The sequence below is a fragment of the Microcaecilia unicolor genome, chromosome 13, assembly GCF_901765095.1.
Source record: "Microcaecilia unicolor chromosome 13, aMicUni1.1, whole genome shotgun sequence".
NCBI lineage: Eukaryota > Metazoa > Chordata > Amphibia > Gymnophiona > Siphonopidae > Microcaecilia > Microcaecilia unicolor.
The window spans coordinates 22,869,371-22,941,459 of NC_044043.1; the positions used below are offsets into that span (position 1 = coordinate 22,869,371).

Below are 72,089 nucleotides of genomic sequence, written 5' to 3' on the forward strand. Positions count from 1 at the left end.
TTGAAGGAATTCACTCAAGGCGGTGTAGAGTAAGAAACAAACATGAGCAATAGGCAACTACAGCACTAAAAATATTCCAATATTCCAAGCATAGTATACTACTTACAATGTCAACACAATATATAATAGAATATCTTAATTGATAGTGAAGGGTATATGCAAAGATGGAACATATAGATAGGTGAGAGAGTTAGAAAGTAAGTTGACTAATTTAAAGAAAGTTGCACATGAGGCCAGAGAGATGGTTAAATATTATCTCGGCTGGAGTATGGAGCTGCAAAGGGGCAGAGACTCAGGCGAAACATCAGAAACCATTTAATCTGAAATGGAGCCGAGGGGAGTGAAGTAAGGTGCTGAGGATTATATACACTAAAAGTGAAATAACATTTTTATTTATGTGAAACTATTGGCTAAAACAAATTAAGGCTGTGTCTATGGCTTGTTGGCATCATAGAGGGTTTTCCGCATAGCCTGTGTTGTGCAATCACGGGGACTAAAGCGTGCTATGGAGATGGCGGATTCAGGGAACAGTGGTCAGGCTTCCTACTATATTATTAGATTAACTGGGCACAGGGAAGATTGCATCTTCAGGCCCTGACAACTATAGGGTCAATATTCAAAGCAATTTAAATCGCATATGCGGAGCTCTCTGGAGATATTCTGTGGCAGCTTAACCAGACAATGTGGAGGAGTGGCCTAGTGGTTAGGGTGGTGGACTTTGGTCCGGGGAACTAAGGAACTGAGTTTGATTCCCACTTCAGGCACAGGCAGCTCCTTGTGACTCTGGGCAAGTCACTTAACCCTCCATTGCCACATTGAGCCTGCCATGAGTGGGAAAGATGGGGTACAAATGTAATTTAAAAAATGCCCCCTCTAACTGCTCATGTTGAAACTAGCTAATATGTGTGCAGTCAGGGGTCAGGGGCAGAGTTAGAGTTACAGTGGAGCAGGAACTTTACCTGGTTACCAGCGATATTCAGTCTGTTAAATGGTTGAGCAACTTCCTAAAGTTAGAACAGAAAAAAAAAGGGCTGTCCTAACTTTATATGGGGCATAACTGCGTACTGTGTTGACATTGTAAGTACAGTATGATGCATGATGCCAATTGTCCAAATGCCGATTAACTGGATGTCCAATCATCCAGACTGGCATACAACAACGTACATACAGGTGGGCCAGAGTTGGAACAGGCACACCTAGTAGCAGCACATCACCTTTCTGTCTCCATTTTCCTTGCCAATGTACATAAGTACATAAGTATTGCCATAATGGGAAAGACCAAAGGTCCATCAAGCCCAGCATCCTGTTTTCAACAGTGGCCAATCCAGGTCACAAATACCTAGCAAGATCCCAAAAAAGTTAAAACATTTTATACTGCTTATCCCAGAAATAGTGGACTTTCCCCAAGTCCATTTAATAATGGTCTATGGACTTTTCCTTTAGGAAGCCGTCCAAACCTTTTTTAAACTGCGCTAAGCGAACTGCCTTTACCACATTCTCTGGCAACGAATTCCAGAGTTTAATTACGTGTTGAGTGAAGAAAAATTTTCTCCGATTCGTTTTAAATTTACTACATTGTAACTTCATCGCGTGCCCCCTAGTCCTAGTATTTTTGGAAAGCGTGAACAGACACTTCACATCTATCCGTTCAACTCCACTCATTATTTTATAGACCTCTATCATATCTCCTCTCAGCCGCCTTTTCTCCAAGCTGAAGTGCCCTAGCCGCTTTAGCCTTTCCTCATAGGGAAGTCGTCCCATCCCCTTTATCATTTTTGTTGCCCTTCTCTGCACCTTTTCTAGTGTCATTTAGCTAACGCTCCAGGGTTCTTTGAATGCAATAGGGGTGCATTGCTATACCTTATACCTTTTGAGGGAATGTGGATTTGAGGGGAGGGGAGGAGATTATCTAGAGATCATACTGACGTTTTTCTGTTATTTAGGTTAGGGACGGGTCACTGGAGGGGGTCAGGGAGGGGGGGAGCATTAAACAAGAAAACCAAAACCTGTGGATTGGTAAGGGGGTGGGGTACAGTTGATCTCCCTCATTTGCAGGGAATGTTTATCATGAGGGCTAATTGAGTACAGTTGTTAAGCTTATGTTATAGGGTCAAGAGGGTTGGGTTCGTTGATTTCTGTACCAGCTATTGACCATATGACTGATAGGTGGTGTACAGTTGTATGTCTTGTTACTGCGATCTGGTTTTCAATTTAAAAAAAAATTACTTGCACGTAAATTTTTCAGAGCCTTAAATTTAGGCGCAAAAGAACAGTTACTGATTTGTGCTGGCACTCCCATTTTCTTTTGGACATGCGCACAAGGATCCACACTTACCATGAAACCTTTCTGTGCATGCATTCAGCATGCTCTCCCCCCTCCCTCCCCCCCTTAGAGGCAAGATTTCTGCACAAAAAAGTGAGAATGCATTGAACTTTCTGCAAGGCACTGTATTCCACTAAGTAGAAGCTAGGCACTGCATGTTTTTCTGCATCGGCCCCTTAGATTGCAAGCCTCTGGGCACAGAAAACTACCTACACTCCCCTTCAGCTACTACTGAAAAAGGCAAAAGTCCCTTTTCTAAGCACTCGTGCTGTATAAGGCTACAGAGCAGAAGACTGCCCGAATTCAGGCTTCATTCCCTTCACCTGTTGCCTTGCCATTTATGCTTAGAGGGAGTGAAGGAAGGAAACCTGCCTCTTTAAGAATCCAGTGCTGGAGCTCCACCTCTCAGGAGAGAATTACAGTGAGCTCATCGAAACTAAGCCCCAGCCCCAGTGTTTTATGAGACACAGGTGCCCTGGCTGATCCGTTAGAAGAAGCTCAGCTCTCAGCCTGTACACACCTCTACCGATATCTTTGCTCACACCCTCGAAAGCGGCAGCTATGTCCATGGGAATGGAAATTGTGGGGGTCTCCCTGTCTATCCTGGGCTGGATCTGTACCATTATCACCTGTGCACTGCCCATGTGGCGGGTCACAGCGTTTATCGGCAGCAGCATTGTGGTGGCCCAGATCATCTGGGAGGGCCTGTGGATGAACTGTGTGGTGCAGAGCACTGGCCAGATGCAGTGCAAGGTGTACGACTCCATGCTGGCGCTGCCTCAGGACCTGCAGGCTGCCCGTGCCCTCATCGTCATCGCCATCGTGGTGGCTGTCCTTGGCTTGTTCGTATCCATCATTGGGGCCAAATGTACTAACTGCGTGGAGGACGAATCCAGCAAAGCCAAGATCATGATCGTCTCTGGAGTCACCTTCATTCTGGCTGGACTCATGTGCCTCATCCCTGTGTCCTGGTCGGCCAACACCATTATTCGCGACTTCTACAGCCCAGTGCTGGTTGATGCGCAGAAACGGGAACTAGGGGCCTCGCTCTACATCGGCTGGGCAGCGGCAGCGCTGCAGGTAATAGGCGGGGCCATGTTGTGTTGTTCCTGCCCCCCCAGGCAAGAGAAGTACCCTGCATCCCGTATGGCATACTCTGCTCCTAGATCCGCCATGCCAGACTATGGCAGGAAGGACTATGTCTGATAAATGCAGGCTGGCTTGATCATTGGCTCTTCCTCAAAGACTGTCCTTGTTGACCTGTACACCATGTCCGAACTTGGAGGTGGTATTGAAAACTACAGACAATGTGTACATTCGCAATTGTGAGCAAGCCCAGATATAGTAATACAAAGACTGCTGACTTCATACAGTGTCCGTGCTCTTTTCCTGACTCCTAAGGCTCAGATGGAGACATGTCGACATTGGATTCATCTTGTGGGCCTTGGATACCTGACTACCAAACAAACTGGATTAAGACCTAGATATTATAGGAACAGAGGAGGGAGATTCCTGAAACCACCCTGAACTGGATGATCTCCTGTCTTCTTCATCCTCAGACAATGCTCCCACTATCTGAACAGTTAGCCACGCTGGCAGCCCAAGACAGGATTGGCATGGGAAAAGAACTGTATGAAACTAAAAGTAAACAGAGGACTGTGGGAATGACTGAGGGAGGTTTTGCTGGGGCCCTTGATTCCCAGAAATGCAAGAGGTCTCTGGGGTGAGGGGACTTGAGATGAGAGCTGGTGGGATCAGGGGAGGGGGTGGAGGAATTTGGGCCACATGCAATTAGTGCTGACGTGTTAACCATATAAAGAGCAAAGTTCGTAACAGAAGGAGAGAAAAAAATGATAGCTAAAGTTTGTGTCCTGGGAACAGGTGAAAGAGAATCAGTCACCCATCACAGTGAGAGCTCTGAGAGGGTAGGATGCACCTGTCCATGGTTCTCTTTATCTGGATTTCTGTCCACTCTCCCCTGTGCTAAGAGGTTTTTGTTAGTGTTTCCTGGTTCAGTTTCTCCTGGGATTCTCTTGCCTTTCAGTTGTGTCCAGAATGGGGCCTGGGAAAGGGTTAACAAGTAGTTTCAGGGGATGAATAGGAACCTTTGCTTTTCATCCCTCAAAAGGTACCTGTTTCCAGAGGGAGGTGGAATGCCTGCCCTGTGGGTTTAACCCATTCCTTTACAGCATGCTGGGATTGGGGCCCTTAGTTGCTGAGGAGGTAACTGATGCCTTTCTGTTTATGCTCAGTTTACCTGTTAAAGATCTCCATTTTTAATTCAGTTACTCACCTTTCCAAATCTGAGCTCACTGTGCCTTACATCAAGTGCAGTTGGTAGATTCCTGCCCAGGGGAGCTTACCGTCAAAGTCTGTATTTGGGACAGTCGAAGGGTTAAATGACTAGGCCAAGGTCACAATGCCTGACCGTGGGAAAATGAGATTTTCATCCCTGGCTTTCCTGGTTCTCACTCTGCCCTCACCTCAAGATTTATCCTCTTTGCATGCTCCCTCCCTATGAACTGGAAACGAAGTAGGAAGCTCTGGATGTTTTTTTATTTCTAGTATTTGTTTTTAATGTAATTGATGTAATCGGGCATAACTGTTCAAGGGCAGCGACTCGGAGCAGAACACCTCCCGAGCTTCCTATGTCATTTCCCCTCTGCAGTAATAGAGGGTAAATCAGCAGTTTTAAATGACCAGACTCAGCCGGTTTTTCCAAAGCGGGGGAGGAGGGCTCGGGGATTTTCCTCCTGTGGGATAGCGAGGGGGGGGGGGGAGATCCGTTTTCTTTGTTTCTAACTCTGGATGTGGCAATATTTAATTTCTCACGTCTTTTGTGAGCGAGCGTAAAGAGAGCAGTTCATTTGTGCAATCTATGGGTCACTTCCAATTCCGTCTGCTCAGCAGGGCTGGGCATTTTTTGCATTGTTTTGTGTCGTGACGGCACGCACGATCACAAAACGACAAAAAAAATACAGCAACAACAGTTTCGGGACTTCTGCCGCAGCCTGACTGCAGTTCTTTGTGCCGTGTGCTTACAAAGTGTGCGCGCTAAGGTGATTGCAAAGCAATGTACAACTAGCGCTCGGATCATTGTTAATACGTGAATGCATAGCATTTTGTAATATGTTACTTTTTGCAATAAAAAGCTTATCCTTTCAGATGGAGTGAGGACAATTTCCCTTTCAGACTTCGGGGAGCTTATGCCAAACAAACGAAACTGGTTTAAAATCGAGACTCGCCTCTAGGCAGGATTAGGGACTGGACTGAATCGGTTAAAAGGAGGGGGAGTCGCTGGAAGGATTGCACGATGGAAGCTGTAAGTACTTCAGCCAGAGCTATGAACCTGCAGTTGGTGGGGAGGGGGAGAGGCACAGAAAGGGTAGGAGAACTGTGAGGATTTCGGGGGGGGGGGGGGGGGGGAGACCTGGAAGCAAGCAGAAAGATCTGACCCCAGTTCTGTGCAAAGCAGAGGCAGAGCTACCAAATCAGAGAGGGGGGCTGCACTAAAAGCTGAGATGGAAGGTGCAGTGAAAGGAGGAAGAGGAGGCAGCAGCCTCTGGGATATTCCCTCAGCTAGACAAACCGAGGGCCATATTCAAAGTGTTTGGACGCCTGACTTTATTTATTTGTTAGAGTTACATTTATATCCCACATTTTCCCACCTAGTTGTAGGATCATTGTGGCGTACATAGTACCGGAGAGGCTAGTGGTTAGGGTGGTGGACTTTGGTCCTGGGGAACTGAGGAACTGAGTTGGATTCCCACTTCAGGCACAGGCAGCTCCTTGTGACTCTGGGCAAGTCACTTAACCCTCCATTGCCCCATGTAAGCCGCATTGAGCCTGCCATGAGTGGGAAAGCGCAGGGTACAAATGTAACAAAATAAAATAGATTCTATTGGAGATTCTACATGGAATGTTGCTACTATTGGAGATTCTACATGGAATGTTGCTACTATTGGAGATTCTACATGGAATGTTGCTATTCCACTAGCAACATTCCATGTAGAAGGCTGCACAGGCTTCTGTTTCTGTGAGTCTGACGTCAGACTCACAGAAGCAGAAGCCTGCGCGGCCACATTGGTGATCTGCAAGGGCTGACTTCTACATGGAATGTTGCTAGTGGAATAGCAACATTCCATGTAGAATCTCAAATAGTAGCAACAGTGGAGGAGTGGCCTAGTGGTTAGGGTGGTGGACTTTGGTCCTGGGGAACTGAGGAACTGAGTTGGATTCCCACTTCAAGCACAGGCAGCTCCTTGTGACTCTGGGCAAGTCACTTAACCCTCCATTGCCCCATGTAAGCCGCATTGAGCCTGCCATGAGTGGGAAAGCACGGGGTACAAATGTAACAAAAATAAAATAGATACTATTGGAGATTCTACATGGAATGTTGCTTCTATTGGAGATTCTACATGGAATGTTGCTATTCCACTAGCAATGTTCCATGTAGAAGGCTGCGCAGGCTTCTGTTTCTGTGAGTCTGACGTCAGACTCACAGAAGCAGAAGCCTGCGCGGCCACATTGGTGATCTGCAAGGGCTGACTTCTACATGGAATGTTGCTAGTGGAATAGCAACATTCCATGTAGAATCTCAAATAGTAGCAACAGTGGAGGAGTGGCCTAGTGGTTAGGGTGGTGGACTTTGGTCCTGAGGAACTGAGTTTGATTCCCACTTCAGGCACAGGCAGCTCCTTGTGACTCAGGGCAAGTCACTTAACCCTCCATTGCCCCATGTAAGCCGCATTGAGCCTGCCATGAGTGGGAAAGCGCAGGGTACAATTGTAACAAAAATAAAATACAAAGTGATGTTGTGCTAAGATAAAGTTCATGTGGCACAGCCACACTATGAAATCGTTCAACGGAAGAGTTGTGTTATGAAACTTTACTTTCAATAAAGGGCGCGCAGTTAGGTGTGTAAATTTATGACATTCAGCCAGTGTTCTATAATGACATTGTGCCTGAAGTCATATAGAACAGTGTTTCCCAACTTCAAGCTAAGCTGAACAAATTTCAACCATGTACCCCCGAGTTCCAAGCCACAGATATTTTGAAACGGGCAATTTATTGTTAAACAGTGATTAATAGGCAACACATATAACGAATACAGGTCACTGCAGCTGCCATACAGGCCAAGACACCGGTGGCGTAGCTATGGGTGAGCTCAGGCCCACCCAGCAGCAGCACCCCACATCAGCATCTCTCCTCCTCTGTGGCGTCCTGGCATTTGCCCACCCATAGCTGAAGCCCGTCCCGCCCTGATGTAACTAACAGGAGTCCCCAGCGCTTTTAATGATTCAATTATTGCTGCCTGAGCCGGCCCTGCAGGCTTCCATCGGCCAAGTCCTGCCCTCGCTTTCATCATTTCCTGTCTGGTGGGACCCAGACGATGGAAGCCTGCAGGGCCGGCTCAGGCAGCAATAATTGAATCACTAAAAGCACCGGGGACGCCTGTAAGGTACACCAGGGAGGGACAGGGGTTCAGGGGCGGGCGGGCAGATGCTGGGACACCGCGGAGGAGGAGGAGAGATGTTGATGTGGGGTAGGTGAAAAAAATCTATATATTTATTTGTTGCATTCGTATCCCACATTTTCCCACCAAATGAAAATTAAAAATAAATAGCACAAAGCAATGACACAGAAGAAGACACTGTCTTCAGAACATACAAGGAATGCAACCACAGCCAATTAAAATGAAAGTATGGACCGTCTTAAAACGTGGTGAAATAGAGGCAAACGTGTTGCTTTTACAGTTTAAATAGGGGATCTGGGCTTTTTGGATGAAATAAGCATTCTGAATCTCAGTGTCTGATTTCCACAATCAGGTCACGTTGTGGACAGAAGTGGTTTCTTATTTTACATTTGAGAACTATTAGATGAGAGAAGTTGGATTCACATAAGTATATTGAAGCAAAAGGAAGAAGTTCTGAAAAAGCCATTTTTGTTAATTGTGGGTATTCCCTTTTTTGCATCTGTCAACGCAGTATTTCCCAGGCTGTTCATTTTGCAGTGTTTCAGTGCAGCAGAGGGAAAGTCCCAGAGTGGCCAGAGGCAGCAACTGAACTCGGTTAGCATCCATCTCTCGGTCTGCCTCTCTCTCTCTGCTCACCTGCCCTTAGCCCCCCCCCCCCCCCCCCCATCTCTCTCTCTCTCTCTCCCTCCCTCTCTCTCTCTTGTGGGAATGGGAGTTACATGTTCAATTGGCTCTTACATAGTAACATAGTAGATGACGGCAGAAAAAGCCCTGCACGGTCCACCCAGTCTGCCCAACAAGATAAACTCACATGTGCCATTTTTTGTGTAAACCTTACCTTGATTTGTACCTGTCTTTTTTAGGGCACAGACCGTATAAGTCTGCCCAGCACTACCCCCACCTCCCAACCACCAGCCCCGCCACCCACCTCCGGCTCTGGCACAGACCATATAACTCTGCCCAGCACTATCCCCACCTCCCAACCACCAGTCCTGCCTCCCGCCACCGGCTCTGGCACAGACCATATAAGTCTGCCCAGCACTATCCCCACCTCCCAACCACATGCCCCGCCTCCCACCACTGGCTCTGGCACAGACCCTATAAGTCTGCCCAGCACTATCCCCTTCTCCCAACCACCAGTCCCGCTTCCCACCACCTTCTAAGCTTCTGGGGATCCCTTCCTTCTGAGGAGGATTCCTTTATGTTTATCCTACACATGTTTGAATTCTGTTACCGTTTTCCTCTCCACCACCTCCCGCGGGAGGGCATTCCAAGCATCCACCACTCTCTCCGTGAAAAAATACTTCTTTGCAACTCAACACATATCAGTTACTGGCAACTATATTAAGAAGTTTTGATATCACCTCAGTAAGGCCAACACACAATCCCTCCCCTGCAAAACACTATGCACAAAGTTGTGAGTGAAAAAATAGCACTAAATATTACACCAGGTTACACCACCTACTGAGCAAACAGAACAAATGGGACTGCTGCACAGTTTCTACTCAAACTACATGCTAGCAGACCGCACCCTGGTCACACACGCAAGACACACACAGGCCCTCAACAGATCAGTAATAGAGATATGAAGGCAAAAAAACGGAACTGGCAACCTCAAGAAGTCAGTCTCAGCATATACAGCAATACTAGAGAAATAGAAACTGAAATACAAGATATTAAAGATGCGCATTTCCAGTGACAGACACATTCCAATTAATTCAGAATAAAATACTTTTGTCTACCTTTGTGGTCTGAGCATTTTATTTTTCTATTCCCATTGGTCCCAGTGTCTCTCTTTGGCTTTTCTGTTTTTTTCCTACCTTTGCATCCCTATCTGTCCTGTCCAGCATCTACCCTCTATGTCCTTGTCCCTTTGACCTTCCCATATTCAGCATCTGCTCTCTCGGTCCCTATCTGTCCCCCTATGATTAGTAGTGCCCTTCTATGTCCCCACCCTCTCTGTCTCTATCCCTATGCTCCCTCCATGCCCAGCATCTTTTCTCTGTGCATCTTTCCCTCACCTCCCTATTCTTTTCCACCCACACCCCCACCCTGTGGCTAGTATGTCTCCTTTTCTTCCTTGTTCTCTTCCTGCGGTCCACATCTCTCCCTGAGTCCAGTGTCTCTCCCCTTCTTCCCCACCCCAATCCAGCCTCTCTCTCTTTTTCTCTCTCGTCCTCTGCACTGCCCTCCCCCCAGTCCATCAGACCCTCCTTTTCTGCCTCCAGTCCAGCAGTACCTCTCTGTCTCCAACCCCCTCCAGGAACCAGCAACAAACATCCCTCCCCCCCCCCCCCCCCAAATCAAGAACCAGCATCAGACATCCCTTTTTGTCCCAACCAAGAGTCAGCACAAACATCCCCCCCCCCCACCCCAGGAACCAGCATCAGACATCCCTTTTTGTCCCAACCAAGAGTCAGCACAAACATCCCCCCCCACCCCAGGAACCAGCAACAGACATCTTTTTACCTCGCCCCAGGAGCCAGCACCAGACATCCTTTCCCCCCTCCCCCTCCCAGAACCAGACATCCTTTTTACCCTGCCCCCACTAGGAACCAGCACCAGACATCCCTTTCTGTCCCTCTCCCATGTCTGTTTTAACTTGCCTGGAACACTGCCTCAATCAGCCGGCCTTGGGAACCTTTGCCTAGGCTGCGGTACACCTCCAATGAAAGAGGAAGATGCATCATTGATGCCAGGCATGGCCCAGTGAAGGTCCCCAAGGCTGTCTGACTGAAGCAGCGTTCCAAGCAAGTTAAAATAGACAGAAACGGAGAGCTGTTGTATGTACTGGGGAGCAGAGGGGGGAATGGAATGGAACAGAAAAGCAGATGGACCGGAGGGAGAAGGAAGGAGAGTAGGAAACAAGCAGGCCACTGCGTAGCCCCTGCTAATGGTTTGTGTACCCCTAGGGATAACCTCCTGTTATAGAATATTAGTTAAGTAAACATATGGCCAACTTTAAGTGCAACTAGTTATGCCATGTTTATGGCTGGTGTAAATGGGCGTGCAAATTGAAGTATTCTATAAAGCACGTACTAAAATAGTGGGAATGCCCATGACCTGCCCAGTTATAGAATAGTGCCTACGTGCATCTATGCACCAACCTGCACTTTTACCCCTGTTTTGGAGCTCGAGTACCTTTATTTCATGTTTGTGTGCCTACAGTTTAGCACCTAATTCATGTCTAATTGAAGGTGCTCTATACAGAATTACCCCATAAGGACAGGATTCAGTAAATAGTGGCCAAAATTCAGCGCCAGGTGGCATTCCAGGATTAGCACTCTTTATTGAATAGCCTGTAGTGCCGGGATCCACACCCAACTTTGGGCATGAGGAGTTACACCAACTGAAACCAGGTGTAAATCCCAGAGTGCAAGTTGGGTGTGGACCCGACTATTACTACTACTACTACTACTTAACATTTCTAGAGCGCTACTCGGGTTACGCAGCGCTGTACAAATTAACAAAGAAGGACGGTCCCTGCTCAAAGGAGCTTACAATCTAAAAGACGAAATGTCAAGTTGGGATAGTCTAGATTTCCTGAGTAGAGGTGTAGTGGTTAGGTGCCGAAGGCGACATTGAAGAGGTGGGCTTTGAGCAATGATTTGAAGATGGGCAGGGAGGGGGCCTGGCGTATGGGCTCAGGGAGTTTGTTCCAAGCATGGGGTGAGGCGAGGCAGAAAGGGCGGAGCCTGGTGTTGGCGGTGGTGGTGAAGGGTACTGAAAGGAGGGATTTGTCCGACCCACCCATACCCAACACTTAGGCGTTTTATTCTATAAATGGGTGTGTGTGTTTTTATGTGGATCTGTTTCTGCCATTTTGGTGCCTTGCATCTGTTTGAACGCTTTTCCACGCTGAAAATCGGGCATGGAAGTAGCGCCTAACATTCGGCACGGTGGCACCATATATAGAATCGCCCCCTAAATGTCTAGATATTTATTTCTACTTTCACTTGACTGCTAAATTTAAGAACTTCACTGGCTTCCAATCAGATACCGCATTCAGTTCAAGCTTCTCCTTCTTACCTACAAATGCACTCGTTCTGCTGCCCCTCACTACCTCTCTACCCTCATCTCCCCTTATGTTCCTGCCCGTGACCTCCGTTCACAGGACAAATCCCTCCTCTCAGTACCCTTCTCCACCACCGCAAACTCCAGGCTCCGCTCTTTCTGCCTCGCCTCACCCTATGCTTGGAACAACCTTCCTGAGCCCTTACGCCAAGCCCCCTCCCTGCCCATCTTCAAGTCTTTGCTTAAAGCCCACCTCTTCAATGCTGCGTTCGGCACCTAACTCTTACCGTTCAGGAAATCCAGACTGCCCCAATTTGACTGCCCCTATCGGACTGACTGTTCACTTGTCTTTTAGATTGTAAGCTCTTTGAGCAGGGACTGTCCTTCTATGTTTAATTGTACAGCGCTGCATAACCCTAGTAGCGCTTAAGAAATGTTAAGTAGTAGTAGTAACCTAAAAAGTGGGTGACCATAGGGTGATTTTAGGATGGGGAAAAATCATAGGAGTGTAGCACTGGGCTCCTAAATCTAGGGAAATGCTTGGCAGGTCTACATTTAGAAAACAAAAAAGCACTGAGAGCCTCCAAAACAGGGACAATTCCTTTAATTCCACAGCAAGGATCAAAATGGTACATCAATCTCCTATAAAGGCAACACAAAAATAGTGACACAATATCCCATTTAGCACTGTGTGTCACCCATCTTCCTGCCATATTTTGAACACTCTGTACTCTCTTTTGCTCAATTTTTTTGGCAAAGTCAAATAGATTGCATACAATCAACTTGAGACACATTGACTCTTCATTTCTCCGTGTGTATTTGAATAACATCAGATACCAGGAAACAACCGAGCTTGGACCTGCTTACAGAAGGCCAAATAATATTGTCCTGCCTACTAGTAAGAACCATCAGAAATTTGTCACATAAGAGGCCTGAGACTGTACCTGAGATTTCCAGCAGCACTTCAGGAACCTTCCCTGACTGGCGGCTTAGTAAACAGGGGGGGGGGGGGGGGGCAGTATTGTTCCCGTTTTTAGATAATTGTCCATGGAGTTGAGAACTTACCATTACAATGAAGTGCGAGGAGTGGCCTAGTGGTTAGGGTGGTGGACTTTGGTCCTAGGGAACTGAGTTCAATTCCCACTTCAGGCACAGGCGGCTCCTTGTGACTCTGGGCAAGTCACTTAACCCTCCATTGCCCCAGGTACAAATAAGTACCTGTATACAATATGTAAGCCGCATTGAGCCTGCCATGAGTGGGAAAGTGCTGGGTACAAATGTAACAAAAAAAAAAAAAGTAAGAAAAGAGAAAACATAGTAACGTAGTAGATGACAGCAGAAAAAGACCTGCATAGTCCATCCAGTCTGCCCAACAAGATGAACTCATATGTATACCTTACCTTGATTTGTACCTGTCTTTTTCAGGGCACAGACCGTATAAGTCTGCCCAGCACTATCCTCGCCTCCCAACTACCAGTCCCGCCTCCCACCACCAGCTCTGGCACAGACCCTATAAGTTTGCCCAGCACTATCCCCACCTCCCAACTACCAGTCCCGCCTGCCCAACAAGATGAACTCGTGTATACCTTACCTTGATTTGTACCTGTCTTTTTCAGGGCACAGGCCGTATAAGTCTGCCCAGCACTATCTTCGCCTCCCAACCACCAACCCCTCTTCCCCCCACCGGCTCCGCCACCCAATTTCAGCTAAGCTTCTGAGGATCCATTCCTTCTGCACAGGATTCCTTTATGTATATCCCACGCATGTTTGAAAGAAAGAATCACTAGACAAAACCCATGTGGACATGTGACAGTCCCAACTATAGCAAAGCAAAAATAAACTTAGCACAGGATTCATTAAACTGAGGTACTGGTTAATGAACCCATGGTAAATTTCCCCATGTAAAAATAGTATATAAATAACTATTTTACTGCAGGTTATTTTCCACCAAGTATAGGAAGCCTAAATTTTCTTCTAAAAATTTAGATTTTGGAACCTAAGTCAATATTCAAATAATGAACATCAGAATTAAAAAAAAAAAATTATGCCTGAGACCACTTACCAAAGAAAATGTATTTGTCCTGTTTGTCTGTCCTAATTAGATTGTAAGCTCTGTTGAGCAGGGACTGTCTCTTCATGTTCAAGTGTACAGTGCTGCGTACGTCTAGTAGCGCTATAGAAATGATAAGTAGTAGTAGTAAAATGTAGCCACTCTCTGGACTGACTTCATCCTGTTTATATCTTTCTGTGAGTGCGGTCGCCAGAACTGCACACAATGTTCTAAATGGGGCCTCACCAGAGACTCATACAAGGGCAAAGGCAATGCATTTTATGCTGGAAAGAGAATACCAGAAAGGAATCTAGGTGTTATCATTGATGATACGTTGAAACCGTCTTCTCAGTGTATGGCGGTGGCTAAGAAAGCAAATAGAATGTTAGGTATTATTAGGAAAGGAATGGAAAACCAAAATGAGGACGTTATAATGCCTTTGTATCTCTCCATGGTGCGACCGCACCTCGAATATTGTGTTCAATTCTGGTCACCGCATCTCAAAAAAGATATAGTGGAATTAGAAAAGGTGCAGAGAAGGGCGACAAAAATGATAAAGGGGAAGGGACGACTTCCCTATGAGGAAAGGCTAAAGCGGCTAGGGCTCTTCAACTTGGAGAAAAGACAGCTGAGGGGAGATGTGATAGAGGTCTATAAAATAATGAGTGGAGTGGAACAGGTAGACGTGAATCGCTTGTTTACTCTTTCCAAAAATACTAGGACTAGGGAGCACGCAATGATGCAAAGTAGTAAATTTAAAACAAATCAGAGAAAATATTTTATATTTAGAAAAAGTATTTCTTCGCTCAACATGTAATTAAACTCTGGAATTCGTTGTCAGAGAATGTGGTAAAAGCAATTAGCTTAGCAGGGTTTACAAAAGGTTTGGATAATATCCTAAAAGAAAAGTCCATAAGCCATTATTAAGATGGACTTGGGGAAAATCCACTGCTTATTTCTAGGATAAGCAGCATAAAATGTATTGTACTGTTTTGGGATATTGTCAGGTACTTGTAACCTGAATTGGCCACTGTTGGAAACAGGATGCTGGGCTTGATGGACCTTCGGTCTGACTCAGTGTGGCAACTCTTATGTTCTTATCTAAGCTGTCTCTGGCAAAATTTGTGCAATTCTGGTCACCATATCTCAAAAAAGATATAGTGGAATTAGAAAAGGTTCAAAGAAGGGTGACCAAAATGATAAAGGGGATGGAACTCCTCCCATATGAGGAAAGGCTAAAGAGGTTAACAACGCGCTCGAGGGCTCTTAGCACAAGTAGCATGTAAATGCATACTAAAGAGGGCTTAACGCATTCATCCCCAATGATCAGCGACCAGCGCACCAAAGATTGGGTCGCTGGCTGCGACAAACCCTACGCCAGCTCCGAGCCCATTCCCCCCAACGATGCAAAGCACACCTCCCCCAGCAACAGGGAACTGGAGGTCCGGTGGACCTCCGGTCCCCCCCCCCCCCCCCCCCCCCCCCCCCCCCCCCCCCCCCCCAGGTTCAGGGAAGGCTGGAGATCCGGTGGGTCTCCAGCCCCCCCAAACCCCCAAAAAGTGGCCCCTGGTGGTCCAGTGGCCGCCCACACCCCCTCCTGCCAGCGATCGACAGGGGCTCCAGCCCGGCGGACCTCCAGCCCACCCCAACTCCCCCCCCCAAGCGTTGTCTGCTGATTCCCCCTCCAGCCTGAAAAAGAACCCCGAACCCCCTCCCGGCCCCCCTGCCTTAGTTGGAGGAGAGACGCAGCCTGCCTCCCTCCTCTTCCTTCGATGCCGCAAAATGGCGGCGCCCAGCCCTGCCCAGTGCATCGGGGCTACACACTATATAAGGGAGAAATGAATAGTTATGCCCTGGAACTTGCTGACAGAGTATGTGGTAACAGCAGTTGACATATCTGGGTTTAAAAAAGGTTTGGACAAATTCCTGGAGGAAACGTGTATAACTGCTGTTAAGATAGACATGGGGAAAGCCATTGATTGTCCCTGGGGTCAGTAGCATGAAATCTTGCTACCCTTTGGGATTCTATCAGGTACTTGTGACCTGGACTGGCTACTGTTGGGCCAGATGGACCATTGGTCTGACCCAGTATGGCAATTCTTATGTTCTTAAAATACCCGCACAGTTTCTCCCTTAAAAAAGATAGATCCAGCCCCTCCAGTACTTGAAGACCAGTATCAATATCTTAAACTTTATTTGTTGATCAAAGCGGAACAAGTACATCAAGAGTAATATGGGGTCCCTGAACTTTATTTTGGGGTGAAGGGGTTAATGATTACTCTTGCAGCCCCATTCTGAACTAGGGGTAGCCTGTGAGTGAGCCTTTCTGGTAGGCACAAAAAACTATTCCATTAGTCCAGCTGCACTTCCTCAATGTTTGTTTTGTTTTTGACATCATTATGCAAAAGGGATCCTCATCTGCTTTTATGTCTGTCAGGCACAGTAACTCTCTGAAAAAAGGACGGAAATCCACCCAATTTAGCACACTGGAAGAAATTTACATAGTAAACATAGTAGATGACGGCAGAAAAAGACCTGCACGGTCCATCCAGTCTGCCGAAGAAAATAAATTCATACGTGCTACTTTTTTTATTTGACTGTCCTCTTCAGTGCACAGACCCTATAAGTCTGCCCAGCACTATCCCCGCCTCCCAACTACCAGTCCCGCCTCCCACCACCAGCTCTAGCACAAACCCTATAAGTCTGCCCAGCACTATCCCCGCCTCCCAACTACCAGTCCCGCCTCCCACCACCAGCTCTGGCACACACCCTATAAGTCTGCCCAGCACTATCCTCGCCTCCCAACTACCAGTCCCGCCTCCCACCACCAGCTCTGGCACAGACCCTATAAGTTTGCCCAGCACTATCCCCGCCTCCCAACTACCAGTCCCGCCTCCCACCACCAACTCTGGCACAGACCGTATAAGTCTGCCCAGCACTATCCCTGCCTCCCACCACTGACTACTACTACTACTATTTAGCATTTCTATAGCACTACAAGGCATACGCAGCGCTGCACAAACATAGAAGAAAGACAGTCCCTGCTCAAAGAGCTTACAATCTGGCACAGACCGTATAAGTCTGCCCAGCACTAGCCCCGCCTCCCAACCACCAGCCCCGGCACAGACCGTATAAGTCTGCCCAGCACTATCCCCGCCGCCCAACCACCAGCCCTGGCACAGACCGTATAAGTCTGCCCAGCACTAGTCCCGCCTCCCAACCACCAGCCCCAGCACAGACCGTATAAGTCTGCCCAGCACTATCCTCGCCTCCCAACTACCAGTCCTGCCTCCCACCACCAGCTCTGGCACAGACCGTATAAGTCTGCCCAGCACTAGCCCCGCTTCCCAACCACCAGCCCCGGCACAGACCGTATAAGTCTGCCCAGCACTAGCCCCGCCTCCCAACCACCAGCTCTGCCACCCATTCTAGGCTAAGCTCCTGAGGATCCCTTCCTTCTGCACAGGATTCCTTTACGTTTATCCCACGCATGTTTGAATTCCGTTACCGTTTTAATCTCCACCACCTCCCGCGGGAGAGCATTCCAAGCATCCACCACCTTCTCCGTGAAAAAATACTTCCTGACATTTTTCTTAAGTCTGCCCCCCTTCAATCTCATTTCATGTCCTCTCGTTCTACCGCCTTCGCACCTCCAGAAAAGGTTCGTTTGCGGATTAATACTTTTCAAATATTTGAACGTCTGTATCATATCACCCCTGTTTCTCCTTTCCTCTAGGGTATACATGTTCAGGTCCGCAAGTCTCTCCTCATACGTCTTGTAATGCAAATCCCATACCATCCTCGTAGCTTTTCTTTGCACCGCTTCAATTCTTTTTACATCCTTAGCAAGATACGGCCTCCAAAACTGAACACAATACTCCAGGTGGGGCCTCACCAACGACTTGTACAGGGGCATCAACACCTCTTTTCTTCTGCTGGTCACACCTCTCTCTATACAGCCTAGTAACCTTCTCGCTACGGCCACCGCCTTGTCACACTGTTTCGTCGCCTTCAGATCCTCAGATACTATCACCCCAAGATCCCTCTCCCCATCCGTACCTAGCAGACTGTCCCCGCCTAACACATACATCTCCCGAGGGTTTCTATTCCCTAAGTGCATCACTTTGCATTTCTTCGCATTGAATTTTAATTGCCAAACCTTAGACCATTCTTCTAGCTTTTTCAGATCCTTTTTCATGTTTTCCACTCCCTCCGGAAATGATAAGAATTAGTACTACTACTACTTCTTATCATTTCTATAACACTACTAGATATATAAAGTGCTGTATACTAAGCATGTAAGAGAGTCCCTGCTTAAAAGAGTATTCAAGACAGACAAGCAAGACTATAACGAATTAGGGAATTGCTTATTATAGGAATGATTAAACAGACATGGGTTCTGAACAGGTGAATAAGAGGTAGGAGTTAAAAGAAGCTTCAAAAAGCTAGACTTTTAGCCTAGATTTTAATATGATCAGAGATGGAGCTTGACATACTGGCTCAGGAAGTCAGTGCAGCAAAATAAAAGGAATGGAGTCTGGAGTTGGCTGTATAAGAGAAGGGTACAAAAAACAGAGACACCCAATGAACAAAGTTCCTGGGGAGGGGTATAGGGAGAGATAAGAGTTGGAACTGAGGAGCAGGCTAATCAAACATATAAACGGCGAGTGACCGTACTCACTCGCAAATGCGCAGTAGAGACTTCCCTCTCTGCCCCGCCCCCGCGTCAATACATGATGACGGGGGCGGGACAGAGAGGGAAGTCTCTACTGGCATGCTGCAGACGTCGCCGCCGCCCCTCCATCTGGCCCGAGCACTGTGAACTTACATCACCACGCAGCAGCAGGCACATCAGCAAAGCTGCCGTCGGGCTTCCTTCTCTGCCTTTGTCCCGCCCTCGCCGACGTTACGTCACACGAGGGTGGGACACAGGCAGAGAAGGAAGCCCGCCCCGACGTCAGCTTTACTGATGTGCCTGCTGCGCTGCTGCGTGCTGATGTAAGTTTACAGTGCTGCTCGGGCCGGGTGGAGGGGCGGCGGCGGCGACTCCGGGGGAGGCGGGGCGGGGCGGCGCTGACCTCGGAGGGGGGGTTCAGAAACCCCCCCCCCATTCCAAAAGTAGCCCGTTTTCACGGGCTCAACGGCTAGTATGAGCATAAAGAGACTGGTGGAATATAAGTCATGCAGCAGAATTTTGAATGGATTGAAGGGGAAAGAAATGGCTTAGTGGGAGACCTGCGAGAAGCAAGTTGCAATAGTCTAAGCGAGAGGTGATAAGAGTGTGCGTAAGGGTTCTGGTAGTGTGCTCAGAAAGGAAGGGATGAATTTTGAAATGACAGGTTTTAGCAGTTTGTTGGATTTGTGCAGAGAAAGAGAGAGAGAGGAGTCAGAGATGGCACCAAGATCACAAGCAGATAAAATAGGGAGGATGACAGTTTATCCACAAGAACAGAGAACGGGAGAAAGATAAGAAGCTCAATCTTGGCCATATTCAGTTTCAAATGATGATGAGACATCCAGGTAGAAATGTCAGACAAGCAGCTTGAGACTTGGGCCTGGATTCCTGATGACATTTCTGGTGTGGAGAAGTAGATATGAGAGTCATCAATGTAAAGATGGCACTGAAAACCATGGGAGGAAATCAGACCAACAAGGCAATAAGTATAGATAGAGAAAAGAAGAGGTCTCAAGACAGAGTCCCGAGGTACATTGATTGATAGTTGGATAGCAGTGGAGGAAGATCCATCAGGGCATACACTAAATGTGTGATGGGAGAGAAAAGAAGAAAACCAAGACAGAACGGAGCCCCGAAATCCAAGCGACGACAGCATATCAAGGTGATGATCAATAATGTTGAAAGCAGCAGATAGATCTAGAAGGATGAAGAATAGAATAGAGGCCCTTAGATCTGGTCCAACTGGATAATTTAGCAAGGGTTGTTCTGTTGAATGTAAAGGGTGAAAGCCAGATTGTAGTGGATCAGGAATAGCTTTTGATGAACGAAAGTCAACACAACAGCAGTGAACTAGCTTGGATAAGAAAGGAAGGAAGGAGCTGGGGCAATAGTTGGAAGGGCAAGTAGGGTCCAATGAAGTTTTTATGAGGAGTGGTTTAACTATGGCATGTTTGAAAACATCAGGAACAGTCTTGGTGGAAAGCGAAAGATTGAGGATATCTATATATATAAAACTCACCCTCAACGTTCTATTGTCTGATGTCACTGAAGCCAAGGTTCGTAAGTTTGAAGCTCTGAAGCCACGAAAATCACAGTCTCGGGGCCCCGCCCTCGCGTCAAACGTTATGACGTTGAGGGCGGAGCAATTCACTCACATCGACGGTGGCCAGGGCAGCGCAATGGCGTCACTGACGACGAAGGTGCATTGGGTGGGGGGGCCAGAGTCACACATCGATGGCGGCCACGGCGGCGCAATGGTGTCACTAACAACGAAGGTGCGTTGGGTGGGGGGGCCAGAGGAAAGCCTTGCTAGCACCCGTTTCATTGGCTCCAGAAACGGGCCTTTTTTTACTAGTGACAGATAAAAGATGACAGTAGCAGAGACAGTGCTGAGTAGATGGGTGGGAATGGGATCAGAGGAATGGGTAGTGAGTTTGGAGGAAAGAAGATGTGCAGGTTCGTCTTCAGTGATTTTAGAAAAGAAAGAAAAGGTGTTTGGGGGGGCATTGAAGGAAAGTTGAGAGAATAGAATGGGGGATGTGACTTTGTCAAGTGGATGTAGTAGTATTGTTCGGCAAGTGAAAGAGCAGACTGGGAGGTCAGCAAGAATTTGAAATGTATGAAATCAGCATGGGCATGGGATTTCAGGCAAAGGCATTCAGCAGATCAGGCACATGAACGTAGGTAGCGGATTCTGGAGTTTAGCCAAGGCTGGGGTTTGATATGCCTTATAGAACAGAGGGTGGGAGGAGAGAGAGGAGAAGATAGTATTTTAGGAAGAGACAGCCTTATTGACAGACTTGGATAAAAAGAGTGATGAAACGGTGATGGAGAGAGTGCAAGGGATTAGCCTGAAGATTCCTAAATGTATTGTTGGAAATTGTACAAGACTGGAGGGGAGAGTGATAAAGTTTGAAAATTATCAGATAATGGTCAGAAAATATGATTGTGCTGGATAGGTTTGAACTGGGTTGCTAAAAAATAAATCCCATTGCTTTTTATGGGAAACCTTTGGATTTGGATTTTAGAGTTAATGACTCACCTTTTCCATATCCAAGCATTCAGTGACGTACAGTCAGGTGCATAAGTTATTTGCCTGCCAAAGTGAGCTTTATCTCAGGCAGTGGAGAGTAAAGACTTGCTCAAGCTCAGAAGAAATGCCATAAGGGAAGCAGGGTTTTGAACCCTGACGTCCCAGCTTGCTCCTTGAACCTCTGGACTAGGGCCTCCCAAACCCGCCCTAAGGATCCCACAAGCAAATAGGTTTCTGGATATCCACAATGATTATGGATGAGGTGAATCTGCATGCATTCAAGATCCAACATATGTCTGTTTATTTATTTTATTTACATTTGTACCCCGCACTTTCCCACTCATGGCAGGCTCAATGCAGCTTACATGGGGCAATGGAGGGTTAAGTGACTTGCCCAGAGTCACAAGGAGCTGCCTGTGCCTGAAGTGGGAATCAAACTCAGTTCCTCAGTTCCCCAGGACCAAAGTCCACCACCCTAACCACTAGGCCACTCCAGTCATTGCTCATTGTAGATACCCTGAAAACCTGCCTGGTTGTCAGGTCCCCAGGAAGGTTTGAGAAGCCTGACTTTAGAAAGTTGATCACTGCTTTACTTCAGAAATTATTCCCTCCCCACCCCAGCCAGGTTCTGGAAGTACAGGCAGATGAAGGTTAGAGCCAGGAGGCAGGTTCAACGCCACCTCCCTTAACACTGCCAAAGTCCCGCACACACACTCACAGCACCTGCCCTTGTCCCCACAAACCCTGTATTCCTATGGATGGATGCCTACACACCAACACATCTCAACCCCCCTCCCACACACACAAAAAATCATGCCCCCACAATACACACACTTAGACCTTGCTTTCACATACCCTTCTACACATATCAACCCCAACTCCATGCCCTCCAACCCTTATGCACCCTCCACATGCACATTCCCACCCCATGCACACCAACAGATATACCTCCACACATATCCTACATCCCTCAACACTGCCCACTTGCACACCCCATAGGAGCAAGCTCTGGGGGTACTTGAGCACCCCCAATATTGAGCAAACTCTTTGACAGTGTCCATGGAGGGGTCATTTCCATTAGGTTTAGCACTCCTAATCACTTTGAAAAGTTGGCTCCTATGGCCATTGCATACACTCCCACACACACATATAACCCGACATCCTCCATACACTTCCAAAAAGATAATCCCAGAAAGCCTATACACATCACATATCCACACACCTACCACCAGCACATTCTCACAAACCCACACATATACTCCCATACAGAAACAGAGAAATAACTGACATGGCCTCTCAATTCACACTTAACCAACCACACTCCCATACTGAAAACATCACCCTCCACCTACACACAGTCATATCTCCTTAACAGACAACCTTACCACACATTATCCACCCACAGAACCTCCACACACACATATAACCCCACATCCTCCATACACTTCCAAAAAGATAATCCCACAAAGCCTATACACATCACATATCCACACACCTACCACCAGCACATTCTCACAAACCCACACATATACTCACATACAGAAACAGAGAAATAACTGACATAGCCTCTCAATTCACACATCTCCAAACACAGAGGTCCATACACACACTTAACCAACCACACTCCCATACTGAAAACATCACCCTCCACCTACACACAGTCATATCTCCTTAACAGACAACCTTACCACACATTATCCACCCACAGAACCTCCACATACAAAATCACCAAAACACAACCATCCAGCACACACCATAGTAACATACATAGTAGATGACGGCAGAAAAAGACCTGCACGGTCCATCCAGTCTGCCCAACAAGATAATTTCACGTGTGCTACTTTTTGTGTATACCTTACCTTGGTTTGTATCTGCCATTGTCAGGGCACAGACCGTATAAGTCTGCCCAGCACTAGCCCCGCCTCCCAACCACCAGCCCCGCCTCCCACCACCGGCTCTGCCTCCCAATCTCCGCTAAGCTTCTGAGGATCATTCCTTCTGAGCAGGATTCCTTTATGTTTATCCCACACATGTTTGAATTCCGTTACCGTTTTGATCTCCATCACCTCCCGCGGGAGGGCATTCCAAGTATCCACCACTCTCTCCGTTAAAAAATACTTCCTGACATTTTTCTTGAGTCTGCCCCCCTTCAATCTCATTTCATGCCCTCTAGTTCTACTGCCTTCCCATCTCTGGAAAAGGTTCGTTTGCAGATTAATACCTTTCAAATATTTGAACGTCTGTATCATATCACCCCTGTTTCTCCTTTCCTCCAGGGTACATGGAAAAGCACCTTGGAAAAAGCACCTCGCAGAAACAGCTGCTACAAGTTCATGCAAGTATTTCTTTGTGGTGCAATAGTCAAAGAAAAATTACTCTCATAGTTTTCAGTTGACTATTCTGGTGAAACCTACGAGTAAAAAGCACCTTTCGGTTTACAGGAATAGGTCAATTTATTATTTACTTGTGTTTTTGGTACTGGTCCATCTCTGGGGCTGTGAGATTTTAGGCAGGATTGTCTCTGAGTGCTGGACAAGGAGAATGACACGGACAGAAATGAGACATTCTGGAACACTTTCTGAAACTCACAAGGCAGTAGAATGAGACCCTAAAGCAATGTCCCTTCCAGGGCCACTGCAACAGGGTAAGCATGGCAGGAGGGGTGTCAAAAACTGCCGTGACCACCACTCTTTTTCGATTGCATCAGCTCTGTCTGCACCACACTGGTCGGCTCTTTAACTTCAAGCCCCATGGTGCAGGAAGGAACGCTGGCACAAGTCTCGTGAGACTTTCACTGGAGTTCCTTCCTATACCACATGGTGGTAGAGGTAAGATTGTGACAGTTGTGGTTCTGGTGGTAGTAGAAACAGAGTGGAGGGTGCACAGAATTGGCAGCATCGATAGCTCGGGGGCAGGGCAGACAGAAGCAATGGCACTGGCAGCCCCCAATTGCAGAAAGGAGGGGCATGCCAGAAACCCTGTCTCTATCCCTGTGGTTTTCATTAATTTTTAAGTCAGGGTCACTTTGAGCCCATAAAGCTGAAGGACAGCCAACACATATCTTTCTACAGGAAGCCACAAAACTGGCCAATGTGGGCCAATGACATTCATTTCCATCAAGTCTTTCAAATGTTTCCCTTATCTAGACTTATGCCACCAGATTCTCCTCTTCCATCCCCTTCCCTTCACTCCAACAAATACAGTCTCTCTCTTCCCTCTTTCCCCTTCTCTCCACCAGCTCCAGCATTTCTTCTTCTCCCTCCCCTTCCCCCAACCCACCAGGTCCAGCATCACTCCTTTTCTGGCTCCCCAAATGGGCACCCCCTGACGCCAACCCAGATCCACCACTGTAGGCAGAAGTGATTTCCGGTTGTTCCTGCCTTTGGCGTCAGCATCTTCCAAAGTTAGTGGCAGTTGACCCCCATCAGTGCATCAGAATGCACTGCCAGAGCTCAAATGACATCATTTCCAAAGATGTTGGCGCAAGAGGCCGGACCAGTCGGGCATCACTCCTGCTTTTAGAAGTCAATGGGGTTGGGGGATGTCTGGGATGATGTCTAGGGCAGCCAGTTGAGTTTCCATGGGGATTGGGGGAATGTTCAGGGAGTATATCTGGGGTGGCAGGAACAGTGTTCATAGAAACTGTGGTAGGGGGATATTCAGGGGGTACTGGGGAATGTCTGGGGCAGCTGGAGGGGTGTCTGGGGGAGGGATTAATGTTTGGAGCAGTGGAGGAATTGACGGGGGCTGCCCTAGAAGTCCAGAGGGCCACCATCAGCTTGCAGTCCCTGCATTGATGAAGCTTGAGGGGTGTGAGAAAATATTTTTCACAGAGAGGGGGGGGCTGGATGCCTGGAACAGATATTATGAGATGCCGGGCTGCCAAAATGGGGCAATGTTTAAGAAGAAATTTTTCAGTGCATACCCCCTCCCTCTGCACTCACTCTCCTTAAGCCCTAAGTATATATTCAGGCTAGTGTTAAGGGTTACTCTTCTCTCTGGGACACCTCTGATTCAGTGTCTCAGCATGGTGTTAAGGGATGTTCTGCTAGTGAATGTACAGATGAGACATTAAGTTGAAGTCTTGTCTATGACATTTTAGGTCCCAGGGCACTTTTCACAGCAGTACAGCTGTGATTTTTAACATAGGCTACCCAATTTCACCTTCTGAAATTGTGAAATATTGTGCAGTGAAGACCTACTGCCTAAGTTATATTTTGACACAAGGGTTCATGGGGCAAAGTTCGTATGCCACCCTTTTCACATGGCCAGTTTTGTGGCTTCCTGTGGAAAGATATGTGTTGGCTGTCCTTCAGCTTTATGGGCTCAAAGTGACCCTGACTTAAAAATTAATGAAAACCACAGGGATAGAGACAGGGTTTCTGGCATGCCCCTCCTTTCTGCAATTGGGGGCTGCCAGTGCCATTGCTTCTGTCTGCCCTGCCCCCCCCCCCCCCGAGCTATCGATGCTGCCAATTCTGTGCACCCTCCACTCTGTTTCTACTACCACCAGAACTTGTGATAACACAGGCGCATCACAGAATACAAAGTGGCTGAAGGTTTTAGCAGAAGGCCAGCTGAATTGTCTCCTAGTGAGTGAGAAAACACAAGTCTCTGTTAAGTCTTTCATGTCTCTCTTGAAGTTCTGCACATTTTAATTTGTGTGAATATCTTGTGTTCCTGGATTGTTATAAATTTGCCCTTGAGAATCCCAATCATGAGCTCATCGACGCACGGGTCTGGTCCTGCAAAATGTTTCTCTGTGGAGGTGTTGCCTTGATTTTCACATGCCTCTGTAGGGCTTATTCTTGGCTTCAACTTCTGGCTCTTTCTCCAACGCAGCAGCCCTAAATTCTTTCGCCATCACTGTTATCACCTCTGAAATCACAAAGGCTACATGTTCTGCTGGTGAATTTGCTGAAATTACAAGTAACACACCTGTCTTGCTCAGGGATCCCCTGGCTGCTGTGAGAGAGGGGATCAGCTGGAAGGATTAGTGCTCTGAGTTACACATGTGCTAATTTATTTTATTATTACTTATTGCATTTTCCAACCTATTTGCAGGCTCAATGTGGCTTACTAGCGCCTACTACTACTACTACTTAACATTTCTAGAGCGCTACTAGGGTTACGCAGCGCTGTACAGATTAACAAAAATTGACATAAAGGACAGTCCCTGCTCCAAGGAGCTTGCAATCTAAAGGGCGAAATGTCAAGTAGGGGCAGTCCAGGTTTCCTGAATAGAGGTATGATGGTTAGGTGCCGAAGGCGACATTGAAGAGGTGGGCTTTGAGCAAGGCTTTGAAGATGGGCAGGGAGGGGGCCTGGCGTATGGGCTCATGGAGTTTATTCCAGGCATCGCCATTCCATGAGATTGATACAATTGGAGTTACAAAAAGATTTTGGATGAAGAGAAAAAAAGGTCTAACCAAAGTTATAGAAAGTTAAATATCAGATTAGGGTGAAGTGGTGAGGTGTTGTAATTAGCTATGGGTTTTCATTGTAGGCCTTGTTGAAGAAATAGGTTTTCAAACATAGTATCATAGTAGATGACGGCAGAAAAAGACCTGCACGGTCCATCCAGTCTGCCCAACAAGACAAACTCATATGTGCTATTTTTTGTGTACATCAACCTTGATTTGTAACTATCATTTTCAGGGCACAGACCGTACAAGTCTGCCCAGCAGTATCCCCGCCTCCCAACCACCAGCCCCGCCTCCCACCACCGGCTCTGGCACAGACCGTATAAGTCTGCCCAGCACTTTCCCCGCCTCCCACCACCGGCTCTGGCACAGACCATGTAAGTCTGCCCAGCACTATCCCCGCCTCCCAACCACCAGCCACGCCTCCCACCACCGGCTCTGGCACAGACCGTATAAGTCTGCCTAGCACTATCCCCGCCTCCCAACCACCAGCCCCGCCTCCCACCACCGGCTCTGGCACAGACTGTATAAGTCTGTCCAGCACTATCCCCGCCTCCCAACCACCAGCCCCGCCTCCCACCACCGGCTCTGGCACAGACCGTATAAGTCTGCCCAGCACTTTTCCCGCCTCCCACCACTGGCTCTGGCACAGACCGTGTAAGTCTGCCCAGCACTATCCCCGCCTCCCAACCACCAGCCACGCCTCCCACCACCGGCTCTGGCACAGACCGTATAAGTCTGCCTAGCACTATCCCCGCCTCCCAACCACCAGCCCCGCCTCCCACCACCGGCTCTGGCACAGACTGTATAAGTCTGTCCAGCACTATCCCCGCCTCCCAACCACCAGCCCCGCCTCCCACCACCGGCTCTGGCACAGACCGTATAAGTCTGCCCAGCACTATCCCTGCCTCCCACCACCGGCTCTGGCACAGACCGTGTAAGTCTGCCCAGCACTATCCCCGCCTCCCAACCACCAGCCCCGCCTCCCACCACCGGCTCTGCCACCCAATCTCGGCTAAGCTTCTGAGGATCCATTTCCTCAGAACAGGATTCCTTTATGTTTATCCCACGCATGTTTGAATTCCGTTACCGTTTTCCTCTCCACCACCTCCTGTGGGAGGAAAATAGGTTTTCAAAGATTCACGAAAGGTAGTTATGCCGTTAATCGTTTTCAAGTCAGTTGGTAGTGCATTCCATAGCTATGTACTCATGTAGGAGAAGCTGGTCGCGTGTGATAGCTTGTATTTAAGTCCGTTGCAGTTGGGGAAGTGCAGATTAAGGAATTTGCGGGCTGATCTTTTAGCATTTCTGGGAGGCAGGTTTATTTATTTATTGGGATTTATTGACCACCTTTATGAGGAGATTCACCCAAGGCGGTTTACGGCAGGTACAGTTTAACATAAAACTTATAATTTTGTTAACAGCATAAACAAGAGTAAGATAACCAAGAATAAACATAAATAGAATAAATAAGGTAAACACCATAGCTACACATCTCCACTTTTGCCACCCCATATATATATACAGTTACCTATACCCTATTGACACCCACATACATACAATCTCCTACATCTGTGCAATTTACACATAACACCACACTCTCACACAAACTTGCAACTCCCCAACCACCTCTCTCACAACCATACCCACTACCAAGAAACATAAAGCCTGTGGTAACATGAATGAGGGCAGGCCCGGAGCCCAGATAAAGTGGAGCTACACAGGGTTAAAGAGAACAGAAACAATATTTATTAAAAGTGTCAGGCAGGGGGGTCCTGTTCAGTTCACAGGTGGAGGAGAAAGAAAAGACAAAACTAGTCCTTAGATATAAGAATAAGCAGCACCTTAATAATATCACTATTTCCATGTGTATATTGTGATGAGCACCTCATGCGGCACTTCAGCCTCCAGACCACAGTGCTTCTCATCAGTGGCGTAGCCACAGGTGGGCCTGGGTGGGCCAGGGCCCACCCACTTAGGGCTCAGGCCCACCCAACAGTAACACATATTTAGTGGTAGCTGGTGGGGATCCCAAGCTCCGCCAGCTGAAGACTTCCCCTGATGGTAATGAAAACACTACTCTCCATGATACTGGTACCTGCACATGGTGGAAAGAAGCATTTTCCCGCCAGTTGAGATATTTTTTTGGGTGGTGGGAGGTGGGGAGAACACTTGGTGCCCACCTAGTTCTTGCCTAGGCCCACCCAAAATCCGTTTTCTGGCTACGCCCCTGCTTCTCATGTGGTTCTTCAACTCCCATACAGGCTACCATTTATGTCATGAGCAAGAGGGAGCCTGGCCTGGCTTAGCTCTCTCTCTCCCTCTCTCTCTTTCTTCCCCTCCCAGACACAAGCAACAAGGAAGAGTTCTTAGAAATACACCAAGGTATTTTATTATAGATTTATAAACACAGCCTTCATTTTGGCAGATATATTCTATCTGCAGTTTCCAAACAATAAACTCAGTTTTACCTTTGGCAGTTGCTTCAGTTGCTCAACCAAAGGCCTCAAACATATCAGTCTGTACAGCCCCCAATTCTTCTTCTTCTAAGCTCAGTTCAAACAGAAAGAAATTACAGCCCTGGCATTCAGAGCTTAGCCATGTAAACTGAGCAGCAAGGCCTCACCTCCTTCCAAAGTCTTAGGCCTTCCTCAGCTTCCTGGTTCAGCATCCTGTTTGGGGCAGGAGTGTATCTATGGGTGGGCCCAGGCCCACCCAGTTGTCCTGATAGGATATGCACTTTGGTGCCTTTCTGCCACAGCTCAGCTGAGCTGCCATGAGTGGGAAAGCGCGGGGTACAAATGTAACAAAAAAAAAAAAAACAGCTTTTAGGTAGTCGGCAGCGCTCCAGTCCTACCAGCCTAACTTTTTTTTTTTAGTGCAGGTCCCCTTTCCTGATCCGTAAGTTGGTAGGCCTGGCCAGTCTAGCGCTGCACTCCCACGATGCTGCTCCCTCGCTCACTCCGATGTCCGACCATCTTCACTATGGACTCTACTGCTGTGCCTTACTTCTCCCTCCCCCCCCCCCCCCCCCAGTGTGCATGCTGGTGCCGCAGTGCAGCAAGGGAAAATCTGCTGGCTGCCATCAGTGTCGCGGCTCCTCCGCTGTGCCCTCTCTGGAGCAAGATCAGGCTTTTCTTGATTCCCCCCCCCCCCCCCGGCCACCCTCAGCACTCCCCCACAGCCCCACACCAAGCACAGGAGCCAGCACACATGGAACAGAGCACAGTGGTCTCTGAGTCTGCACCATCTGCTACAACATGCAAGCCAACTGTCCAGGTACAATAAATATAATTTTTTTAACTTTAATGTGTACAGTGTAATGTTGGCTGGTGGTGGCTTCCTGGCGAGGGTGAGCTCTTCACTGCCTAGGACAAAAAAAGGTATATTTAATTAATTAATTAATTTATTTATTTATTTATTGCATTTGTATCCCACATTTTCCCACCTCTTTGCAGGCTCAATGTGGCTTACAACATCATGAGTGGTGGAAATATGTTAGAAAATAGACATTTAGTGTTATAAAAGGATCTTGGACAACATGATAATGAAAAAAACATAATAGTAGTGTAACAAGAAGGATTTTGGGTAACATGATAATGATATAACGTGATAGTAGTATAGTAAGCAGATATTGTAAGACAGTTCTGGATGTATGTGGAGGAGTTGTGTATATTCACATTGGTTGATCTTTTGGTATGCCTTGTTAAAGAGATGGGTCTTCAGTAGTTTGCGGAAGTTCGTTAGTTCGTAGATCATTTTTAGATTGCGCGGCAGTGCGTTCCATAATTGTGTGCTCAAGTAGGTAAAGTTTGACGCGTACATTAATTTGTATTTTAGACCTTTGCAGTTAGGGAAGTGCAGATCAAGGAATGTGTGGGATGATCTTTTGGCATTCCTGGGTGGTAGGTCTATCAGGTCTGACATGTAGGCTGGTGCATCTCCATGAATGATTTTGTGAACTAGGGAGCAGATTTTGAATGTGATGCGTTCTTTAAGTGGGAGCCAGTGTAGTTTTTCTCGTAGGGGCTTTGCGCTTTCATATTTTGTTTTGCCGAATATGAGTCTAGCTGCTGTGTTCTGGGCTGTCTGAAGTTTTATGATTATCTGCTCTTTGCAGCCGGCGTAGAGTGCGTTGCAGTAATCCAGATGACTGAGCACCATTGACTGTACCAGGTTACGGAAAAACATTCTTGGGAAGAAAGGTTTTACTCCTTTTAATTTCGACATTGAGTGGAACATCTTCTTGGTTGTGTTTTTCGCATGTTTCTCGAGTGTTAGGTGTCGATCGATTGTAACTCCAAGAATTTTCAGGGTGTGAAGATCCCAAAATATACCTTTTTTTTTTTTTTGCCATAGACAGTGAAGAACCCATCCCCCACCCAGAAATCCACCAACAATAAATGTTAATAGTGCTTAGGTTAAAATTTTAAAAAGGTTGTAAATGTTGGTGGGTTTTTGGGTGGAGATGTGCTCTGCAGTGCCCAGGATATTAAAAAAAAAAGTTTTATATTTAGTGGTGGTGTTCTTCAGGGTGGGGGGAGGGGATGGGTAGGGAGTAGGACAGGGCTGACACTAAGCTACAGGGAGGGGTGGGGGTAGGGCAGGGCTGATGCCTAGCTATGGTGTGGAAGAGTGCCTAGTGGTTAGTGCAGCAGACTGTGATCCTGTGGAACTAGGATCAATTCCCACTTCAGCTCCTTGTGACTCTGGGTAAGTCACGTAACCCTCCACTGCCCCAGGTACAAATATGTACCTATATATACTATGTAAACCACTTTGAATGTAGTTGCAAAAAAAAAAAAAAAACCAACACAGAAAGGCAGTATATCAAGTCCCCCTTCCCTGTGGGTGGGGATGGAATGATACCGGGCTATTATTATTTGTTATATTTGCAGGCTCAATGTGGCTTACATAGTACCGTAAAGGCATTCGCCAGGTCCGGTAGAGAAACAAATACAAGGTGATGTTGTGGTCGAATAAGGTTCATGTGTTTCAGGCATATTGGGGATCGAAGAGAGGAAAGGTTATGTAGTGTCCATTACGAGCTTTGGTTTTGCTCTTTTGCAGAATGTAGGCATTTATGTTGGGTCGGTAGGGTATGCCTTTTTGAACAGGTTGGTTTTTAGTGATTTCCTGAAGTTTAGATGGCCGTAGATTGTTTTCACATCTTATGGCAGTGCGTTCCATAGTTGTGTGCTTATGAAGGAGAAGCTGGATGCATAGGTTGATTTGTATTTGAGTCCTTTGCAATTTGGGTAGTGGAGGTTTAGATATGTTCGTGATGATCTGATTGTGTTTCTAGTTGGTAGGTCTATGAGGTCTGTCATTTATCCTGGGACTTCGCCATAGATAATTTTGTGGACCAGGGTGCAGATTTTTAAGGTAATACGTTCTTTGATTGGGAGCCAATGCAGTTTTTTCTCAGAGGGGTTTGGCACTTTCGAATCGTGTTTTACCAAATATCAACCTGGCTGCTGTGTTTTGAGCGGTCTGGAATTTCTTTGTGAGTTCCTTACATCCCGCATAAATTCCATTGCAGTAGTCTGCATGGCTTAGTACCATTGATTGTATTAGGTTACGAAATATTTCCCTCGGGAAGAAAGGTTTTACGCGTTTAAGTTTCCACATTGAGTGGAACATTTTCTTAGTTGTGGAGTTCACTTGGTTCTCACGTGTAAGGTTGCGGTCGATTGTAACGCCTTTCAAAAACACTGATAATTATGAAATCTTACCCAATGACCCTTCCTTATCAATTATGCAACTCATAGCCGAGGTCTCAAAGGTAGGTTATGAGCAGGGATCTGTGACACCTAAGGAATTTAAATTCCTAAATTATACAAAACATAAAATTCCGGTATTCTATCTACTACCCAAGATACATAAATGTTTAGAGCAGCCTCAGCCAGAGACTCTTTGTTGGAGCGTTTATGTAAATTCATTGATGTCCATCTTCAACCTTGTTTATGCTCCATTATGCCATACAATAAACAAAACTGGTTGGGAAGATTGGACTCTAGTGACTCTAGACGTATGTTCTCTGTATACCAGCATCCCCCAGGAAGAAGCACTGGAGGTATTGCAGTTATCTTTGGAACAGAGGTCAAGACCTCATTTAGTTCCCTCGGAGTTCCTAGTGAAATTAAGCGAGATAGCCATGAAGAAAAACTTCTTTATTTTTGATAACAAAATGTTTCAGCAGAAATCTGGCATAGCGATGGGTGCTAAGTTTGCGCCCACAGTGGCGAATCTCTTTATGGCAGTGTTTGAAGAAAAATGGATCTACAAGTCACCGTTTTTCCAGTATGTCAAATGCTGGAAACGTTTCATTGATGAGTGTTCTGCATATGGACTGGGACACCTGAGTTGTTACAACAATTTGTGAATTTTTTGAACCTGTTTCACCCACGGATAAAATTTGAAGTTATAAGCCACAAGCACCATATTGCTTTTTTGGACGTATGGGTTGAGAAAGAGGGAGGAAGTTTCAGCACAACTGTGTTTTCTAAACCAACAGATCGTAACTCACTGTTACATTATGGGAGTATGCATCCTTCCCACATGAAGAACATCCCATATGCCCAATTCTTACGCCAAAGAAGGATATGCTCTCAGGAGAAAGATTATAAACAATGTACAAACTCATTAAGAGAGAAGTTATTACAATGTGGCTATCCGAGACATCTGCTTAAGAATGCGATTAAAAGAGCTAAATACAATCCAAGGGAAGCGCTACTAGAATATAAATCCAAACGACAAGAAGAAGAAATATTACCCTTTGTCCTAAAAATCAATGCAGAAACGGTTAAAATAAGTAAGACCATAAAGCGACATTTTGAACTACTTAAGACGCACCCGGTGCTTGCACAATCTAACATTTTGTTTTCATATCAGGTGACCTGCTAAGTGCAAATGATGTATGGTCACCTATTAAATCGATTACAGAAGAAGGTAGCCACAAAAAATGTGGACATTGTTCAGTTTGTCATATAATGCATGAGGGGAGTGAATTCATTCAGCCCAGGACAGGGACAGGGCACATATGCACCTTAAAATCAAAGACTACTTGTGAATCTACAGGTGTAATATATGTCATTCAATGCCCCTGTGGATTAGTATATATTGGGCAAACCACGAGAAGTTTGAAGGTGAAGTAGGGACTGTCTTTTTGTATATGCTTTGTAGCACTATAGAAATGTTAAATAATAGTAGTAGTACCCTGTTTCCCCGAAAATAAGACCTAGTAGAGGTTTTCCTGAATATAAGGCCTCCCCCGAAAGTAAGACCTAGCAAATTTTTGTTTGAAAGAAGGGCCGCCGAGAGCCGGGCCCCCCCCCTCCACCCACCCTCCGTCGCTCCCGGAACTAACCTTAAACGCCTCCTTTCACCTTCGCAGCAAGCAGCAGGGCAGACCTCTCCTTCCTTCCTGCCCCGCCCTCGCGGATGTTACGTCAGGCGAGGGCGGGACACGGAAGAAAGGAGTGGCCTGCCCTGCTGCGAAGGTGAAAGGAGGCGTTTAAGGTTAGTTCCGGGAGCGACGGCGGGCGGGCGGGCCAACCCCGATGTTTCCCCGAAAAATAAGACAGCCCCTGAAAATAAGACCTAGTGCATTTTTGGGGGCAAAAATTAATATAAGACAGTGTCTTATTTTCGGGGAAACACGGTAGTAGTAGTAGTAGTAGTAGTAGTAATGGAACATCGATCATGCATGAAATTGATGAAGCGAGAAGCACCAATGGTAACATACAATATAATGAAACAGCATAAATTTGAAGAGCTTTCATGCATGGTATTAGAACAAATTAAACCATCACGAAGAAGGGGGGATCTGGGAAGAATCCTCCGTCAGAAAGAACAAAGATGGATCTTCTTTTTCAACACTGTGGAACCTGAAGGGCTGAATGTCAGAGTTGAATGTACGGCATTTTTTTGAAGCCGTACCATATGACATCTATGAGTTTTGCACTCCCGATAGGAAGAGGCTTGATACAGCTGGAGGAAGTGACGCAATGTTGATTAACGAAGGGGAGGAGTTTTACCCCTTTAAAATGGCGCTGATAATGATGTTTTCCTACCTGCAGTAGAGTTTGGGCAGTAGACGGAGTGGATTGGATCACTATTGTGGATGCAATTTCATGTGGAAAACGATTTGGAAATAACCCCTGACGCAGCACTAGCAAAACGGGGGCTCCCTGTCGGGTTAAGGAGTGGAGAGTACCGCCATAAGAGGAACACCAGAGTGACATTTAAAAGCTAAGTGGTTTCTGGCGATACCTTCTTGATTTATTGGCAGTCTACAGGTTATCAATAGAAATCAAACAAAATAAAACATGGAAAAGAAAATAAGATGATACCTTTTTTATTGGACATAACTTAATACATTTCTTGATTAGCTTTCGAAGGTTGCCCTTCTTTGTCAGATCGGAAATAAGCAAATGTGGTAGCAGATAGTATATATAAGAGAAACATCAAAGCATTACTTTGACAGTCTGACAGAGTGGGAGGGTGGGGGTATGCATGGGGACATCAAAGCATTTCATTGATATTCTAACAGGATGGGTGTTGGTAGGTGAGATGAGGGTAATAAACAGAGAAATACAACTTTATGGTTTATAATGGGTTAGAAAACCCTGATCCTTGTTAAGTCCTGTCTGTTGGGTGTTAAAATATTCAATCATTCTTATTTCAAAGGTTTTACGTTCCTGTATTGTTTTAAAATTACCTTTCAGTATTCTTACTGTGAAATCACTGGTGCAGTGTTCTGGTCTTGTAAAGTGTTGGCCCACAGGGGTGGGGGCTTGACTGGCACCGGCTATTTTCATGTGATGTCTGTGCAGATTGAATCTTGTCTTAAGCATCTGGCCTATTTCTCCAGTATAGCATCCTTCGTTACATTTTTTGCACTGAATGATATATACCACATTGGAAGATGAGCATGTAAAATAGTCCTTTATGTTGAATATTTTTCCCTTGTGAATGACTGTGGGGTCTTGTGAAATGTTTTGGCATAGCTTGCAGCTGTATGTGTTACAGGGAAACGTGCCCTTTTCTTTTTCAGTCTGTGTTGGAAGTTTACTTCTGATCAGCTTGTGTTTTAAGTTTGGTGGCTGTCGGAAGGCCAGCACTGGTGGGGATGGGTATATCTCTTTCAGTAATTCATCCTCCTGGAGTAAGGGCTGTAGGTCTCTTATGATTTTCCTCAGTTTCTCCAGCTCTGGGTTGTATGTCACTACAAGGGGAATTCTGTCTGTGGCTTTTTTTTTCATTTGTACTGTAGCAGATTCTCCCTGGGTGTTTTGAGGGAGGAGGCAATATTCTTGGAGATTATTTTGGGGTTGTAGCCTTTCTGTTTGAAGGATGCAGTCAGGGTTTCAAGGTGTCTGTCTCTATCCTCTGGGTCTGAGCAGATATGGTGGTATCTTGTGGCTTGGCTGTAAATGATGGATCTTTTTGTATGTGAAGGGTGGAAGCTGGAGTTGTGGAGGTAGCTGCATCTGTCTGTGGGTTTCTTGTATATAGATGGCAGTCTACAGAAAGATTGAAAAATCAGTACCACTAATAGTTGGTACAGAATATTGACGTATTATATGGTGGACACACACGAAGTAGGCAAATATTAGGTACACTGTGATTAGAGATTTAGAATTAAAGCATTAAACGGTGGAGTTTTTTTTAAAGCTATATGATGGCACGCCAAGCTCATGCCTTATAGCCTGCGAAGTTGGGCTGGCTAGGTGGCGACTCTGATTAGCTTTTTTTCTCCACTTTAAAATACACACAATCGAGTCGAGGATTGAGAGGGTGTTCCACATCAAAGTTACACAGCTTGTCTGAGTCTGTGTGTAGAATTTCATTTATTACATTGAGTTAAAATTGAATGCCAAGAAATGTAGAGTGATGCACTTGTGGTGCAGAAACCCAAAAGAGAGATACCGAACAGGAGGGGAGGGATTAGTAAGCTCGACTCATAAGTACAGTGTGGCATTACTTATGTACATAAGTAATGCCATACTGGGAAAAGACCAAAGGTCCATCGAGCCCAGCAGCCAATCCAGATCAAGGGCACCTGGCATGCTACCCAAACGTACAAACATTTTATACACGTTATTCCCAAAATTGTGGATTTCTCCCGTCCATTTAGTAGCGGTCTATGGACTTGTCCTTTAGGAAACTGTCTAACCCCTTTTTAAACTCTGCCAAGCCAACTCAGGAGAGAGACCTTGGGGTGTTGGTGTCGGAGGATCTGAAGGTGAAGAAACAATGTGACAAGGCGACGGCCGTGGCCAGAAGGATGTTAGGCTGCGTAGAGAGGGGCATAACCAGCAGAAGAAAGGAGGTGTTGCTGCCTCTCTACAAATTGTTGGTGAGGCCCCACTTGGAGTATTGTGTTCAGTTTTGGAGGCCATATCTTGCTAAAGATGTAAAAAGACTGGAAGTGGTGCAAAGAAAAGCTACAAAAATATTGTGGGATTTGTGTTGCAAACCGTACGAGGAGAGACTTGCTGATCTGAACATGTGTATCTTGGAGAAAAGGAGAAACAGGGGTGACATGATACAGACGTTCAAATATTTGAAAGGTGTTAATCCTCAAAAAACCTTTTTCGGATATGGGAAGGCGGTAGAACAAGAGGACATGAATTGAGGTTGAAGAGGGGCAGTCTCAGGAGTAATGTCAGGATGTATTTTTTCACGGAGAGGGTGGTGGATATGTGGAATGCCCTCCCGCAGGAGTTGGTGGAGATGAAAACAGTAATGGAATTCAAACATACGTGGAATAAACATAAAGGAATCCTGTTTAGAAGGAATGGATCCATGGAATATTGCGATGCCGGTAATTGAGAAGTGAAACCGGTGCTGGGCAGCCGTCTACGGTGTACGCCCTGATCATGACTGAATAGATATGGATGGGCTGGAGTGTAAATTTTAAGGGGTTTCAACGTTAGCTCAAGAACTTAGTTCAAGAACAGTGCTGGGCAGACTTCTACGGTCTGTGCCCTGAGAATGGCAAGAAGAAATTGGGTATAAAATATCACATAGCATGTAAAATGAGTTTATCTTGTTGGGCAGACTGGATGGACTGTACAGGTCTTTTTCTGCCATCATTTACTATTTTACTATGTTACTACGAAGAGAGATCCCGCCAGTTCCAACTTTTTTACAAGAAGCTATTTGCATCAAAACTTAAATGTACGAGAGATGACATTGCCCCATACTTGCCAGGGTTCACTTACCGCGAGTGGAAGCTCAAGATATAGAACACCTGAGTGCAGATATCACAGCAGATGAAGTCCATACTATGATAGCTAATTTTCCTAAGGCAAAGTCTCCGGCTTCCCTGCAGAATATTTCAAAATACTCAGCCAAAGCGTATCTCTGGTCTTGGCCAGACTGTAAGGAGAGGTAACGGAAGGCTCTGCATTGCCAGGGTCCATGTACAAGTGATATGAAAATCTTTGCTAAGATTCTGGCTAATAGCTTGAATCCTATTCTCCCTAAATTGATTCACCCAGATCAGATGGGGTTTGTGCAGGGCGACCTACTGGGTGATAATGTGAGACAAGCCATAGATATTATTGATGTTCTTGAGCGTAGTCGGGCTATGTGGCTATAGACGTGGAGAAAATGTTTGACAGGGTGGAGTTGGAATATTTGTTTATGGTTATGGAACAGTTGAGCCTGGGAAGTAGCTACGGGAACTGGGTTCAGTCGCTTTATGAGGTACCTAAAAGTGCTATCTTAGTAAATGGGACTAGATCAGAGGAATTCACGCTGGGGAGAGGCACTAGGCAGGGATGTCCACTGTCCCCACTACTCTTTGCCATAGCTATTGAACCTCTAGCAGCTAGTATAAGGCTACAGTCTTCCATTGCTGCCATAGAGGTTAGAGGGGTCCAGCATAAGATACTGTAGTATGTGGACGACACATTGTTGTTCATGGTGTGCCCTCAACAGTCTCTGCTGCCCCTCTTGAAAGAACTGTCCCGGTTTGGTGAAGTGTCAGGGTTCAAAACTAACATTGAGAAAACTGAGACTTTGTTAGATAATGTGGACAAGGAAGATTTTGTAGAATTCCCATTTAAGGTGGTGACCAAGGCTTTTGGTGGGTCTCCTTAGAGAAATCACATATTTGAAGTGGGGGGATGAGAAGAAAGCAGAGGGATACACAAGGGGATATACTACGTCCTCACATGTTTCTGACTCCTCTTCAGGAGATGTGGCGGGCTGTATGTACACATTATCAAGTGGACAGCCAGATGTCCCCTCTAAGTCTCCTCAAACATTACTTACCTTGATACACAGGTTATTTTGGGGAATTGAGAGCCCAACTGGGAAGGTAGGGTTTGTGCATTGTAATGACTTGTACATACAGGGGACATTGCTGTCTCAGGGGCAATTACAAGATCTCATTGGCTGTAAAATCCCCTTCTACCAATATTTTCAACTAAGGGACTTCCTGGTAAGGATACACTTCCCACTTGATAGGACACAGCTTCATTGGGAGCCCACTACAGTTGAGGTGGCGTTCTTCAAATCTGGTTTGAGGGGTAAACTACTCTCTTGTTTGTATAGGGAATTGTCATCCTTGTCACTGATAGTACCAAGGATAGCGGAGGGGCTCTGGGAGACATGGTTGGGGGACCCTGTAGAGCCTGTATCTTGCTAAAGATGTAAAAAGACTGGAAGTGGTGCAAAGAAAAGCTACAAAAATATTGTGGGATTTGTGTTGCAAACCGTATGAGGAGAGACTTGCTGACCTGAACATGTGTATCTTGGAGAAAAGGAGAAACAGGGGTGACATGATACAGACGTTCAAATATTTGAAAGGTGTTAATCTTCAAAAAACCTTTTTCAGGCACAGGCAGCTCCTTGTGACTCTGGGCAAGTCACTTAACCCTCCATTGCCCCAGCTACAAATAAGTACCTGTATACAATATGTAAAGCCGCATTGAGCCTGCCATGAGTGGGAAAGCGCGGGGTACAAATGTAACAAAAATAAAAATAGAGAATAGGAGAAAGCTTATGCATATGTCCACAATTACTCTAGAATAACTCAGTATAATCAACTTCAATTCCAGATTGTGCATAGAGCCTACTGGCAGTCAAGTGGCCCCAGCGGCCTCTAGTCTTTGTTGGAGGAACTGTGTGCACATCAGGTCCTTTGATCATCTTTGGTGGGATTGCCCGGTGGCACAGCAATTTTGGACAAAGATTTGGGGCCAAATTCAGAAATGGACAGGGGAGTGCTGGGCTGATTGTCTGAGGTCTTGAATGTTGGGCATGGGAGAACAAGGGCTTTTAGTGGAAGACAGACCCTCAGGATTTGCACACCTCCTTATATTGGCTGCTAAGATGAATAGATCCTGGGGTGACAGTGTGGGACTTACAAAGGAGAAGTGGCAGCAAGCTATAGAGGAGATTAAGAGATTTTACAAGATTACCAGTGAGCTGAATGGGAAGGGAGATACTCATGCTCAAATATGGCAGAGAGTAGTAGCCTGAATTTTCCCTTAGATATGAGTAAACATCCATTATGACTCAGGGTGTATATTCTGGCTACGTTTCCTATTGCACCTGCTAGACGCCTGCACAGGCAGGCAATATCTATTAGTTTTGTGGACTCACCTAGTGGGAGGGGTGGAGGGGTGCATTAGGGGGGAGGGGGAAGTTTTTGTTATTGTTGTTTTTGTTAATAGTTTTTGGATTGTGGAGGTTGATTTGATTTGGATAGTGATGTGGGTTGTAGGTTTTAGGGGACCGAGAAGAAGGACTGGAAGCAACAACATTTTGGGATTTTCTGATTTGGTATCATTACTACATTTTGTATTCTTGTATGTTTGTATCATGCAATTCCATTTCTGCCTTATAAGTTATTTGAGTTACGGGGGTGTGGAGTTTTGGGAAGGAATGTGCAGTTGTATCCTAAGTTAACCTTTTTCATGTATGCTATGGGTGCAAAAACGTTTCAATAAAAAAATTTAAACTTAAAAAAATAAGGTAGTAACTCACTGAGCAAAGTTGACGTACGGTAGAATTTTAAAAAACTCTTTTCAGTACCGAGATCCATGAGCACCAAAGGAAAGTTGAGAATCGATTTTCACTCCCAAGTAATCTGTGTATTAAACAGAACCAAATCTACACCAGGTTGAAATGGTCGCCCTGTTAACCAACAAGCAGTAAGTCGTCTCCGGGTTGAGAATCAGAGGGTAATTTTCAACAAAAATCAATCACTGTTAGACATGACTGAAGTGGAGAGAAATCCAAAATAAAGAAGTATCTCATCTGTATATATCTCATCTGTATATATCTAAAGCTGTGAAAACAATCCACGACCACTTGAACTTCAGGAAATCACTAAAAACCTACCTCTTCAAAAAAGCCTACCCCAACGACCCCACGTAGTCATGCTCTTCACCTACCAACACAGCATGACTACGATCAAACAGGACATCACGCAATCTTCATCCATTCCGACCCTCCACTTATACCTCATACGATGACTATACAACGTTGTATTTGTTATCCACCGACTGGGCAAACGCCTTTGACGGTACTATGTAAGCCACATTGAGCCTGCAAATAGGTGGGAAAATGTGGGGTACAAATGCAACAAATAAATAAATAAAATAATCTGGGCCAGTGTCCCATGGTCCTGAATAATTGTTGCTAACTGATTTATAGGAGATAAAATCGATCCTTGAGGAACTCCACAATATGCTACACCTGCATGTACTTTCCTGTGACCTGATATGTATTTTACAAAAGGCTCTCCCCCAGATTCTATAAAAGTTCCCCACATTTGGGCGTTGATCCCAGATCTGTGCACAAACTAATTAGTTAATGAGCCGTCAACAATTAATTATTGACAATTGGTATTAATTAGGGCATGTGTGGAATCAGCCTGTGCCCTATTCTACAATGCTGTGGAATTCAAAAGGAGACGTGTCCAAGGGAGGGGCAATGGGCGGCTCAGGGGCACTCCCAAAATTTAGGCATAGTGTTATAGAATAGGGTCATTTATGTGTCCATTGGTTGCATGCAAATTTATGAATTCCCCCCCCCCCCCCCCTTAACCCATTCCCTACAACTGAGATGGCCCATTGTCTGGACTCTTATGACCTCAGTCCTTCACTGAAATAGATATGTCCAGTTGTAATCCCCCCCAACCCAAGCAGAGGACCCCAAAACCAAACACTAACCAAATTATGATGCACTCTGGAACCTATTCAGTACTGCACTTCTAGCTTTATGTGATATATTTTGTAAATAACACCCTTGTCACATCTCGTTTAGACTACTGCAATCTGCTTCTTGCTGGCCTCCCACTTAGTCACCTGTCCCCTCTCCAATCAGTTCAAAATTCTGCTGCCCGTCTCGTCTTCCGCCAGGGTCGCTTTACTCATACTACCCCTCTCCTCAAGTCGCTTCACTGGCTCCCTATCCGTTTTCACATCCTGTTCAAACTTCTACTAACCTATAAATGTACTCACTCTGCTGCTCCCCAGTATCTCTCCACACTCATCTTTTCGTACACCCCTTCCCGTGCACTCCTCTCCATGGATAAATCCTTCTTATCTGTTCCCTTCTCCACTACTGCCAACTCCAGACTTCGCGCCTTCTGTCTCGCTACACCCTACGCCTGGAATAAACTTCCTGAGCCCCTACGTCTTGCCCCATCCTTGGCCACCTTTAAATCTAGACTGAAAGCCCACCTCTTTAACATTGCTTTTGACTCGTAACCACTCGCCTCCACCTACCCTCCTCTCCTCCTTCCTGTACACATTAATTGATTTGATTTGCTTACTTTATTTTTTGTCTATTAGATTGTAAGCTCTTTGAGCAGGGACTGTCTTTCTTCTATGTTTGTGCAGCGCTGTGTACGCCTTGTAGCGCTATAGAAATGCTAAATAGTAGTAGTAGTAGTAGTTCCAGACAAATAAAAGCCTTTTTCCTTCTTTCAGAGGTTTGAGCAGCCTGAGCCTCCCATAACATTAAAGCATGTCATCTATTTTTTCAATACCAAAAGGTGGGAGGCTCATCCTACATTCAATGATTAAGTATGCACTTCTTCCCCAATGCATAAGCCTTACTAAGAAATAAGTAAGAGTTTTTATCAGAGATCCCATATGCTTCCCACTCCCTTCCAAGAAAACACTACACGCTGACCAAAAATAGTCCCCAAGTGAAGTGACCGCCAAAAAGCCTGGATGCCACCACATCCTCAAAAGGCATAAAAAAAGGTATTGTTCCCCCGCTGACTTTTGGAACACTGAGCAAGAGGCACCCAACCTGCTCTGGAGGCTTGATAGTGTGATATATTATATGCCCTGTGGAGTACTCAGTATTGATTCTCTTGGAGTTACTACTACTACTACTTAACATTTCTAGAGCGCTACTAGGGTTACGCAGCGCTGTACAAAATAAACAAAGAAGGACGGTCCCTGCTCAAATGAGCTTACAATCTAAAGAACAAAATGTCAAGTTGGGCAGTCTAGATTTCCTGGGTAGAGGTGTAGAGATTAGGTGCCGAAGGCGACATTGAAGAGGTGGGCTTTAAGCAGAGATTTGAAGATGGGGAGGGAGGGGGCCTGACGTATGGTTCAGCACTACTAACCTGCTGCAAGATAGCCTTAATCAATTTTAGAAAATCCAGCCCCTTCAGTTCATGCCCAAGGTCTTCACTCCAACTTCTCCAAGCCTCCTTAAAAGGGCCATACTCCAGGGGAGGGAAAAGAGAGATCAAAGCTCTATGCAATCCAGATACAGAGACCTGTCCTTAAACCTCCCCTCGTAAAAAGATCTCTGCACCTATGACCCAGTCTTGTTTTCACAGCTGCTCGATTTAAGCTAGTATAATAATGGTATTGCTGCATATATGCAAAGTAATCTTTGTGAGGTCTAAGAAAGAATAGAAATTACCCTCCTCATTGAGAAGTTAGAGATCCAGGTGATACCCAAGTCCAACCATCTCCTAAAGAGATCATTTCACTGCTAACTCCAGACTCTGTTCCTTTTGTCTTGCTGCACCATATGCCTGGAATAGACTTCCTGAGCCGGTACGTCAAGCTCCATCTCTGGCCGTCTTCAAATCTAGGCTAAAAACCCACCTTTTTGATGTCGCTTTTAACTTCTATCCCTTACTTGTTCAACACCCATGTTTTACCATTCCCACCTTAGTAATTCCCTTATCCCTTATTTGCCCTGTTTGTCTGTCCTAATTAGATTGTAAGCTCTGTCGAGCAGGGACTGTCTCTTCATGTCCAGTGTACAGTGCTGTGTATGTCTAGTAGCGCTATAGAAATGATAAGTAGTAGTAAGAAATCAGCATTGCCCCTACCAGTGGCGTTCCTAGCTTGGATTGCACCCGGGGCAGATTGCTGATGCGCCCCCCCCCCCCTGCCTGCGAAATGACACCCCCCTGGGTGCACGCCGCTGGGGGGGGGGGTGCCACGGCGCGAGCCTGTGGGCTCCGACTTCACTAACTTCCCTCGTTCGCTGCAGCGCCCTCTGCCCCGGAACAGGAAGTAACCTGTTCCGGGGCAGAGGGAGCTGTAGCGAACGAGGGAAGTTAGCGAAGTCGGAGCCCATAGGCGCGCGCCGCGGCACCCCCCAGCGGCGTGCACCTGGGGCGGACCGCCCCCACCGCCTCCCCCCTTGGTACGCCACTGCCCCCTACATGGTAATGAATCGCTAACAGTTGGGTTCTGATTCCAGTATTTCAAAAGCTCCCTCCAAATACCTCTTATTTATTATTTATTTATGGTTCATTTATACCCCACAGTTTCCCACAAATGCAGGCACAATGTGGCTTACATGAATTACAAAAGTAGAGAAGTACAACACATGAATTTTACAGCAGAATAAGGAGAGAACACTAACAACAATTAGGGTGACTAATAAGCAGAATTACTAATGGAAATACCTCTTATACTCCTGTGACAGGTTTGTGACAAATTCTTAGCCCTGGCCTGCACAAGATAATTCAAATGCCAGGGAGCATATAGTGCCTGTTCCCATCGTGTTGGAGTAAAGAACTCAGTAGCGAAAATCCAGTCCCGCTATTCTAAAGAGGTTGCTTGGCGCTAAGCGACCTTTATAGAACTGGCACTCGGCGTGGATCTTCCCAGCGCCTAACTTTGTATGCCATTTCTATAATCTCCCCCTCTGTGTTCAGCGAGCCTTTGTGAATAGGCCAGAAAGAAAGAAAACAAAACAGAGAAAAGAAAGTAAGCAGGGGCGTAGCCAGACACCCAATTTTGGGTGGGCCTGGGCCCAAGATGGGTGGGCAGAAGAACTCCGCCTTGTCCCACAAGTGACTTGGTCTCTCCCTCTCTCGCCTGTATACCATATGGTCTCTCAAACATCCCCCCCTGCATACCTTTTAAATAGATTTTCACAGGCAGCGAGCAGCAACTAATACACACTGCTCATGTTGGCCCCACAGCATGTATCAGTCACTACTTGTTGCAGGTGAAGATCTATTTACAAGGTATGCAGGAGGGACAGTTGTTGGAAGTTTTCGGCTGGTGGGGCTTGGGAAGAATGCCTGCCAGCCATATCATAGGTGTACTGCTACTGGATGGGCCTGAGCCCAAAGTGGGTGGGCCTGGGCCCACCTAGGCCCACCCTTGGCTACGCCACTGGTAAGATGATACCTTTTTATTGGACTAACTTAATACATTTTTTGATGAGCTTTCAAAGGTAAGATTTCCGATCTGAAGAAGAAGGGTTACCTTTGAAAGCTCATCAAAAAAATGTATAAAGTTAACCTGATACCTTTCGTATTGGACTATTTTCTTTTCTCTGTTTTGTTTTATTTCTATTTATTACTGTTAAAAGTGGACTAAGACAGCTACCGTACCATCTTCTATATATATAAAACTCACCCTCAACGTTCTATTTGCACTGACGTCACTGAAGCCAGGTTCGTAAGTTCGAAGCTCTGAAGCCATACAAAATCACAGTCTGTGGGCCCCGCCCTCGCGTCAAACATTATGACGTTGAGGGCGGAGCACATTCTCAGCTCCAACGTTGTACTGCACTGTAGCTGTGCTCCGCCCTCGCGTCAAAACGCGATGATGTCAAGGGCGGAGCACACGTTACTTCGGCAGGTCAGTGGGGTGGGGGGGCCTTCGGCGGAGGCTGCAGGGGGGCCGGCGACACACGGAGACACAAAGGGACGGAGGGGAGCCTTGCTAGCGCCCGTTTCATTGCGATTTGAAACGGGCCTTCGTTACTAGTTTTACATAAATACGCCAGAAATTGTGAACGTCTTGACTTGGTGTCCCTTTACTGACCCGCACAACCAATATGAAATTAAGGTAAGTTCACACGCATATCTGCACTCAAGCTTGGCAACCTGTTAGAAAATTCCCCTTGCAAAGTCTCTTCTCTGCTTTTCTGTTTACTGAGTTGACAATTACAGTCCAAAGGGTATTTCTGGTTGTAAAACAGCTCAGTTTATAATTTGGAAGTTTGTTTTTCATGATTCATTGGGGCAGGTGTAAGACCTGTGGCTCAGTTTACGAGTGTCCTCATGAAAGAATAACTTGCAGTTATATCACTGTAGCATAAACAAGAAGGAGGCGGATATAAGAGGAAAGGAGAGGAAAATCAAAGGGACAAGAGGATAGAGGAAGGCATAAAGAAAGGTGAAAATGAGTGAAAAGAGAGACGAACAGAGAGAGGGAGAAGTGGCAGACACACTCATAACAAAGGATAGAGAAGGGACAGTGAGAAATAAAGATAAGCCAGGGACAAGGAGAGACAGGTATGTGAAAGGAGAACAGGCAGAGACAGCAGAGGTTAGGGAGAGACAGATGGAGCAGGGACACACAGTGAGAGCTATGTGTGGGAGGAGCTGGGGAGAGACAGTGACAGACAGATGATCAAAAGACCCGTGCTGTTCCAAACAGCGCTCTAAAATAGCGCTGGAACAGCGCGGGGCTTTACCGCACTGATGATCAGAGATAATTGCATGCAAATTGAAGCACGCAATTATCTCTGATCATGGGGTAGAAGTGCGGGAGAATTGTGCGTGTTGTTTCATGTGCTCGAGGGCTCTGATCATGGGGCGGTAGCAAATGCCGGCACTAGTATGGCGCTAACGGCCTCTAGCACCGGCGTTTGTTTCTGATCATCCCCTTGTGAGAGATGGACGTGGGTGGGAACAGGTAGAAACAGTAGGTGTGAACGGGGACCTGACAGGAGAATAGGCAGCAACAGTGGAGGCCAGGTGTGAGAAGGGAGAGTGAGAGACCAGTAGAAGTGGGTGCGAGAGAAGTGAGAGGTGGCTGTGAGGGAGGGAGGGAGGGACAGTAGAAGTGGGTGTGAGAGGAGAAGTGAGGGGTGGGCGTGAGAGAGGGAGGGATAGTAGAAGTGGGTGTGAGAGAAGTGAGAGGTGGGTGTGAGGGAGGGAGGGACAGTAGAAGTGGGTGTGAGAGGAAAGTGAGAGATGGCTGTGAGGGAGGGAGGGACAGTAGAAGTGGGTGTGAGAGGAGAAGTGAGAGGTGGGTGTGAGGGAGGGAGGGACAGTAGAAGTGGGTGTAAGAGGAGACGTGAGAGGTGAGTGTGAGTGTGAGGGAGAGACAGTAGAAGTGGGTGTAAGAGGAGACGTGAGAGGTGAGTGTGAGTGTGAGGGAGGGACAGTAGAAGTGGGTGTGAGAGGAAAGTGAGAGATGGCTGTGAGGGAGGGAGGGACAGTAGAAGTGGGTGTGAGAGGAGAAGTGAGAGGTGGGTGTGAGGGAGGGAGGGACAGTAGAAGTGGGTGTAAGAGGAGACGTGAGAGGTGAGTGTGAGTGTGAGGGAGAGACAGTAGAAGTGGGTGTGAGAGGAGAAGTGAGAGGTGGGTTGAGGGAGGAAGGGAGGGACAGTAGAAGTGGGTGTGAGAGGAGAAGTGAGAGGTGGGTTGAGGGAGGAAGGGAGGGACAGTAGAAGTGGGTGTGAGAGGAAAGTGAGAGATGGCTGTGAGGGAGGGAGGGACAGTAGAAGTGGGTGTGAGAGGAGAAGTGAGAGGTGGGTTGTGAGGGAGGGAGGGACAGTAGAAGTGGGTGTAAGAGGAGACGTGAGAGGTGAGTGTGAGTGTGAGGGAGAGACAGTAGAAGTGGGTGTAAGAGGAGACGTGAGAGGTGAGTGTGAGTGTGAGGGAGGGACAGTAGAAGTGGGTGTGAGAGGAAAGTGAGAGATGGCTGTGAGGGAGGGAGGGACAGTAGAAGTGGGTGTGAGAGGAGAAGTGAGAGGTGGGTGTGAGGGAGGGAGGGACAGTAGAAGTGGGTGTAAGAGGAGACGTGAGAGGTGAGTGTGAGTGTGAGGGAGAGACAGTAGAAGTGGGTGTGAGAGGAGAAGTGAGAGGTGGGTTGAGGGAGGAAGGGAGGGACAGTAGAAGTGGGTGTGAGAGGAGAATTGAGAGGTGGGTTGAGGGAGGAAGGGAGGGACAGTAGAAGTGGGTGTGAGAGGAAAGTGAGAGATGGCTGTTGAGGGAGGGAGGGACAGTAGAAGTGGGTGTGAGAGGAGAAGTGAGAGGTGGGTGTGAGGGAGGGAGGGACAGTAGAAGTGGGTGTAAGAGGAGACGTGAGAGGTGAGTGTGAGTGTGAGGGAGAGACAGTAGAAGTGGGTGTGAGAGGAGAAGTGAGAGGTGGGTGTGAGGGAGGGAGGGACAGTAGAAGTGGGTGTAAGAGGAGACGTGAGAGGTGAGTGTGAGTGTGAGGGAGAGACAGTAGAAGTGGGTGTGAGAGGAGAAGTGAGAGGTGGGTTGAGGGAGGAAGGGAGGGACAGTAGAAGTGGGTGAGAGGTAAGTGATGAAGGGACATCAGAAGTGGATGTGAGAGGAGAGAGTGAGAGTTGAGTGTGAGGGAGGTCATGGAGAGACAAAGAGAGATTAGTGGGAGTCAGATGGGGCTGGAGGGTAGCAGAATGTGGGTGTGAGATGGGACAGAGAGGGCAGAGGTAATTTAAAAGCAGCACATTTGGGCTGCAGAGTCAGAGTCAACCCCTGTCCTAAAGTCTTGTGCTTGTTAGTTTGTTTGTTTTTTAACAAATAACCCTGCCTACACATGATCCTTTAGCCCTGCACAGAGAAGATTTGGTAATGGTTAGGCACAGTTTGATCTGAGCATGGGCACAGGATTCTCCAGTATTTGGAAGGTTTTTTCCTGCTCCACTCTTCTGTGTTTTCTTTGGTTACATGGGGGAGTTCTCTCTATTTTGGTTGCTATAGTTATGTCTCCAGAGGCTGCCATTGTTTTATGCAGCAGTCCAGGTCTCTAAGCGAAACAGGGCGTGTGAACACAATTGCTCCCTCCCTGTCACTGATCCCCTCTCAATGCTCAGTCACCTGGAACTGGCACACCCACCACTATCAAAGTACACAATCACAAGCCTGAAAGCAGGTACACACAGTCACAAAGCCAGGAAGACATACAAAGAAACATGCATGATACAGCAGCAGCACATACAACAGTCACTCAGACATCAGACATACACAAAATACATGCTCTGACAATAAAAATAAACAGAGGAATTCATGTGAGACACACAAGCCACATCTACAGAAGTACATATACTCAGAAACATGTAAACAATCTATTGTCACCAAAACCATCCCGAAATTTGTATTCGGTCTCATTTCAGTTTTGGTTTTGGCATTTTTAGCTGAAACAGAAACTTTGGGCTGTTTAGCCTCATTTCGGTTTTGGTTTTTGCTTTGGCATTTTTAACTCTGAAACAGAAACTTTGGGCTGTGTTCCCTTCCTGAACAGGAGGATCCTTGTGTCCTTCCTCCTTCTCTTCCCTCCCTCCCTCCCTCCCTCTGTGCCCCCCCCCCCCCCAAACAGGAGAAGCCTTGTGTCTTTCTCTCCTCCCCCAGACCCACATGTAGGCCTTCAGCAGCAGTGTTGCAAGATTGTCGCTAAGGTTCATGGCAGCCATTTTGCAATTGCTGGCTCAAAATGGTTACCACAACCCTCAGCAGTAATCTCACGAGACTGCTACTGAAGGTCATGGTAGTCATTTTAATGGTGGAGAAGGCATGGGCAGAAGTGACTGGAGATCGCTCCTGCCCCAACTAGGGCATTAGACCATCAGGATTTTAAGGTAGGCCTGGGGGGGGGGGGGTCTATGGATAGATCCAGGAGTGGGGAGGGGAGACCATTTCTCCTTTCCAGGAGGCAGAGGGAGGGATGGAAGCAGTGGTGTGCTGGTAAATGTTTAACAACAGGGTCTCTCCCCGGTCCCCCTCTGCGCCCCCCCCCCCAAATTGCAGAGCTGGCTATAGCCGGGGAGAGAGCCTGAGGGGGGGGGGGTGGCGGCAATGCATTACTCCAGGAAAAAAAAATTAAATGATCCCAGGTTCCAATCTAATTCATGTTTAATGTGCGATAAAATGCCATAAATAAGTAAATAAATATAAACTTTTAATGTTGAGCACCTGATTCTCAAAGTGAACATATTCCAAACACTAATTAAAATAAAATGATTTTTTCTACCTTTGTTGTCTGGTGACTGTTTTTCTGATCATGCTGGCCCAGTATCCGATTCTGCTGCTATCTGTCCTCTTAACTCCGTTTCCAGGGTTTCCTTTCCATTTATTTCTTTCCTTTCCTCCTTTCTTCTTCATTTCTGGTCCTCAGCTTCTGCCTATTTTCTTCATCCATGTGCAGTTTTTCTCCTCTCTTCCTTTTCCCTTATCTCATCTCCTTCTTCACTCTTCCCTCCCCTCCATCCATGTCCAGCATTTCTTCTCTCTCCCCTCCTCTCCCCTGCCCTCCATCCACCCATGTCCAGCGACCCTTCTCTCCCCCTGCCCTGCATGCACCCATACCCAGTGACGCTACTTTCCCCTGCCCTCCATCCACCCATGTCCAGCAGTGACCCTCCTCTCCCCTGCCCTGCATGCACCCATACCCAGTGACGCTCCTTTCCCCTGCTCCATCCACCCATGTCCAGCAACCTTTCTCTCCCCCTGCCCTGCATGCACCCATACCCAGTGACCCTCCTCTCCCCTGCCCTCCATCCACCCATGTCCAGCAGTGACCCTCCTCTCCCCTGCCCTGCATGCACCCATACCCAGCGACCCTTCTCTCCCCTCCATCCACCCATGCCCAGCGACTCCCTTCTCTCCCCTGCCACCCCTCCGAGTTGTTCACCGGCGACTTCTCCTCTCTCCCTCCAGATCCATCCCTCACCGACCTGTCCTTCGAATTCTTCGGGGCAGGCAGTCTTGCCTGTCTGCTACCAGCGCTGACTCTCCCCTGCCAGTTCGCGCTTCAAAATGACCGCTGAGACTTCAGGAGAAGTCTCGCGAGGCCACCTCTGGAAGTCTTGGCGGCCATTTTTAAAGCGCGAACCAGCAGGGGAGAGTTAGCGCTGGTAGCGGGCAGGCAAGACTGCCTGCCCCGAAGAATTAGAAGAGTCAGGTCGGTGACGTGAGGGACCGGATCGGGCAGTCGATCGGGCGGGCGGGCGGGAGGGAGGAGAGCTGGCTCGCACTAGGGAACAACCGGCTCACAAGTCGGTACAAAATTTTACAACCGTCTCCAGCACACCACTGGATGGAAGGATGGTTCTTCCTGTTTGGGTGGCAAGGGAGGGAGGGATGGATGGACGGACAGGTTCTTCAGTTTGGGGGGGGGGGGAAATTAGAGGAAGAAGTGGCCTGTTCGAGGAGGGAATGGGGGCCAAGCTGGGAGCTAGCACCAATTCGGGCTAGTAGCGCCTGGTTTTGGACGACACCAAGTAGTGAATTTAGGCCACAGATTCGGTTTTGGTCATCCTCTAGAACAAACACACTGAAAACAAAATAGCGCCTTATGATACATGCAGGACACAAAATACACCTTGAAATCCTTATGGATAGAAATTCCATATGTAGAGGGGACAAGGATACTGATAGGAGTGTACTACTATCCACCTGTCCAGGATGAACAGACAGATGCACAAATGTTAGCAGAAATTAGGGAGGCTAACAAACTGGGTAAGACAATAATAATGAGTGATTTCAATAACTAGTATCCAAGCAAAACACTTACAAAGAGAGAGAGAGCTGTGTCCAGACCAGAAAATCCAAACAAATCACAACTGAGGAAGTAACCTGTACCAGTCTCGCTGTCAATAGAAGAAAGTGGAGGGAAAAAAACCTCAGAATTAGAGCACTGCAGTACTAATGATTTGACAATGCGCCAAGGGGCAGGAACCAATCACTGGTCCATTACTCAGCTCCATTTCCATTACTCAACTTGGAGATAACACATATAGTAACATAACATAGTAGATGACGGCATTAAAAGACCTGCACGGTCCATCCAGTCTGCCCAACAAGACAAACTCATATGTGCTAGTTTTTGTGTATATCTTACCTTGATTTGTAACTGTCATTTTCAGGGCACAGACCGTACAAGTCTGCCCAGCACTATCCCCGCCTCCCAACCACCGGCTCTGGCACAGACCATATAAGTCTGCCCAGCACTATCCCCGCCTCCCAACCACCAGCCCCGCCTCCCAACCACCGGCTCTGGCACAGACCGTATAAGTCTGCCCAGCACTAAAATATGAATCCAAACTGGAAACAAGGTTACTTGAGAGAGGACAAAACCCATAATAGTCTCAATAGTTCACAGTAAAGGGGATGGGTTTTGATATACTGCCTTTCTGTGGTTACAATCAAAGCAGTTTACATATTTTAAGCAGGTACTTATTTTGTACCTGGGCCAATGGAGGGTTAAGTGACTCGCCAAGTGTGTCACAAGGAGCTGAAGTACTCGGTCTTCTAAACGGCTAAGTGTGCGAATAGGACAGCAAAAAGCTGCATAGCGATTATAAAAATATATTCTTGCAAAATGTAGATAGGAATACACTACGTTATTCTCAAATTTTTTACAAAATTGCTTTCTGCTGAATTCTACAGAGTGTATTTCATAAGAGTCTAAATACAAAATACATCAACTTAAAAAGATCCCGAACGCTGTCTGAGCCTTCTCCCACTCTCAAATTGTTTGGCAGTTTTCAGGCAAAAGAAGAAACAAGGAATGTGTGTTTCCATAGGAAAAGTACTCACAAAGAAAACAGGTGAGTCTCTGCAGTGAATAATTCATTGTGCAAAACTAACCAGAGAGGAAACAGGTATGAGTCTCTGCAGGCAGGACTGGTCTTAGGCAGGGGTGGTCGCACAGGGCCTTGCGCTCCCAGGGGCCCTGCAGCAGCCTTAGCATCTTCCTCCCCCTCCCTGCTTCAGCCGTCATTGCCGTCTCCCGTTCTCAATCTAACTGCCTTGGTCAGCTCTTTCGGCTCCCTGAAGCGCTTTCTTCCTCAATCCGGGCCGCCGGCAGCGTCAGTGAGGAGAGCACACTGCCTTCGGCAGCCCGGAAGCTTTCTCTCTGCTGCAATTTTCTGTCCCGCAAAGGTGGGACGCTGCAACAGAGGAAGAGCTTCCGGGGCCGCCAAAGGCAGTGTGCTTACCTCACTGATGCTGCTGGCGGCCTGGAAAATTAAAGAAGGCAACAGTGCTGTGGGCCAGAACTAAGGGAGCGGGTAGGAGAGAGCTGAAGGTGGTTAGAGTGAGACTGCTGCTGAAGCCCATGAGGTTACATAGTAGCATAGTAGATGATGGCAGAAAAAGACCTGCATGGTCCATCCAGTCTGCCCAACAAGATAAACTCATATGTGTATACCTTACCTTGATTTGTACCTACCTTTTTCAGGGCACAGACCGTACAAGTCTGCCCAGCAGTATTACCCGCCTCCCAACCACCAGTCCCGCCTCCCATCACCGGCTCTGGCTGTATAAGTCTGCTCTCCACTATCCTCGCCTCCCAACCACCAACCTCTCTTCCCCCACCTGCTCCGCCACCCAATTTCGGCTGGTCTCTCTTTCCCTCTCCGTGCACCCCTCCTCCCCTTACCCAAATAAAGCAATTCTCCTCTCTCCCCTGCCCTCCCCTCGCCTCCATCCATATCCAGGAACTCTCCATTCTCCCCTGCCCTCCCCTCCCCTCCATCCGTGTCCAGCAACTCTCCATTCTGCCCTGCCCTCCCCTCCATCCATCCATGTCCAGCATTTCTCCTCTCCCCTGCCCTCCCCTCCTCTCCAGCGATCAATTCTCTCCCCCTGCTCTCCCCTCCTCTCCATGTCCAGCGATCTCTTCTCTCCCCCTGCCCTCCCCTCCATCCATGTCCAGCAACTCTCTGTTCTCCCCTGCCCTCTCCTCCATCCACCTATATCCAGCAAATTTCCTCTCTCCCCTGCTCCCATTCATCCATCCATGTCCAGCAATTCTCCTCTTTCCCCTGCCCAGCGATCTCTTCTCTTCCCCTCCTCTCCATGTCCAACGATCTCTTCTCTCCCCCTGCCTTCCCCTCCCATCCATGTTCAGCGATCTCTTCTCTCCCCCTCCCTTCCCTCCCATCCATATCCAGCGATCTCTTCTCTCCCCCTGCCCTCCTCTCCATGTCCAGCAATCTCTTCTCTCCCCCTGCCCTACCCTCCTCTCCATGTCGTGATCTCTTCTCTCCCTCCCTCCATCCATCCATGTCCAGCAACTTTCCATTCTCCCCTGCCCTCTCCTCCATCCACCCATATCCAGCAAATTTCCTCTCTCCCCTGCCCCCATTCATCCATCCATGTCCAGTAATTCTCCTCTCTCCCTGCCCTCCCCTCCTCTCCTGTCTAGCGATCTCTTCTCTCCCCATGCCCTCCCCTCCTCTCCATGTCCAGCGATCTCTTCTCTCCCCCTGCCCTCGCCTCCTCATCCAGTGATCTCTTCTCTCTCCCTGCCTTCCCCTCCCATCCATGTCCAGCGATACTCCCTGCCCTCCCTCACCTCCCTAACAGCCCTCCTCTCCGTTCCTTCCTCCCCCCTCCCCACACGCTTTAACCGTTTTACTTTCAGGTGCAGCAACGGCAGTGAAAAGGACACATCGCCTTCTGCGATGATGTATTTCCTGTTTCTGCAAGGGCGGGACACTGTGAGCGAAGGGAGAAACTGGAGGCGAGCCCGCTGTGTTGTCTTCACTGCCATCGCTACGCCTGAAAGTAAAAAGGTTAAATGCGCAGGGGTGGGGGGAAGGAACAGAGAGGAGGGCTGTCCGTCGGGGAGCAGAGGGCGGGTTGGAGAGATGCCTTGCACCGGCCCTGCGTTTGGAGGGGCAATGCCCCCTCACCCCCCCCTCCCAAATACGCCCATGGTTAAAACACATCTTGTCAAGAAGGGGCAGGGCTAGGTGGGGGCAGGGAGCACAGGGCCGCGCAATTGCAGGGAATATTTCATTGTGCAAAACTACCCAGAGTGGAAGCAGGTAGAGGAGTAGCCTAATGGTTAGTGCAGTGGGCTTTGATCCTGGCAACCTGGGTTCGATTCCTACTGCAGCTCCTTGTGACCTTGGGCAAGTCACTTAACCTTCCTTTGCCCCAGGTGCAAAAACTTAGATTGTGAGCTCAGTGGGGCAGAGAAAGCACCTGCATATAATATGTACAGCGCTATGTATGGCTAGTAGCGCTGTAGAAATGATTAGAAGTAGGACTAAGTCTCCGCAGGGAATATTTCATTGTGCAAAACTACCCCAGAGGAAGCAGGTGAAATCAGAGCTGATGAGAGACATAGCAGCGCCTCTGGCAGGGCCGCCCTCTCCCCAGGGTCGGTCAAACCCGGTAAGCGGGGTAAGCGCCACAGGGGGACGCCTGCCTTCAAGGGTGCCGCTGCGGCGCTGCGCCGCCATACCGCGCCACCCTTGGTGCTTTAAATCTTTACCTCAGTTCCAGCAGCCGCATCATTTGAAAGCCCTGCTCCGTCTCTAGCCTTCCCTCCCTTCGTGAGTTCGTTCCGCAGTCCCGCCTTCTGACGTCATTTCCTCGAGGGCGGGACTGCATGAAGGGAGGGAAGGCTAGAGACGGGGAAGAGTTTTCAAATGATGCGGCTGCTGGAACCGAGGTAAAGATTTAAAGCACCGAGGGCGGCGGGGGATGGGGCGAAGGAGAATCGCTGGACAGGGGCAGGGTGGGAGAAGAGAGAAAGGAGATGCTGGGGGGGGGGGCGGGGGCGCGCGGGTGCCGGAGGGGGGGCGCGCGCGCGCAGGCGCCAACTCATAGTCTGCAGGGGGGCGCCAGAGACCCTAGGACCGGCCCTGCCCCTCCCTCCAGTCACTTGCTGCATCTGCTCTCTCCCTCGGTCTCAAGGTTGCCAGGTGGGCGCTTTTACCGCCCAATTGGGCGGGTTTTCGCCAGCGGCGGCGGGAAAATTTCGCCGGCCGTGGGATGGGGTTTTTTGGGCGGTTTTCCTGTCGCCGCTGTGCGAGTTCGGCGTTTTTTTCCGGGGCTTCTATTGGTCCAAATTGGACCAATAGAAGCCTTTCAGGGGCGGGGATGACGTCAGGGATGGGGGCGGGGTTAGTGACACATGAGGCGGGGTTAGCGATGTGGGGGCGGGGTTAGTGATGCGGGGGTGGAGTTAGTGATGCGGGGGCGGGGTTCGGTGACGCAGAAGACGGGGATTGGCTATGGGCGGTTTTTGGGCGGGTTTACGGCTGTTTCGGGCTGGGAAAATTTTTCCCAGCTGGCAACCCTGCTCGGTCTGTCTCTCTTGCTTCTGTGTGCTGGGACCCAGGTTATCAGTTAATGCAGCTTTGCCACATTCCCCGCCTGCCTATGTGGAAACAGGAAGTACTTCACACAGGAAACAGGAAGTACTTCACACAGGAGGTGACAGGACCGAGTCAAAAAGAAGGACCTGTAGTGGCAGAGCTTAGTTAACACATTAACACCATAACCTGAGTCCCAGCACACACGAGCAGGAGAAAGACAGAGCAAGGGAGCAGAACCTTCTGCTTGTGTGCCTGGTTGGCGCCAGGCCCCCCTTGGAGGCCGGGCTAGGGGAATCTTGCCACCTGCCCCCCCCCCCCCCCCAAGGTAAAACGGGGCAGGAGAGACTCCTTGCCTGGTTAAATCCTGCTAAGCAACCCAGCACATGGTATTCAGTGGAATTTAACTGGTCAGTGCCACTAAATATCACTGCTAAATGGCCATCTCCTAACCAGTTAGGTTAGGGGTGGGCCAGGGGGCGGAACGTGGGCCGACTGGCAAGCTATATCTAAATTGGGGCATGCTTTGGTCCCTCAAGTTGATTTACTGACACAGAAAGTATATGATCATGAGGAGAAGTTGACATTTTGCATTTCAGAGGTGAAAAATTCCTGGTGTCTAGTAGCACGCCTATCCCAGCCCAACCAAATATTCCTGGTGTCCAGTGGGGAAGTTTAAAGATGGGGGAAATCAATGGGGAAGTTTAAAGAATTTAAAATGCATTTATTTGAAGCTTCCATAATAAAAGATAATCCGGCTGATATTTAGCACTATTTAACTGGTCAGAACAGATGCCGACGTGTTAAATAGCACTTAACCAGCTATCCACTGAGATTCAGTGGAGGAAAATCAGCTATCCTCCGCTGAATATCCGCAGTTAGTGGCTGGCGAATATCCGGTTATATAACATGATATAACTGGCTATCTGCAGATTTTTTACCTAGGTTTGCCGGTCATATTTGACTGTGTCAAAACCCTAGTATATACTACTACTACTACTTAACATTTCTAGAGCGCTACTAGGGTTACGCAGCGCTGTACAGATTAACAAAAAAGGACAGTCCCTGCTCCAAGGAGCTTACAATCTAATGGGCGAAATGTCAAGTAGGGGCAGTCCAGATTTCCTGAATAGAGTGGTGGTTAGGTGCCGAAGGCGACATTGAAGAGGTGGGCTTTGAGCAAGGCTTTGAAGATGGGCAGGGAGGGGGCCTGGTGTATGGGCTCAGGGAGTTTATTCCAGGCATGGGGTGAGGCGAGGCAGAAAGGGCGGAGTCTGGAGTTGGCGGTGGTGGAAAAGGGTACTGAAAGGAGGGATTTGTCTTGAGAACAGAGGTTACGGGTAGGAATGTAAGGGGAGATGAGGGTAGAGAGGTAGGGAGGGGCTGTAGATCGAGTGCATTTGTAGGTTAAAAGGAGAAGCTTAAACTGTATGCAGTACCTGATCGGAAGCCAGTGAAGTGACTTGAGGAGAGGGGTGATATGAGTGTACCGGTTCAGCCGGAAGATAAGACGTGCAGCAGAGTTTTGAATGGACTGAAGGGGGGATAGATGGCAAAGTGGGAGGCCAGTGAGGAGTAGGTTGCAGTAGTCAAGGCGAGAGGTAATGAGAGAATGGATGAGAGTTCGGGTGGTGTGCTCAGACAGGAAGGGGCGACTTTTGCTGATGTTATAGAGGAAGAAGCGACAGGTCTTGGCTATCTGCTGGATATGCGCAGAGAAGGAGAGGGAGGAGTCAAAGATGACCCCGAGGTTGCGGGCAGATGAGACGGGGACGATGAGGGTGTTATCAACAGAGATAGAGAGTGGAGGGAGAGGAGAAGTGGGTTTGGGAGGGAAGACAATAAGCTCAGTCTTGGCTGGTTATCTTCAAACCAGCTGGAAAAAAACCCCTGGATATTCAATGCTGGTCACCGGAGATGGCCCGGCATTGAATATCCGGGTTCAGCCCTGGGTGTGAGTATCTGCAGGGAATTTTTTTTTTTTGGGGGGGGGGGGGGGGAACTACCCGGGAAAGGAAGCAGGTACGAGACTCTGCAGGGAATTTTTCATTGCATTATTTACTCCCAATGTGCTGGGCCTGTCACTATGTTCATTACACGAATAGCCTTTGATTCTTGCATCCCCGGCCCATGCTCTCATGGAGCTTACATTTTTTCTTTCTTGCCCCGTTTCTGTGGAATTCTCTTCCCATACCTTTACGCAAAGAATTGTCTTTAAAGAAATTTTAATCGTCTTTTTTTTTTTTAGTTTAGCATTTAGTTCTTAGCAGGGGCGTAGCCAGACAACAGATTTTGGGTGGACCTAGGTAAGAAGTGGGTGGGCACCAAGTGTTCCCTCTCCCCCCCCAACCACCAAAAAAATATCTCAGCTGGCGGGAAAATGCTTATTTCCACCTTGACAATCTGCAGCAGGTATGTGCTGAAAAATGAGCATGCTCAGGTGCCAGTATCATGGAGAGTAGTGTTTTCGTTACCATCAGGGGGAAGTCTTCAGCTGGCCGAGCTTGGGATCCTCACCAGCTACCACTAAACATGTGCTACTGTTGGGTGGGCCTGAGCCCTAAATGGGTGGGCCCTGGCCTACCTGTGGCTACGCCACTGGTTCTTAGCTTCCCGAGACTGTGGTCGTTGGAAGGGATTGAGATACATCTCTGTTATTGGATGAGTTTCTTGTTGTTTGTGACTGTCCTATTGCTTTATGGACTTCCTTTCTTTTTTATTAAGCTTTTTATTTGGATTGTAAACAGCTTTGGCTGCCAGTCAGAAAAGGCAGTATAGTAAAATTTTTTTTAATTTATTTATTTGTGACATTTATATCCCACATTATCCGAAACAAGTTTGAGTTCAATGTGGTTTACAATAAACATTATGGGATACTTAACAAAGAATAATTTGTTGTAAGAATCCAATTCTACAATACAGCATCACAAAAAGACTGGGATAACCATGGATGTTATTAGATGTTATTAGGAGTGGCCTAGTGGTTAAAGCACCAGTCTTGTAATCCAGGGGTGGCCGGTTCAAACCCCACTGCTGCTCCTTGTGATCTTGGGCAAGTCACTTAACCCTCCATTGCCTCAGGTACAAACTTAGATTGTGAGCCTTCCTGGGAGAGAGAAATATCCAGTGTACCTGAATGTAACTCACCTTGAGCTACCACTGAAAAAGGTGTGAGCAAAATCTAAAATAAATAAATTAAACATTGTGCTTAGTTTTGGTTTAATCATTGTGACAAACCCCCTGCCCTGTACTGGATTATGAGAACACATGGTTTAAGCAGAGATGCCAAGTTCCAGGCTGGAGATTTTAGCCTAGTACTGGATTTCTAACCACCCCATGGTGTGCTATGGAACTGGCAGCAATGGCCAGGGCCAACCACTACAAATCCCACACTGCTTTGGAATGGAAATTCCAAACCAGGACTGGCCCCAGGGCCGGTCAAACCCAGTAAGCGGGGTAAGCGCCGCAGGGGGCTGCCTGCCTTCAAGGGCACCGCTGCGGCGCTGCGCCATACCGCGCCACCCTTGGTGCTTTAAATCTTTAATTTACCTCAGTTCCAGCAGCCGCATCATTTGAAAGCCCTGCCCCGTCTCTAGCCTTCCCTCCCTTCGTGAGTTCGTTCCGCAGTCCCGCCTTCTGACGTCATTTCCTCGAGGGCGGGACTGCAGAACAAACTCATGAAGGGAGGGAAGGCTAGAGACGGGGCAAGGCTTTCAAATGACACGGCTGCTGGAACGGAGGTAAATTAAAGATTTAAAGCACCAAGGGCGGTGGGGGATGGGGGCGAAGGAGAATCGCTGGACAGGGGCAGGGTGGGAGAAGAGAGAAAGGAGACGCTGGGGGGGGGGGCGGAGGCGCGCAGGCGCCAACTCATAGTCTGCAGGGGGGCGCCAGAGACCCTAGGACCGGCCCTGACTGGCCTCAAATCTCCAGCCTGGAACTGGGTAACTTGGCATCTCTGGTTTAAGAATTTTTAGCACTGCAATCATACACTTGAAAAAAGTTGTATTCATAGGAAGGATGTGTGTATCAACACTTCTTGACATATTCCCAAGCCCCTTAAAAATGTTCCTTTTGTCCAACCTTAAAACAACCTTTCCTCCCACAACGAGTATCATATGTTGCCATTTATTTCCAAATTCCATCACTTTTTGTTCCCATTCCCTGGCTTGAATAGTTTTTAAGATATGTGTGTTGTGCAACCCAGACAAAAAAAAGAGAAGGGGAGTAAGGGGTGGATCTGCTTATCAAAGAACAAATTCTTTTAGTATGTGCTCAGAACTTTTCATTCAGTTTTTCACTTTCATCTAGAGCCACTAACTTTAACGAAATAAGTACTCCTCCTGCCTTCTACCCCTACAATTAACATTGCCCTCCCTATCTCTTTCTTAGTGAAACAGGCGCTGATCCTGGCAGTGCTGGCATCAGCAGTGAGGTGTAAATAACTGAGTTAGCAGGCTCTCCTCCGCAAGCCTGGTGCAAGGGTGTTCGGTGCCCTGTGTCTCCATGAATTTTCTTTCAGGCTTCTAAGTTACCCCAGAAGATTTTTCATAATTAAACTCAACAATCATGGTCTCACAAACATCTCGCTTCCCAGAAAGTTTCTGTAGAAGTATCTCTCCACTCTCATCTCTCCCTACATTCCTCCCCGGGAACTCGGTTCACTGGGTAAATCTCTCTTATCTGCACCCTTTTCCTCCACCGCTAACTCCAGACTCCGTTCCTTTTATCTTGCTGCACCATATGCTTGGAATAGACTTCCTGAGCCGGTACGTCAAGCTCCATCTCTGGCTGTCTTCAAATCTAAGCTAAAAGCCCACCTTTTTGATGATGCTTTTAACTCCTAACCCTTAGTCACTTCTTCAGAACCCTTATTTTATCATCCTCACTTTAATATTCCCTTATCTCTTGTTTGTCCTGTTGTCTGTCCTAATTAGATTGTAAGCTCTGTCGAGCAGGGACTGTCTCTTCATGTTCAAGTGTACAGCGCTGAGTACGTCTAGTAGCGCTATAGAAATGATAAGTAGTAGTAGTAGTATATTACACTTTTATAAATATTAAACTTTTTTCCCTGTATACAAGCATAATGAGAACAGTTTCTGAAAGTTATTTTCCTAGGTAAATGGTCTATTTGAAAATTGGAGTAACCCAGAAAAGGGGGGGGGGGGGGGGGGGAAACACCCTACGCACAACAAGAAGTCAGAAAAAAGCTAGGGATGGACAAACAGCCTTTCAATAAAATCCAATATGGGGCTTCTAGGTATAAATGAAGGTATTTATTTGAAGCACCAAATGTAAAAGGACTCAGTGTTCATTGAAGTATAAAAAGACTCGACATGGAGCCATGTCTCGGCATATAAACACTTGCATCAGGAGTTATGCAATCTATATACAAACACATAAATACATCAACAAAAATTTAAAACATACGGGCCAATATTCAAAGCATTTAAGCAGGCAGGAGCCTCTCCTGCCCACTTAAATGATCTGTTGCCACCCAATGGCCGATATTCAGCGACACTAAAGCACGGTATTTTGCCTCTGACCGGTCCCAAAAAAGTGGGCCAGTCAGTGGTGAGACAGGGGGCAGCGTTTATGCGGGTGCCAGCTGTATAAGTTAAGCGGGTGAATTTAGGACAACTGAAAAGCTTATCTTATGCAGGCCCCAGCTGAATGTTGGGCTGGGAACTGCATTAAAAAAAAAAAGTATTTTCACCCTTCCTGACCCCTGCACCTGATGGATAATGGCGGCACTCCTCCTGGGCAGCAGCCTCCTCACATCCCCACCCCACCCGGTCAGGATAGGACCCCTCCCCAGGGGCCTACCTGACTTCCCTGGTGGTCCAGCGAGGCATCAGGGACAGGAGAGAACCCCCTTACTCCTGCCCCTAGTGGCAGCTTCTTCAAAATGGCTGCCATGACCTCTCGCGACAGGGAGGTCAGGTAGGCCCTGAGGGGGTCCTAGCCTGACTGGGAGGTGGGGTGGGGATGGGAGAGGGCTGCTGCCTGGGGGGGGGGGATTGTTATTGGGGGGTGCTGCCAGGGGGAAGGGCAGGGCAGGAAGGGGGAAAATACATTTCTTTTATTTGTGCCCCAGCCCAATATTTAGCTGGGGCCCTCATAACTTTCTTATGTAGGCCCCGGCTGAATATCAGCCAGACCGGCAGAGGCTCTGGCAGCCAGCCCACCCTCATTTAGCTCCCAAAATTCAGTGCTAGTGCCCGGACATGGCCTGGCACTAAATATTGGGGCTAAACTAGCCAATGACGGTAAGTGTTTAAAAAATGCTCACTTTTGGGGATAGACATTTAATACTGGTAGCAATCCATAAACCCACAAAAATATATTAAAAAGTAGCCGCTAACATTAAAAACAATGGGCTTCTTTTACAAAGCTGCTCTAGCGATTCTGGCGTGGCAAATGTAAGGAAGCCTATAGGAACTGAATGGGCTTCGTCGCATTTTCCGCGCCAGAATTGCTCACATGGCTTTGTAAAAGGAGCCCAATATGAGTAAACAAAACAAATGAATCATAATATTTATTTATTTAACTTTTCTATTCCACCTACAACTAAGCAAATTACAAATCAAGATACATAATAAAATCAAACAAAACAATCAAAAGCACATCAAAACTCATCCTTCATAAAACAGAGAGAGCATCAACTCCCTGCATGTGCAAACAAATTTGTCTTCAGAAATTTACAAAACTGAGCCTTGCTGCTACACAATCTCAGTCAGATAACCAGGCAAATTGTTCCCAATTTGTGGACCTGCATAAGTACATGCAAGTCTGTCTCATGAACATTCATTGTGGATATCCTGAGAACCTGACTGGCTGGGATGCCTCCAGGACCAGTTTGGGAACCACTGACTTAATAACTTAATTGCATTCCCCCTAGTCCTAGAATTTCCACTACACTCAATATTTTATAGACCTCTGTCATATTTATTTATTTATTACATTTGTATCCCACATTATCCCACCTCTTTGCAGGCTCAATGTGGCTTACAATTCATCGTGGATACTGGAAATAGAAGAGTATACATTTGGTTTTACAGAAAGCTTTGGGTACATGATGGTGAAATACATGATAGTGTTAGAGCAAAGACATTAAAGAGCATAAAGAACATTTCTGGATATCTTAAACAATGAATAGTTACACGTGTTGATCTTTGTGGTATATTCTGTCGAAGAGATAAGTTTTCAGCAGTTTGCGGAAGTTGGTCATTTCATAGACCGTTTTCAGGTTGCGTGGCAGCGCTAGACCGTTTTCAGGTTGCGTGGCAGTGCATTCCAGAACTGTGTGCTTGTATAGGAGAAAGTTGATGCATGCATTAATTTGTATTTCAAGCCTTTACACATGGGAGGATGAAGATTGAGGAATGTGCGAGAGGATTTTTTCGCGTTTCTGGGTGGTAGTTCTATTAGGTCTGATATGTAGGCTGGGGCGTCACCATGGATGATTTTATAGACCAAGGTACAGAGTTTGAACGTGATGCGTTCTTTGAGTGGGAGCCAGTGTAGTTTTTCTTGTAGGGGTTTTGCGCTTTCGTATTTTGATTTGCCGAATATAAGTCTGGCTGGTGTGTTCTGGGCTGTCTGGAGTTTTTTGAGTATTTGCTCTTTACAGCCGGCGTAGAGTGAATTACAGTAGTCCAGATGACTAAGTACCAATGATTGTACCAGGTTGCGGAAGACATTCCTTGGGAAAAATGGTCTGACTCTTTTTAGTTTCCACATTGAGTGGAACATCTTTTTAGTTATGTTTTTCGCATGATTCTCGAGTGTTAGGTGTCGGTCAATGGTGACTCCGAGAATTTTTAGGGTGTCCGAAACTGGTAGACTTAGTTTAGGTGTGTTGATGGTGGTAAATTCCTTCTTCTTTTTTTTTTTTTTTTCTTTTTTCTTTTTATTATTTATTCAGTTTCAACAAAATTACAAGAAAACATCTTGGTTGGAAAAGCAACATAAAAACTAACATATATCATTGAAGATTAACAATCTATTAGGTAACTATTGATACTCAAGTCCATAAATTGGAAATCCAAGATTTAGGAATACAAGGAGAATGGAAAAAACAAATTTAGGAAATTAAATTAAATTAACGCAGATTCTATTGAGATGAGTTACTTATTCCTTTAACGCTTATCCTTTTTTGCCGAAGTTATAAGGGCTGATACATGTGCAGGCTCTGTAAACACATATTTCTTCCCATCAAGTCTTACTATACATTTGCAGGGGTATCTTAAAAAAAAAAAGGTGCCCCCCAATTGTATTATTTCAGACTTAAGGAGCAAGAATTGTTTCCTCCGTCTCCTTGTCTCCTTAGAGACGCCAGGAAATAATAATATCTTATAACCCAAAAAGGGTTTTTCTTTATTGCGAAAGAAAAGACGGAAGATCCAATTTTTATCTGGTAACAACGCAACGGTAGCAACCAAAGTTGCTGCCGTTGCTGATTCGGAATCAGAAGTCTCAAGCAAAAGAGATACATCTATTGGAGTTTCAGGAATTTGATTCAGTTCCTTTCCTGGGACATAATAAGCAGAAGTAAATGGTGGTAAGTTCTGATCTGATATATTCAAAATATCTCGCAAGTATCTCTTTAACATATCAAGAGGAGGAACAGTCTTTATCTTGGGAAAATTTACAAATCTTAAATTGTGACTTTTAGTATAGTTATCAAATATTTCCATTTTTTTCCTAAGATTAGTCAAGTCGTTTGTCATCAGAGGTTGTAGTGTTTCCAATTTCATAATCCTTTGGTCAACCTTTTCAGCTTTACTATCCATATCTTTAGTCTTTTCCTCCATCTTTCTTAAGTCTTTCTCTAGTAAATTCACTTTTGGAACAGTTTCATTAGCCTGTTTCAAGAAAGAATGTCCCAAGGCAGAAACTAAGTCCCATAATTTGTCTAAAGTAACCTCCTTTGGTTTGACAACTAATTCCTTAGGTATTTCAAACCTCTCAGACGCCTTCACAGGGATCTCGCTCTGTCCTTCGGTACCTCTCCCCGCATTCCATGGTGGTAGCGTCTCTCCCGCTTGCGATGAAAGCGAGTCCTCCACTCGATGATCTTCCGGGTCCACACCACCTTCACTGGGAGACCCCGTCGAGTCAGCAAGAAAGGAGCTTGCTCCAACCGGTTGAGGAGGTGGAGTCCACATAACGGGGCTGAGAGTGGTATCTAACCCAGGGGAGACCGATTCTCCTAACACGCCAGACATCCCGACTGGCAGCGTCCCGCTTTCTGAAGCAACTCTCTGCGGTCGAGCAAAGCGGTCCATAGGACCAGGTAAAGAGGGAGTTGGTAGCGAGGCTCTGGCTATCACTCTCCCCCTACGTTTAGGCATTGTAGCAGCAGCAATAGGAACGCGACTCACAGCGTCTCAATAGGGTGCGGCCATCTTAGATCTCATGTAAATTCCTTCTTGTTGTATTGCGAGGTGAGTACTAGGCATTGGTTTTTTTCTGCATTTAGTTTCAATTGAAATGCATCTGCCCAGGAATTCATAATATGTAGGCTTTGGTTGATTTCATAGGAGATTTCTCTTAGATCATGTTTGAATGCGATAAAGATCTAGTTCTTTATGTGCCTTGTGTCTGTTACTTGTCAGTATAACTGGGCTGTGAACTTGGGTCCATAAGGGAACACAATATTGGTCTGACAAGTTCAAGAGTGCTAATCATAATTATTAGAGTTCTAATTCCCAATTGCCCCGCCTTCTGATCAGAGGCGGGGTAATCTGTTTACCCCTACGCCAGCCACGGAGTGTTCTACAAATTATGCGCATGTAAGTCCCTCCAATGCTCCACCCAGACTCCGCCTATATCTATGCACAGGTAAAATATGCGCTGTGTATCAGAGTCGGACTGACAGTGATCTTGTGCAATAAGGTTCATGGGCCCTTAACTATTATCAAAAGTGATTAAACTAGATGGAGGCTAAGTGAGAGTGGATTTCCTACTGTTGTGGGCTCTTGGGTACTGCCCTATTGTTCCAATGATCAGTCCTTACATGCATTTACAGAATAGCACTTAGGCAAATTTTTCACATGCATATGTTGGTATTCTAGTCATTTGTGCTTCCAATTAGCACGCAAATTAAACCACTTACTTCATAGACTTACCCCGAAATTAACCCATATAAGTACCAGCGATATTCAGAAAAAAGCATTTAAGCATTTGACACCCATCTACTTGGCAACCTCTTGGCATGTCCCCTAGTCTTTTCACTTTTTGAAAGCGTAAACAATCGATTCGCATTCATTCGTTCCGACCCACACAGACTTCCTGTTGGAGAAGGGTACGATGTGTTAGTGCTTGAGGGTGGGCCTGTGGCAGGAGACCCTGAGCTGCACCGATGTTTCTTTGGAAATCGGGCCACAGTGACGGTAGGGAGACAGAAAGGGGAGATTCTGAACATTCTTGTAAGGCTGCCATCTGGATCCAGATTCGCAGGACAGGGTTGATCCAGTCCTGGGTTTACCCCAGTACATGCTGGGTCATATAGTCTTACTTTTCTTAGGGAACGCAATGGGGAAATCAGAACTACAAATTCCTGTATGCAACGGGGTGCATGTTGGCTCCTAATTCAGGTCTAACTGAGCATATGCGGCAGAGCCAGCATTAGCAGCCGAAGCACACCTACTGTATACTCTGGAAGAAAGGCAGGAGAGAGGAACTATGATAAACACATTTAGATATCTCCGTGGCATTAATGTACAGGAGGTGAGTCTATTTCAATTTATTTATTCGTTTGTTACATTTGTATTCCACATATTCCCACCTATTTGCAGGCTGAATGTGGCTTACATTGTACCGTAAAGACATTTGCCAATTCCGGTATGAACAAATACAGTAATGTTGTGGTAGAATAAGGTTCGTGTGTACAGACACATTAGGGAATCATAGAGAGGAAGAGTTATTATATGTCCATTACGAGCTTTGGTTTCGTTGTGTTGCAGGGTACAGGCATTTAAGTTGGGTCGGTAGTGTATGCCTTTTTGAACAGAGAGAATAGAATATAAGGAAATACATTTTTACAGAAAGGGTGGTGGATACATGGAACGGCCTCCTGGTAAAGGTGATGGAGACAAAGACTATATCAAAAGAAAAAAAGCAGATCAAAAAAGACAAAAAAATAGAACAGGAGGGTAACAGAAGAAGTGGTTTATTACAAGTTACCCGACGTGGCCACGTTTCGCCCTCAGGCTGCGTCAGGGGTAATAAAAATACATAATGAGTAAAACATAAACTTCACCATTGTATATTTGATACTAAAACATATCTAAAAACACTATCACGTCATATAAAATAAAAACAGATCAAATCTAAAAACATAATACAATAAAATATAATATCAAATCAATATCAGTTAAAAACATTATGTACTGCTCAATCCAATGTTTGACTAAATCAGCCACCTGGTGGTCAGTATATGTTACTACATGTCTCCAATGCTTGTTCCATATCCTTTGCCTGGAAATGTCACATGACAGATTTTTTTTAAATAATTATCTCTGTTTCTTAAAGTTTTTTTGTTTTTTCCATTTTTACTTTTACTTATCTGTTTTTGAGATGTCCATAGTATTTTATATACACTTTTATTTGGATTAGTGGGTTCTTGTTCTAGAATTTTCTTTGACCTTTGAACTCTCAAAGGGGATATTTAAAGGACTATTCAGAGTGTTTGTTATAATGCTGCCAGTCAACATAGCATTGTGAAGTTTGCTGAGTAAGCTTGGGAAGCACTTATGTAAGGTAAGATATAAGATACTCCATATGGAATTTAGATGGTGGTGTGTATTGTTTAAACAGCTTGGCTTGCTTTAAATATGTTTTGTCAGTGCAAATTCTAAGTCAGTTATTTTTTCTAAGCCAGTTGCTTGTTGCTCCATGTCTGTTTGATTGAAGTTTGTGTAATCTGATCAGCTTAGTGCTGTTAGCTTCAATACTTAGAGGGGGTTTAGGATGTTGCCACAGTTATGATTGAAACAGATGATTGTATATCTACCTATTCAAGTATCAGTAAAGAGCACTGCATTACATGCCAGTTGTGCTGAGTGGGATTGCTAAATTCTTTCTAATGATAAAATCATTAGGGTTTATGTATGGATATCCACCCATTTAAATAGCAGCATATAGCACTGGATTGCCTGTGAGTTTGGCTGAGCGCCTCTGAATCAGTATTGCTACATCCATTACAAAGTTTTTTCTAATGACACAAGTATCAGGGTAAGTACGTTTGGTGCGTTGCAACAGCACAATTTCAATTGATGTTTGTACATTCAAACAACAGCAGTGAGTGCTGGATTGCCTGTGAGTTGTAATCAGTTTTTTTCATGGCCACTGTGGAGTTCTTTTGAATGATATCATCATCAGGATACATGTGATTGTCATAGAACAGTATGATGTTTTAGGTACTTTGTATCAATTTCTATTGATTTGAGTTGCTATCTATTAGAACATGGAAACCCACTGATTCTCACTTTTTAACAAAGTGAATATTAATTTCAATATTTTTAGATCATTGAATGTGCATAAAAGACGGCAATTGAGGCCAAGCATTGTGAGATTTTATTTATTTATTTTATTTTGTATTTTTTATGTGGTTGTATGACTACTTTTAGGGGTTCACTTTGCTTTTTACCCCTATTAGGTAGGTGATATTTAGTATGTATGGAGGCATATTTTCAAAGCACTTAGCCTTCCAAAGTTCCATAGGTTTCTATGGAACTTTGGAAGGCTAAGTGCTTTGAAAATATGCCTGATGGTCATTCAGTTATTTTAGTGTTGTATATCTCCACCTATCTGTCCTATGCAGTTCTATTGATATACATTTAGTGTTGATATTATTATATTTTATGTTGATATCATGTCTTGTATTAAAATTATTATTTTATTGCATGCATATTTAATCTGAATGTTTTTAACTGATATTGATTTGATATTATATTTTATTGTATTATGTTTTTAGATTTGATCTGTTTTTATTTTATATGATGTGATAGTGTTTTTAGATATGTTTTAGTATCAAATATACAATGGTGAAGTTTATGTTTTACTCATTATGTATTTTTATTTTGTAGTTTTTTTACCCCTGACGCAGCCTGAGGGCGAAACGTGGCCACGTCGGGTAACTTGTAATAAACCACTTCTTCTGTTACCCTCCTGTTCTATTTTTTTTGTCTTTTTTGATCTGCTTTTTTTCTTTTGATTTGCCATTTCTGTGGCAGATCTTTGCCTTTTTTTTTTTGTTTCTGTCGACAAAGACTATATCTGAATTCAATCAAGTTTGGGACAAGCATGTGGAATCTCTTGGGCAGAGGAGGAGATAGTGTGGATGGGCCATTTGACCTTTTATCTGCTGTCATGTTTCTATGTTTCTACACATATGTACCCATCTGTGAGGGTCTGAAAGATAAACACATGCAGGTCATGGAGTCAAAAAGTGCTCCTGAAACTGTTGTGTATTCTTTCATTTGTCTAATCTAAAGAATTTACAAAATAAAAATACATTGATTAAAATTAATCTATTTTCCCTTAAACAGGTGCTGCCACACCACTGCTTCATACTGTGTTTGACAGCTGCAACATCCCCAAGCTTACTAAAATTTCTCTTCTGCTGCTTCTGCCCTCACTGAACTCAATGCCCCCTCCTCCCCTGCTGCTACCACCCCTACAGTCAGTTCAACCCTAAACCCACCGTCTTCCTTCATTCCCCACAACAGACACCCCCAGCTGCATGCTCAGAGTGCCTGTCCTTCCAGTGGGGAGTGAAGAGGAGTTTCCTGTCTGGAAACTGGTAATGAGGGTCATGCATATTGTAATGAAGTAATAAATATTGTAATGAGTAGGGACTAAATTCAAAGCCTACATAAAGGCAGATATTTTAGCCTTGCATAAAGTAAGATTTTTATTTATTATTATTTACTAGTAAAAGAGGCCCGTTTCAGAGCAAATGAAACGGGCGCTAGCAAGGTTTTCGTCGCCAACACCCCCCCTCCCTCCGTGGCCAACCCCTTTGTTGTTCTGCCATTGCTCTTCCCCCAACGTCATGACATTTGACACGAGGGCGGGGCCCGGAGCGATTTCCCACCCCCCCGCCTCCCTGCCAACCCCTTCATTTTTCTGCCATTGCTCCGCCCTCGAGGGCGGGGCTCGGAGCGATTTTGGTGGCTTCACCACCACGAACCTTCGAACCTTTTTGAAGGAAGTCAGGGCTTGGCTTCACTGACATCAGTGTCCTCAGAACGTTGAGGGTGAGTTTTATTATAGTAGATTGCATTTGTATCCCACATTTTCCCACCTCTTTGCAGGCTCAATGTGGCTTACAATACATCATGGATAGTGGAAATATTAAAAAAAACCCAGATATTTAGTATTATAGAGGAATCTTTGGTAACACGATAATGATAAAGCATGATATTAGTATAACAAGCAACTATCGTAAGGCAATTCTGGATATATTTGTAGGAGTTCACATTTGTTGATCTTTGTGGTATGCCTTGTTGAAGAGATGGGTCTTCAGTAGTTTGCGGAAGTTAGTCATAGATCATTTTTAAGTTGCGCGGTAGTGTGTTCCAGAATTGTGTGCTCATGTAGGAGATCATTTTATCAGCTGAAGTCAATGTTTAAGTTTCTGTCTGAAACGTGTCTAAGTCACGCGTTTGGTTCAGCAGAGTAAATAGAAACTCTTCCGTGAGCGCCTATAAAAAATCATTAGTCAGAAGAGAACAGAGGCTATGAATCACCAATAAAAACCTGGAAATTCAGTCATAAACAGAGAAAGAAAGTATATTCCCTGCAGACTATCAGCCTGTAAGATTCCATAGAGATATATTTTCCGGGATGTGTTTCATTTGGGCACCTAAACACTGTGCTGCTTTAATCCCGTTTCTATGCCTGCACAAATAATTTCCAGCACACACTTTGCAATTATGCAACCTGTTTGAAAGTACCTTTATGAGGTATTACTTTGGCATGTATACAAATTATCATGCCAGGAATGTGAAAACCAGGAAATATAATTGGTCAGACTTATTTTTTTCGTATTTTTTCCTGGTTCTGTGGCTGGAATTGCTTCAACACAGGAGCTGGCAGTGGGATTTAAAATGGGTAAAACACAAAGGCCTGTGGCACCTCTGCCTCAGAATTCTCCTTAGGAACGAGAGACCAACAGACCAAAAAATAGTAGGAATGGAAAAAGGGATACATCAGATTTAATTATATGAAACCAAGTTTTACAAAAAAGCAACAAGAAAGGAATGGCGAACTTTCACCAGATGGTTTCTACAGAAGCTACTTTCGGTTTATCTGTTATTACACTTTGGCCCAGATGCAGTAAAGGAGTTTTCTCATTTTGTTTTATGGGGAAAAAGCTATATAATTAATTGCTAAATATTTAGAATGAGATATGCGTTATATTGGAGGGGAGCAGGGGTGAAGGCTAACCAGAGTTGGCATTATCAGAGACCTGGGTACTGACTGAAGTATTGAAAGAGTGTGTGAAAATGGAAGGTAGATTGATGTGGATGGTTATGGATAACTGAGCTTTTCTTGAAGCAAAGTTTGAATGTGACTTTTCTTTTATATTGGCGTTCTTTTCTGTGTTTTTGTTGGATTGTAAATCACTCTGGCCATTTTGAAGAATGGTATATCAAATGTGGAGGGGCATAATCGAACGGAAACGCCTATCTCCATGGGTGTTTATCTCCGAGAACGGGTCCTTGAAGGGGCGGGCCAAACCGTATTTTTGAAAAAATGGACGTTTTTGAGCTGGGCGTTTGTTTTTTGTTAGCAATAATGGAAACTAAAAACGCCCAGCTCAAAAACTTCCTAATCCGAGCCATTTGGTCGTGGGAGGGGCCAGGATTGGTAGTACACTGGCCCCCCTGATATGCCAGGACACCAACTGGGCACCCTAGGTCAGTGCGGTGATCTTCAGAAAAAGCTCCCACATGCATAGCTCCCTTACCACGGGTGCTGAGCTCCCAACCCACTACCCACAAATGTACAACACTACCAT

The 72,089-nt window shown here is 46.3% G+C and overlaps 1 protein-coding gene across 2 annotated transcripts; it reads left to right on the forward strand.

Annotated features, from left to right (window-relative positions):
• Positions 1 to 2,779: 2,779 nt before the first annotated feature.
• Positions 2,780 to 24,134, forward strand: LOC115482601 (claudin-3-like). 2 transcript variants are annotated; one of them, XR_003944108.1, is made up of 3 exons: positions 2,780 to 4,574; positions 18,983 to 18,988; positions 24,122 to 24,134. XR_003944108.1 is itself a non-coding variant. In XM_030222520.1 (1 exon), the coding sequence occupies exon 1, from the start codon at positions 2,885 to 2,887 to the stop codon at positions 3,527 to 3,529; it is 645 nt and encodes a 214-aa protein (XP_030078380.1). In that variant the 5' UTR covers positions 2,780 to 2,884; the 3' UTR covers positions 3,530 to 5,487. The 2 variants fall into 2 exon arrangements, 1 of the variants encoding a protein (XP_030078380.1); XM_030222520.1 differs by lacking the exons at positions 18,983 to 18,988; positions 24,122 to 24,134 and having other exon boundaries at positions 2,780 to 5,487.
• The last annotated feature ends 47,955 nt before the right edge of the window (positions 24,135 to 72,089 follow it).

Coding starts and splice junctions, on each gene's coding strand:
- LOC115482601 (XM_030222520.1), top strand. CDS start 2,885: ATGTCCATGGGAATGGAAATTGTGGGGGTCTCCCTGTCTATCCTGGGC.